The sequence below is a fragment of the Melozone crissalis genome, unplaced genomic scaffold (assembly GCF_028551555.1).
Source record: "Melozone crissalis strain CALT ecotype California unplaced genomic scaffold, PUWL_Pcris_2 ptg000061l_1, whole genome shotgun sequence".
Taxonomy (NCBI): Eukaryota; Metazoa; Chordata; class Aves; order Passeriformes; family Passerellidae; genus Melozone; species Melozone crissalis.
This window is the reverse complement of record NW_026535839.1, coordinates 18,851,224-18,922,349: the sequence shown is the minus strand read 5'-3', so window position 1 is coordinate 18,922,349 and position 71,126 is coordinate 18,851,224.

Below are 71,126 nucleotides of genomic sequence, written 5' to 3'. Positions count from 1 at the left end.
CCCCCTGCTCAGCTGGGGACAGTGTATCCTGTGGGGAAGATGGAGCAGCCATCACAGGGTCTGGGGGGCTGATTTCAGCAAGGGGGCCAGGCTCTCTGCCTGCTGGACTCTAGCAATTGTTTGAGGGAGCTGATGGCACATTGTATGTAGTCCTGTTCACCCTACTCAGAAAACCTGACAACTTCTATCATTCTTCTGCAGAGTTGGCACGCTGGATTTCTCTTTGCCCACTGCAGGATGCAGCCCCGGCAGAACTGGTGGTGACGGGGCAGAGAAAAATTCACATCCTTCTTAGTGCCCTGGCAGATGGGGCAGCTCCATTCTGTCCCCATGGCCATGTCTGTCTGTCCCAGCAGCAGGGAAGAGCTGAGGACCATGAGCTGCTCTCATTTGCAATCTTGCTTGGCCAGAGCCCAAGCTCGAGCCAGAGTGGTCCAGGCTCTGTCAGTGCCCAAATAGAAGCAGGAAGGGACGTTGTATCACAATCCATTCCTTGGTGAAGGAGGTCCATAGCAGCCTCAAGAGGCACCTCAGACACTCAACAGTCAAGGCAGTAACATGTGGACAGGACACAGATGGCAGTTCATGGCTGGGAGAGCATTCGTAGACAGATCCAAGGACAAATTTCCCAGGAACTCTCCACAGCTCTGGGATCTGCCCATCAGCTCTGTCAGAAGCTTCAGCAGAACAACCAAAGTCCTAAAAAGCAGCTTCCAGACACTTTTCCTACCATCCTGCCTGAGCAGCCAGGTTGCTTGCTGCAAAACACTCCTTTTCTCCTCTTCCCCAATGCCCTGTGGACACTTGCAGCCAAAATAAAAAGCTCCCGGCCCTCTGTGTGATGTGATAATACAGTTTTTATATTTCCATGCTGGGATGAAAGAAAGCTGTGCTGTGGGTCAGGAGAGGCCAGGACCCACTTGGCCTTCCTGCAGGCTGAGGGGGTCCCAGCAGACATCCTGCTGCTTTTTTTGGGGAATGTGTGAGGGGGAGTGGAGGGAGTGACAGAGAGTCTGAGATCATAGAGTGGAAACTCAGCTCAGAGAGCCAGTGCAGACTCTCCCTGCTGAATGCCTGCTGGGGCTGGCAAAGAAGGAAAATGCCCCAATAACAGCCCGGTGGCACTGTGTCTCAGGGACAGGTGGGACCTCATGTGCCAGAGATTTCAGAAAGGCTGTCTTCTCAAATGGCCACTCTGAAACTCCTCTCTTTGCCTCTTGGGTTTGTGAATGCTTTTGACAGCCACAGCATCCTGGGGCAACGCGTTCCACGATTTCATTAAGCACTCCTTGAAAAGCACCTCCCATTGTTCACTGAGCTGCCAGCCTGGTCATTTCAGAGGGTGCTGCCTTGGTGGAGAGAAAAATCAATCTTCTGCCTTTCAGGGAGCTGAAGGAGAAGGGACTCTTTACCATCCAACACCTGGCTGGGTCCCATTCAAAGGTCCTGCTTTGTAGACTTGGTGAGGTTTACTTGGCAGTTACCAGTGTGGTAAATAGGTATGATTCGTGCTGATAAAAATTGAAACAGCAATCAATATTGATACAGTAACTAATATCTGGAAATAATAAAATAAGTTAAAAATAGTAATGCCAAAGAAGAGAGGGAAAGGAGGGGCTCCACCCCCCTTTTCCCAGCAGATATTCTCAAGGACCACAGGAAAGAAACTGAAGATACAGTTGCTAAAAATGACCAAGAACCTGGTTGGGTCCAAGAAAATGTTAATTATAAGGGACTTATTGCTTTGATATGTAGATGTAGTGATACGTTAGTCTTGGCTTACATTGTATTGGCTTGGTGCGCATGTGTAACCCAAAGGTGAATTAAAAGACTACAGGGCCTTCATCAGTGACGACCCCCAAAGACTTGTGCGACCACCAAACCAAGTGGTGGCGCATGCGTGGTAAAGGTGGTAATGAAGGCGGAGAAAGAAAAGTGATGAACCGAAAATAGGAGGAGATGGCATTGACACATGGCATATAAGGGGTGATTTTCACTTGGCAAGCTTGTACGTGAAGTGGCAAGGGTCATTGAACCCCGCACTCCGTACCCCGCGATATCTCTTGCTTATGCGCTATTATTGGAACCAAATTATCCCTTCTTTTAATCAAATTATATTGTATCCAATTTTATATTTTTCATCTTAATTATTTCATTAAAATTGTTACTACTTTAAATATTGTTTAGGTCTTTTTAATGATGGGGTAATTGGGCAAACATAACACCAGCAAGGTGAGAACATTGTTCTGAATTGTCCCCCATACTTCATACACGGTGTGTAGAGTAGGTATGTGCTTGTTCATCTCCATGTGTGCTCAGGGTCTGCCTTCATTTCTGGTTTTAGACCTGAGATTTCTAATGTCTGTCAGCTATCTGTAGGATCTGTGGGTCCATGCAGCTGTATTTACTGGCAGGTCGGGTATCTGACACTCATCTTTGAGTGTGGTGCCTTTACAATGCAATGTGCAAATGCAGAAACTGAGACACTAATGATGTTATTTGCCAGAGTCCCAGTCTCTGCCCAAGCTGTAATTCAACACCGCAAATTATTCTGTAGACCTGAGCCTGTGTTTTCTGTTTCCTGGCTGAGTGCTTCAGCTGCTGGTGTTGGTTTTTTGAACAGGAGCACCTGACTCTTTTATCTTTATCACTTGTGCCTTTATGATTTGAAAGCAGCTCTTGCTTTAATTTTTTAGTAAAAGGGCCTAAAATCAAAGCTGTGGACATTTTAGAAGGGTTAAGTAGAACACTTAATGAAATTTTTATTTTAGGCCTGCAGTGAGAAGGTCTCAGGCCAGAAATTGGTGCCAGAGTAAGTGCCTTTCTGTGCTTGTGCTCTCCTGCTCTTCTTGTACTTGTATGTTCCTCTGGACACAGTGGGATGTGTTGTCATTTCCTGGGACTTCTGTTGAAGGCAACTGGTTTTCTTTTCAAGGTGATTCCTATGTTTCCCCTCTTGACTTACCCAGGTGACCAACCTCCATTCCAAGGTGTCCTGCTCTGCCATTGTCACTCTGGGAGAGCTCTTTGTGACCTTGAAGAAGGACATGGACTCTGAGGTGGATGAGGTTGCTCGGGTCCTTCTCCAGATGGTGTCCAACTCCTCAGAATTTGTTCAGAAAGCAGCCAGTCAGACCCTGGGGATAATGGTGGAGAATGTGACTCCTGCACGAGCAGTGACTGCCTTCATGGACATGGGAGTCAAGTAGGTTCTTCTTCTTTTAGTAATATTCTTCACCTTCATGTGTGTGGGAGGGAGAAGGGATGAGACAGAGAATGGGAATGCTGGGAGGGAAGGGTCCTGTATCCTGCATCTTCTGTGAACTCAGTGACTTGATTCTCCAACCAACCTCACTTCTTTCTTCTTGTCACCTATTTCTGCCCTCCTGCAGCCTATTGGTTCTCAGAATCACAGAAGTGTAGAATATGGGGAGTTGGATGGGCCCATCAGGACCATCAAGTCCAGCTCCTGGCCTTGCCCAGAACAGCCCAAGGGTCACACCAAGTGCCTGAGATTGTTGTCCAAATGCTTCTTCAACCCTGTCAGGCTTGGTGCTGTGACCACTGCCCTGGGGAGCCTGTTCCAGTGCCCAGCCACCCTCTGGGTGAAAAACCCTTTTTCCTGATGTCCAAACTAAAGCTCCTCTGACTCAGCTTCCTGCTGCTTCCTGGAGTTCTTCCAGTCTGTCAGATTTTCCTAGATGTGGTGATCAGTGGGGAAGGGAAAGTGCCTGCAAAGGCCAAGGATAGAGCCTTGTGCTTTTGTGGGAAGAGGGACAATTGCAATTGCAGCTGTGAGCAGTGTTTGGTATTTCACAGCTCTAACCAGAGATGCCCCGAGAAAACCATGTCTCCTCATGATGCCATTAACTTGAGAAAGGAAGAGGGTCCTTGCTGGGGCGTGGAGCACGTGGAGGACAATCTGCTGGGTGTGGCACAGCCTGCACAGCAGGTGCAGCTCTTGCTAAAGGAGTCTTGTATGACTGTCCTGGCCTTAGAGCTCTACTTTCTATTCCAACTGATGTTTCATGTTAGCCTTGAGATGATGAATCACTTTACAGGCACCTTCACAGGCTGACTGCCATGGGACAGTTGGAGCAAATGCTGCCTTAAATGTTGGTGCTGGGCCTGATAGTTCCCAAGAGACACTCTCTAGAATAGGACAGCCTGGCTAAACTGCCTGCACCCTTTCCTCAGCCTTGCAATAGGGTAAAACATTCAGGTGGATCCATTGCCAAGCCCCACAGAAGAAACAGGCTGCGTTGCTGGATATTCTGCAACTTCACGGCCCACAACGTGTTTTCCCTGCATTTGTTGTTTTCCAAAGTTCTGCAGATTTGGGGGATAAATGGCTGGAAAGAGCCTCAGTCCGGCTGCAGCTCTGTGTAGTGAGTGACCTCTGATGGGTCAGCATCAATTGTCCTTAATTTCTAAATTATTCATATGTCATCTATTTCTTTAATCTTTCTCAGAGTAAATACCGTGAAAGAAATTGAGTATCAGACAGTGCAGGGAGACTGAATTCTCCCTCTTCCGTGCAGGCAGGCCTTGTGTACAATGCTACCTTTGTGTTTCCCTGAGGCCAGAACCTTGTGCAGGTGCCTGAAGGTGCAGGGAGAGCCCAGGCTCCTTCCCCCAGCCAGGGCAGGGAGCAGCTCTGGCCAAGGCCGGCGCTGCTGCTGCTCCTTGTCCCTGTGCCCAGGGTTTGCTCTGTCCTCCCCAGCAGCTGCCCCGCCCCGGTGCGCGAGTGTGCGGCCCAACTCCTCCTGTCCCTGATGAAGAGAATTGGAGTCACCCAGCTCGCAGGCACAGCCAGGGCTGAGAGGCTGCCACACGTGGCAGGGAAGCTTGCTCAGGACTGCCACAAGGACACAAGGTAATGATCTTCATTTCACCTCCCAAAACAGGAAAACCGCTTTGTGTCTGGCTATAAAGGTGAAACCACACAAGAGTGGAAACTAAAGGGAATATGAAGTTACCTCACAGTGTGAATAAGGGTCATAGAATCATGGAATATGCTGAGTTGGAAGGGACCCATCAGGGTCATCGAGTCCATCTGCTGGCCATGTGCAGGACACCCCAAGAGTCACTCTATGTGCTTTAGAGCATTGTCCAAACTCTTCTTGAGCTCTGTCAGCCTTGGCACTGTGACCACTGCTCTGGGCTGCCTGGGCAAATGGCTGTACTGGGAAACCTGAGGTTGGCCAGAAAAAAGGAGCATAGCCACCTTTTTCCTGTGGCTTGAAGGATTCTTTACTGAGATCAAAAGATCTCAGATCAGCCAGTCCAACAGTTTTGTTTGGCCTCAGGTGCACAACACAAAGCCCAAGTGTTGGCTAATGCTCATCACTGAAGGATCCCAAACATGCATTTCTCATTAGCTTCAGACTATCCTAGAAATATTTCAGGGGTCTTTAACCAACATATTCAGTCTTTCTAAACCTGTTCTGCAGATTTCTACAATGCTGTTATCTGCGGCTCAGTGAACTCCACATTTCTTCTTGAAGAAAACAGAGGTTTCCTAGTGGCAAAATCAACCCAAACCACCAAAATCCCCTTCCTTTGGTGATTCAATTCCCATGAATAGTTGCCAAGAACACCAGAACAACTAGCTGTCCCTGTGCATACCCATAGTATAGAATAATCCATAGGATGCATGAGGTGTTTTGTCCTGGCTTCCCTGCCAGGTAAAGAAAGGCAAATTATTGTGCAATGGCAGCAAGACACTGCTAATAGTCTCTGACAACAAAGCAGATGTGTTTTGCTTGTTCCCTGGGATCCTTTGATGCCACAGAAGCACAGCCCCAGTTTCAGAGTGAAATGCTATTTTTCTGTTGCCCCATATTCTCCTTTTGCCTCTTGTGTTCAGCTGACAGCACTGTGCAGTGTCAAGTGAGGTAAATCTCCCTCTTTGCTGAGTAGGTAATGCCTTCTCGTGCAGGGATTGCACCTGATGAGTTTAAGGCATCAGCCTCTTCTGTTAACACTCTTCCTTTGTTTGTTCACTTTTCTTTTGTTTCCTTCCTTCCTGCCTTCCTTCCTTAGGCATTATGGACAGGAGATGGTGAAGATGTTGCTCAATCATCAACAATTTAAAATGCTTTTGGAACAATCTCTTTTCCCCCCGTGACCTGGAAGATATTCTGAAAAGAACTCAGAAGAAAGTAAGTGCTTGGCAGGAGAAATGTCTCCTTTGGGCAAGTATTGCCTCTGCTAATATGAAATCAAAGATACCAAATCTGTCTTTAGCTCATTCCTGTTCTGCTGAATCATTTTGCTCCTGGGAATGAGCTGTTAATCCTGAGCCTGTTCATCTGCAGATCACAAAGGAACTGATATTATTAGGGAAAAGTGGGGTTTTGAATATTTTCAATATTGGTCACAAAGAGGAAAGGGAAAGAGGAGAAAATGGGTTTACATTTAAGTGTAAGCCCCCACCATGTTCTCCCTACTCTGCCCCCTGTAAAGCAATTAAGTGAGAATTGTGCTTCTGAAGATAACAGAGTCTTTGCAAAGGACACTGGAAGTAGTAGTGCCAAGAAAATTCCCAAATTTACAAAAGATGTCCAGGTCAATCCTAGTTACTACAATGACTGACTGTCTGTCTTTTGGGAATACTGCCCTGCTGTCCAGCCCTGTGGAGCTGAAAGAAGCTTGGTGAATTCAGCAGCATCGAGCGAAAAATTCTTTGTTTGTTTGGGGCAGGATTTTATATTTTGTTATCAACATTACAGAAGGGAGCCTGCCTTTGTGCAGGAGCAAGGAGAGTGAGTGTTGAACCAAATCAACTTCTAACACAATGGGCCAACCCCCAAAAGAGTCCAATTTTTTCCGTTGATTCCTTTACAAACACTTGTTGCCTACCTATTTGCATTATTCCCATTTATGCTCAAGACTAAGGAATTTGGGATTTTAGACTGCTGCTCAGTCTGGCAGCACCCATAACCTGCCTTGGGCTATGGAAAACAAAGACTTGGCATCACTGAATCTCTGGTCTGTTTCCATCTGTAAGTTAGGAAATGTTTCCCTAAGCCTTGGTAGCAGTGATCCTGGTTCTAACTTGTGTTTTAAACAGGGAATTTCCTGTTTTATATTTCAAAGATTGATGGGGTTTCTCTGTGTCTTTGTAGGGGATGGAAAACCAGAAGGCTGAAGGCCCATCTGTCAAGGAGCCGGTGAAGGAGAGGAACGATGGCTCAGAGGAGCCCCAGGCCACATTGTCTGCTAGCAAACGTTACTGAGCACTTTTGTCAGATGTGACAAAGCACATGGCAAGCTTTACATGCCTCTTCCTCAGGAAAAACCTTCTGGCAGAGATGACCAATGCCACAGATTGTTTCCTTTCCCTACAAATGCTCTAGGATAAAAAATGTCTACTTGTGCATTGTGCTGAACACAACTTCTCTGGAGGGGTTTCCACAAAAAAGGAGAGACAAACAGACACCCATTGGTTGCAGCTCAGACGATCCAGTGCAGTGGCAAGGGCAGTGTTGTGGAGGCTGGGAGAGGGCCAAGTTTCTGCTGCCTGACTTGGGACAAGTAAATTCAAACAGGGCTTTTCTTTTATCTGAGCGGAGTCTTTTTCAGATGGGTGTTTTGATGAGAAATCTCAGTCTGGAAGCAAGATGCCATTCCACAAAGATGCAGTTCTCATCCATGTGCTTTGGCCTGGTTGAATCATGGTTTTCTTACCCTCAAACAGTACCAAGAGTAGTAAGTAGCAAGGCAATTCCTGAACAACTTCAGTCAACAGGTGTCTGAATGTGTACTTTTTGTCTTGATATTCCTGTCCTTCATGTAATTTGCTTGATGGACAGCATGTTTGGTTTATTTCCCCCTGTGCTGCAATCAGCATTTAAGACAGGAATTTGCTCCTTGCTATCTCTTCTCAGCAGCTGCAGAGCTGCTTGTACCTGTTCTCCTCTGATAGCAGAGGGGATTTATTTAGCTCTGTCTGCTCAGCAGTGACAGGAAAGTGACCACATGCCTCAGTAGCACCGCTAGCATCTTCCTGTGCTCATGGAAGAGACAGGTTGATCAGGAGAATTGTTCCCAGTGGGGTTGTTAAGCTGTGCATCTGGTCTCTAGGGAAGCAAATGAAATGGGAGCGTAGTTCTGGGATATCTGGCTTCTGTTTTTATCTCTCTTACTGATTTACTGAATCCTTCAAATATGGCCCTGTTTATCTGTTCAGATGCATCTGAGCTACTTTTCCAGATTGTCATGCCTGGTTGTAGAGACATTTCTCCAGAGTGATGAGTTCCCTTATTGTAAGACACACACATCCCATATGAGAAGGCATTTAAACCTGGAAGTAGTGTCTCTCTTTGTCCACAAAGCAATGTGACCTGTGTGCCCTGGCAGCCATCTGAAGATAGATCAGATGCATCTCATCCTTGGTTTTCCTGAGTGAGCAGTGGTGAGAATGTCACTTGCAGATTGTCTCCTGTAGTGATTGTCATGAGGTCCATGTTGTTCTTCAGAGCCTCATGACTTTCCAGCTTGAAATCACATAATTAGGAAAGCTGCTCAAGATGTTTTGCTCACAATTAACTGAAGGTATTGTCTGTGGCTGCAGCTCTCTCCACAGAGAACAGCAGGCACAACTTTCCTAGGCATTGTCCTGGGAAGGCTGTGAGAAGATCAGAGAAAAGAATGAGAAACAATTCTTATCTTCACTTGCTGCACCTGTTGTTGTGAACATGTGGAATGTGTCATGGAGATTTATTTATCAAAGGGTAATTTCTTAATTGGCCACTGGGGGTGATGGTGTTTTGGATTCAATTGACCAATCTGGTCTGTCTGTATCAGACTGTCTGTAAGGGTGATGAGTTTCTGTAAAGTATAGTATAGTATAGTATAGTATAGTATAGTATAGTATAGTATAGTACAGTATAGTATAATAAAGTGATTGATCAGCCTTCTGGAATCATGGAGTCAATGCTAATTATTTCCACTATAGGGATGCCATGCTATGATATAATTATAACCACCAGGTCCTCATTTGGTTTTATTTTCCAGGGTGAAATCTCCCTCTGATGGACACCTCCTACCCCATGCAAAAGCCCAGGTCACGTCACCTCCAGCTGTGGAAGAAACGGAGCTGCTCCAGAAGCTTTACCATCTCCAGGAAGCCAAGGGGTTTCAGACAAGGATGGAAGGAGTGGAACTCCTCCAAGACCTCTGCAAAACCAGCCCCCAGCTCATCTCCACTAACATTGCCCAAGTATGTAGGGTATCTTCACTGCTCCTTTCCTTTAGCTCCTTTCCTTTAGCTCCTTTTCTGAGCCTGTAGCAGCAAAGGTAATTCAGTGTGTCTTGCCACTCTGTCCTGGCTGTTTGGGACACGCTGGTCCCTCTTACCCAGACAAATGTAATTCAGGTCCAGGCTTCAGGACAAGTTATTTCAGTCCAGCTGTATTTGTCTGGCAGGTGCCTATTGATGCTGTTCATCAGATGATGGCAGAATTTTCTGCTGGTGTAACTGCTGCTCTCTCCTACTCCCAGGTGGGTGAAGTGAAGGGAATCCAGCCCTTGAAAGCATGGCAATTGTTCTCTAGACCAAAAATGGGTTTGCATAGGGAAGAGAAGTATCAGGCTGGGTTGGTTTAAACCCAGTTGCTTTTTTTAAGAACACTTCTATATACTCCATCTTGTCTTACACAGGCACAGCTCTGGCTACTCATTTCCCTCCTTGTTCCTATTCCTCTTGGTAAAGACAGTGCTCTCCCTTCTTGGGGGTCTTTTTTTTTTCTCTTTGGAAAAGGAGGAAAACAGCTAAGGACTCATCTCTGCCTTCTCCTCCCAGTAGCTGCTTTTTCCCTTTTTCCAGGAAAAGGTGCCTGATAATGAGGCTGTCAAGGGACTGAACCTGCTCTAATGAGAGCTGTACAGCACATGACATTTCAGAAGTCCACTTGTTACTTAGAGAAATGGTCCAGATCCTGGAAGAGTTGATCATAGCCCTGCACTTCTCCAGACACTGGCTCTGAGACAAACAAAACAAAACTTAGATCTCCTCCAGCCATAGTTTTGGCAAAATCATAACTGCCCTCAGTAGTTGAGGCAACTGTATAGAAAACCGGGCATTGTAAACATCTGCTTCCATTCAAAGCAAAGGTACTCTTTAGCATTAATAAATGGAATTAATTTAATGATTTATAGATGGAGAGAAATACCATAGGAACTATTCTGTCCCCAGCCAAACCTCCTAAAAACAGAAGAAAATCTTTCAACCAGCATGAGGTTGTGCCACCATTCCAGTGAGTTGCCCACAGGAAAACAGTGAAATTGTGCAAGCGAGTGCTGACCTGACAGAAAGAATCACTTTCATCTTTGACATTGCTGACTGTTACATCCACTCTTCAAACAAGGACATTTGAATCCAGCTTTCACATTGCTTGTTCTCTTCACAGATTTTTGACTATTTTGTCCTGAGAATATCTGACAGCCACAGGAAAGTGAAGCAGAGGGCGCTGGATGTGCTGGCTGAAATCACAGGAGCCCTGAAAGATGCCTTGAACCCGGTGATCATTGGTTTGGTGGAGAGAATAACAAAGAACCTGAACTCAAAGGATCCCAGGGTTCGTGGGGCAGCTGTGAAAGCACTGGAAGAATCCATTGCTCATTTGGGCAAGGCTGAGCCCGGGCAGGGACTCTCCTCAGCTTGGTCTCTGTCTCTCCTGCACAAGAGAGCACTGAGTGCCTCGATAGCTGCTCTCATCTGTGGAACACTGCAGCTGACACCCACCAGAGGCTGTGCAGGTGCAGTCCTTATGCACCATCCCCAACAGGCTGCAATGGGATCAGCATTTCCCAACAGTCCCAGGAGCCCTTGGCTCTGTGCTGCTTGTCTGAAGAGCAAGTCCTGGGCTACAGCTCTGCTACAGTTCAGAGGCAAAGGGGGTTTGGAGTTTGCTTGGGCCCCGTCTGACTTCATAAATGAACAGCTTTGCTGTTGGCATGAAGGGACACTGACCCATCAGAGCTTCTGCAGAGCAGCCACCTGGGAGGCTCTACATTAGAGGCATTAGCTGCCTATTTTCCACTTTTCTTCTTTGTCTTCTATTTTCAAAGGGGAACTTGTGATTCACCAAGTTCATTTCTTTAGAACAAACAGGTATAAACCCAGCTGTCAAGGATGCCTTGTTCCACCTGTTGTTTTGCATGGAGCAAGATGGCCACAGCAATTAACTACATAGGCAAGGGCTGGTCCAAATTCCTTTGCCACACACATTTATGTCAGCTCTGAAAATTCCGTACTGCTGGAATATGCCTGAACAAAGGAGTGTTGAAGAGGCAGGTCTTCAAGAGGAGTTTCCACTTTCTCCTCCCCAGCTGATCTGTGATCTCAGGAACTGCCTGACTCAGTGCCTTTCTGTGACCAAAGTATGGGGCTCTTCCTTTTTGCTCTGGGTTGCCAAACCTTTTCACTGCTTCCATGTGACTGAACTCCTGAGGTCCCTGATGTGAAATGTTTTAACACAGCTCCTGCTACAGCAGACAAGTTTGGATTTGCAAATGTGAAAGGAGAGCTTTTCTTTTGGAATTTAAAACCCTGCCAAGCAGGCTAGAAAGAAAGAAGAAGAGGAAAAAAAATCAGCAGAAATGTACTTTATTTTATAAAATGGGGTTGGCACTGCCCTTTCCCTCCCCACTGTCCTTTCTCCTATGACCTGAGAAAAGTGAGCAGAAACGTGTGTTTCCCTTGTAGATAAAGTGTCACTGCTGAAAGAGCTCAGCCACCAATGGAATCACCTGAGTGGCCAAGCCCTGCTGGATGTCACCAAGTGTATCACAGGTACGGCCTCCCCTTCTGAGCCAAGAGCTCTTCCCAGGGAGCATTTACAGGGAATGCCTGTGAGCAGACAGCAGAGCAGCTCCTCCAAACCAGGAGGTGCTGAGCGTGTCCCTGCTGCCCCATGGCCAAGGCAGGTGGGTTTGGCAGGTTTTCCCTGGCTGCTGCAGAGCTGGGCAGCACCTGAGATGGGGGCAGCGCTCGGCCTGGGGCTGAGCTCTCACTGGGGCATCTCAGAACCACCTCCAGCAAAGGGAGGGCTAAAAATGCCCCAGCTGGCTCCTCTCTGGGAAGCTCGGGGACATCTGTGATCTTTGAGGGGAAATGGTGGCCAATGCTGTTTCAGGGCATCAGTTTGTTTTGTCCTCACAGAATTCTTGTTTTTCTCTTGGAAAGTTTTGAGGCTGAACCGTGCAGAGCCTGGGGGTCACAGCTTAGGCCAGAACTCAACAGAGGTATCAGAGGCACGGGTTTAGTGCAAGGCAGCCTCTGGGGCACAGGGACAGAAGCAGAGTGCTGAGGCTCCCTGCCTGTGCTGTCAGAGTGGCCTTGGACTGAGCCTTTCAGGGTGTGCAAACAGTGTCTGCCTGTGTCAGCGCTGTCCAAAATGCTACAAATGCAGCTGATAATTGATTCCTCAGAGGAGCTTGCTGTGTCAGCAATAGCCAAGGAATGGAAAAAGGATAATCTCAATATATAGCAGAGAGGATGATTGATAGCCTTGCTTTAACTGGGGCTAAATCCACTGCTAATTATGCCAACATCTTTGAATGCAAGGTTTAATACACTTTGTGTCTTCATTAGGAATCTCAAAAGGGCATGTTCAGCAATTGGGAATGTCAAAGGCCCTTTAAAAAGCATTTGAATAAAGTAGATCTCCAGCAATAGAGAGTTTAGTTTAGCACTTCTTTTGATCTCTTTTTCAAAAAAAGGAATTAACCATAAATTAGGACTACTTTAGAAAAAGCAGATGTTCTCTCTGAGATTTAGCAGGAACAGACAGCTGTTCCTCACATTCAGTAGTCACTGATGTCTTTAATTACATTTAAACTCAAATTAATTCCCATTTTAAAATGGGTACCATACCCCTTCCTGCTTAGCAGAATTGGTTTTTGGTACTTGCAGGAGCTGTTTCAATGTTGATGACTGCTGGTGGATTAACAGCATAGAGAAAATGAAGTCTCTTCCACCACAGAATATTAAATGGCTGCAAGATAACATTTTGTCTGATCAGAAAATAAGAATAGTCTCCAGAGCATTTCAGGTTTTTTTCTCTCAGCCAAATCTGCCAAGCAAGAAGCCTGTTGGTAGTAAATATTTGTCTGTGTTTGATATAGTTCAGTTCAGAAAATGGACAGAGAGATTTCAGAGACAATATGAGAAAGCACTCGTGTTTTGGTTACATTTCAGTCCCCTGTGTAGCATTTTTCTTTCTCTATGCCTCTATTTCAGTGTACATTATAAGAAAAAATGCCATTAACATTGAGAGGGGAAGTGGCATTAAAATGTGAAGATGCCCAAATGCCAGGGCAATGGGGTCTGAGTAATTATCTAAGACACCCTGAGGTTTGAAACAGCTCTTTGTTGGAAGCCCCAAAAGCATTCTGCCAAAGACACCAGCTGGTCACTGATGTTTCTCATCCAGCTGTCAGGCAGCAGCCATCTCTGGTGGGCTGGAGTTTTGAGGTGTGTTCTAATCCTGCCCCTTGCTGTGTGCCACTGAGCACAGGGAAGAGCCAGATTAGACATTTGGCACTTGACATCAAAGTTACAAAAATGGAATCATCACTTTTATTAGAAATCTCTCCATTTCCTCTCTATGATGCATTTCCAAATCTTCAGTGTGGGTTTAGACAACTTCTTAATGGAAATCAAAGACAATTGGACATTTCATTCATTGTTCATGCAAAAAGAGATTGTGAAATAATTTAGTAAAGGTAGGAAGTCTGCCACAGGGCCAAGGCTCTGGTTGGAGCAATTAGTGCTGAGGGGTTGGTGGTTCTGTTTCCAGGATGCTCAGCTGCTTTGCCCGTTTCTGGACCAAGGGGCTCTGGGTGCTATTTTGCTGCTCTTGGCCAGAGAGGCTGGCAAGAAGCAGCAGCAGCAGAGGTGGATCCTTGTTTGGAGTGAGGCTGGTGGGTAAGGAGCTGTGTCTCTGTCCCGGCAGTGCTTGTGCAGGGGGTTCGTGCCAGGAGCCCTGAAGTCGCCCAGCGCGACGCCCTGCCCGTGCTCTGGTCCTGCCTGGAGAACAAGGCGCTGCCTGTGCGGAGCGCCAACGTCCGCACCGTGGCCACCAAGCTGGCCTCTGCCCTCTGCAAGGTGATGGGCACCCAGCTGAAGAAATGTGCTGCCAGCAAGCCTCCACATGTGCAGGAAAACCTCTCCAGAATGTTGGGCTGGTGAAGGCGAGATGTTCTCCAGAAAGCTGAGGAAGTGCTGAGTTGGACACTTCTGGATTTGCCTTTTCAGCTGTGCCAAAAATGACAAAATCCTAAGGAAGGGTGGCATCTGCCCCTGCTCTCTCCATTGCCCTTCCTAGTCATGGCATGGGGGGTCTGGAGCAGCTCCAGATGGAGGACAAGGTGAAGGCAATCATGGCTCAGCCTCACACAGAGGTGAGGGGGGAGCTGGGCCAATCTCTGCTGGGAGGAAGGGTCTTGTGGCAGCCCAGAGAGGCTGTGCACAGTGCCAGGGAACAGCTGTGCCTGCACGTGCCCCTGCAATGAGCTGTGCTGCTGCCAGTGCCCCTGGAGCTGTAGGGCTGCTGAGCTGTGGGGCAGGCAGAGGAGCAGGAGGGTGCGTGTGCAGCTGAGCCATTCCTGGAGAGCACAGGGCTCTGGGCTCCCTGCTGTCCCAGGGCAGCCCAGAGGCCAGGCTGTGCCTGTGCCAGCTCTGGGCAAGTGGCTCAGGGTTTGCCCCGGCCTGCCTCAGTGTCTGCCAGCAGGAGCATGTTTCCCTGTGCAGCTGTATAGACATTTCCAGGAAATGTGTCCCAGGAATTATGGAGCTTCGGCTGCTTTAGGTTTGCATGGTGGCCTCTGTTAAACTTTGTGTCTCAGTTTTGCAGATCTGACTGGTTACAGTCTTACCGAGAAGTTTTCTCCGGACACTTCCGATGTTCCCTCACCCACAAAGTCCTCGCCTCCCATCCAGAAGAGCTCTCTGTCCTCCAAGCTCAGGAAGAAGCTGCTGCCTGTATGAAGAGTGTTTGAAGAATAGGATTTATGTGTTAGGCTTGATAGTTACAGATGTACATATGTTCTGATCTTTAAATGTAGTTTTGAATTAATGTCTTTTGATTCTGTCTTTAACTTTTGATGACATATTTTTAATTGTATATATTTTATTTTTATGATGAAAAAAAGTAAAAAATTAATAACATTTAAATAAACCAAGAAGAGAATGTGAGACCAGGACTTGCTTGCCTAAAGATTATGGGAGTGCAGCTCACTCGATGTGCCAGTGTCTCACCACATCCTTTCCTCATTGGGCCCCTCCTCTTCCTCTTTGGCCATGTTTTCTTTGTGTCATTTGTGCTGCTCTTTGTTACTTGGCATTACAACAGAGTCACCTGTTCACCTGTTTGGGGGACAATGGATCCAAAAGATCCTATCTAGTCAAAGGTTTTCTACCTAGGGGTGTTCTGTGCTCACCAAAGGCCTGAGCAAAGAAACCAAGAGAAGTGTGCCCAAATCCCAAAGCTTTGCTCCTTTGCAATCTCCCACAGATCTGGCTCACAGGTGTCTTCAATCACAATTCCATAGGTAAGAAGAGGTCATGTATTTCACTGGGAAATGATGCACTGCTTTGGCAAAGTCACCTGTATGTATATTTACCTGAGTCGGCAGTGCAGCTGTGTTGTTTGCACCTTGTTTGCCGAAGGATGAGTGCACTGGGAGGCCATTAACAAGTGACAAGGTCTCCTCCAATCTGCACTGCAGCCTGTGTGCCGTTCAGCCCAGAGCTAGGGGATCATTTGTTCCCATGGACCAGTGCTTGCCAGTGGAATGAATTCCTGCACAGCTGGAAGAAGCAATTCTGGATTCAGCTCCAGCTCTTGGTGGGCCGCATGATCATTGACAATGCTGCCCTTCCAGAAATTATTCTGCAGTTTCCTTTCATAGTCATTTGAAGCTTTGAAACTTCACATTTCAATTTGCTTTGCCTTAGGGAAAAACACTTCTGGGCCCAGTGCAAACTGTAACCTTTTGACAGCAAAGTCCTCATGGTTGCCGGCTTCTGATGTTACACAATGTCACCTGGCTGCATGTGCTTTCTTAGCTCTGGGTCTAGTCCCGGCCCAGTAAAGCCCAGGCAGGGTGGCACATTGCAGGGAAAACTGGTCCATGAGCTTATGGGGTTGCCATCAGCAGCAGAGTGAATATGCCCTTTGGGCATTTCTCTGGAAACAAAATTAGGGACCTACTCCATGCCACAGTATTCTCTTAGATCTTTCTGAAATATCCTAGAAAAGGCTGTGAAACTTCACATCTCCTTGCACAGCCACTGTTTGAAGAGGGGCATTTTTGTCCCTTCTCAAAGTCATTGCTTTATTACACCTGAAGCATGAACATCCACCAACAGGAATTATGCATGGTCCTGCTGCTGCTGCTGCAGAGGACTGGGCAGTGCAGACCTGGGTATTACCAATATGAGCACCTAATTAGCATTTCACGCTCCTTCAAGCTGTCCAGATCCCAGGGCTTTTTGTTTCAAAGCAGCCACTGCACCATCTCGAGGGAAGAACAGGAAATGGGAAAAAGCGACTGCCAGCCTTGCAGGGGTGTGGGGGAAAACCTGAAGTGCCTGCATAAAAAGATGAATGGGAAGAGTGTAATTGCCAAAGCAAACGCTTTGTTAGGATAGCAGGATCAGTTCTCTACTGCATGCTTCTGCATGCTTGCATGAAGATAATTTGGGATCTCCTTTTTGTGTCTCATGCAGAAAAGGAGCTCTTAATATTACCACACTACTTAAACCAGATTGGGATGTAGCTCTGTAGTGGTTCACAATGAAGCAGACTGCCTGCTGTGTCACTGCCAGCCCTGCTGAGCCTGCAAGGGACTGTAGTGTATCCCATGCCTGTTTTGCCTCCAAGCAAAGCTTGGTTTTCCTTATTAGTGTGGAGTAAATACAAGAGTAATAGAATGGACAATTAAACTGGCCACTTTGGAGGATATGCTCATGCTTTCGCATGTCAGTCCTGTACCTCATGCTCCCAAGGCTTGTTACTCATCATGAAATATTTTAACAAAAAAAACATCAGCTCTCATGTGACATCTGAATAAAATTGCACAAGATCATCAAGAATTCTGCTGTCAGGAACAAGACAAGAGCCTTCCGACACTCACGTGCAGCTGTCCTGGATTGCTGCAGCCCTTTGTGAAAAGCTGCTGCAGACAGAGTGTTTGGAGTTGGTTTGGGCCTTTATGAAAGATCTGTGGAGAAGTGTGCAGGGCTCTCCTGGCAGGAAACTGTTTGTCCAAGCCCAGGGACACGGTCCCAGCAGGAGCAGAGCGGCCCCGCTCCCAGCCCGAGAGTCTGTGAGCTGAGCCACACCGGGGAGAAAAGGCAGCGAGGGGTTCCAGCCCAGCTGCTTCACTGCCCTGCCCGCCCCATGGAGCTCTGCCATGGGAGAAAGCCAACGCCGGATGAGCCCCTGAGCTTCCATCAGCTGCTGGAACTGCTCCGTGACAGCTCCTGTTCTTCCGAGAGAGACCCCGGCGCCTTCTTGTAACACATGCCATGGGGGGATTCTGTTTGTTAATAAACTGTTGGGGGTTTTCCACTTTCATCTATTAGTAATAATTTCCTATTGCTGGAAAGGGATTGTTGGAACACTTTAGAGGAGACGACTTATTGCACAATATCGTGTTTGAAGTTTTCTCAAACTGTGTGAGACAGATGGCTTCACACAGGAGCATCCCAAGGCTGCTGAGGGGAAGGCACAGAGGAAGACAAACCCAGTATTTCTGAGGGAACTCCTTGACACCAAACCAACCTGAGTTGTCAAACAGCAGACCTTATGTTTCGAGACATGGGCCACAGGGGAAACCTTTCAGTGTGTTTGGTCCAGGCTGGGTTATGCTCAGGGCAAAGGTGTGTCAGTGTGTTGGATAATACTCTTTTCTTGACCTAGAGATGGGGCAACTGAGAGGTGTTTTACAAACTTGTATTCCATTTTCAGTCTTATGAGAAGGGTGAGACAATACAGATGTTATAATTCACGCCATCACAATCAGAAGCCAACTATTTCCTAATTATAATACATTATAATTAGGTTTTTTGGTCTATCAGCCTTTTGCCACACCACGTTGTGAATGCCTAAAAGCCAATTATTAAAACTGCCCCTCGTGGGTCCCACTACAATGCATCTTTCATAGCTCTATTTTTCCAAAATCTTATTTGCAAGGCCATCTTTTGAAACTTTTTTCCAGCTCCATTTCTCTCTCAACAATATCTGTCCTATTCCATGGCATTTTTAATTTAGCATTTCTTGTCTCAAGGTTTATATACAGATGCATACTGTGTGGGCCTTCTATTAGGCCCTAAAAGCTTTCTACAGATCCATTTCCCATATCAGTGCACTTGGCTCCTTCTCTCCTCATTGTGCCTGTCAAGCACAGGAGCCCAGTGCTCCTGCAGAACCCATCACAGCACTCAGTGGGAGCAAACTTGTGTCCAGTCCTCATCTGGAGCTGTGGTGCCCAGCATTCCACCACACTGGAATGAGGAACTGTTCCTGCTCTTTCAGAAGGAGCTAAGGGGGTTTGGCCTTCAGATCAATTGTCTGCAGGCTCCTGCAGTGCCTGGTGCTGCTCCCTTGCCAGAGGCACCCCAGGCCAGGGGGGCACATCTGGGCTGCTGTGTCTGGCTCTGGGGCTCCCTGTTCTGGGCAGTGAGGAGGAGCTGCAGAGGCTCTGCAGGACTGACAGGATGGGCTTTGGGGCTGGCAGGAGAAGCTGAGGGACCTGGGCTGCTGGAGCTTCTGAACAGGAGGCCCAGGGCTCATCCTGCAACTGCTCCAAGGGTGGTTTCAGAGAATTCCAGAATCAGCAAGGTTGGAAAAGACCTTGGAGATCATCAAGTCTGCCCTGTGCCCTGACACTGCCTTGTCTCCCCTGAGCCTCCTCTTCTCCAGGATAAACAACCCCAGCTCCCTCAGCTGCTCCTCCAAGCTCTTCTGTTCCAGGTCCCTCAGCAACCTTACTGCCCTTCTCTGGACATGCTCCAGCCCCTCCTTGTCCTTCCTAAATTGGGGGGCCCAGAAATGGACACAGCACTCAAGGTGCTGCCCAAGCAGTGCTGAGCACAGGGGAAGAATCCCTGCCCTGCTCCTGCTGGCCACACCATTCCTGAGCCAGGCCAGGAGCCATTGGCCTTCTTGGCCACCTGGGCACACTGCTGCCTCATGCCCAGCCTGCTGTCCATCAGTCCCTGCAGGTCCCTTTCTGCCTGGCTGCTCTCCAGCCCCTCTGGCACCTTGCTGAGGGTGGGAGGCAGGGAGGGAATGGGTCCAGATCCAATCCTTCCGGAAATGTGGTGTTTGCTGGCACTGCCAGTTCCCAGATCTTGATATTTCCCTATTCTGGCACAGCCCAAGTGCAGCAATTTGCGGGCACAGAAATCCAAAACCTGTGGCAGCTTCCTGCTACTGGGTCTGGCTCCACCCACATCTTGTTTTTCATGTAACCAGAACCCAGATTTGGAAATTTCTCAGTGTCAGCAGAGCCCAAATCCAGCAGATTTCTGTCGCTGGCAACGACACCACCCAGATCTGGTGTTTGCTGGCAGTGCCAGTGCCCAGATCTGAAAACTTCCTGGTGCTGGCACAGCCCAAATCCAGTGATTTGCTGGCACAGAAAGCCAAAATTTGGAAATCTGCAGGTTCTGGCTCCAGCACCATCCAGCTCTGGTGTTTGCTGGACCACCAGTGCCCAGACTTGGAAACTTCCTGATGCCTTCACAGCCCAGGTCTAGAAATTGTTTTTTAGCTAGCTGGGGCAGAGAAGTTCCTCGGGCTGTGACTTTCCTTTTTCTTGGAACTGTTCAAACCTGCTCTGGACTGAAAACCCAGACAAACACCGGCAGCTCACACCTGTGGTCCCCTGACCTCTGGGACGCTGCATTCCAGAACCAGAGGTACTTAGAAGAGACCGAGTGAGCCAACTACAATCCACAAAAAGGACTTTCTGAATTTGCCATCTCTTCAGCACTGTCAGAGGTTTTATTTAATATTATTCATTTTTCATGCTTGTGAATACTTTACTTGTTAAAAAAACTGGGTTTTTTTCACTATTCTCGAGGGAAGTCTTTTCCTGAACTAGTAGGGAGAGGGGCTGCTTGAACTTGCTTTCTAGATGGACCCCTTTTGGAGATTTCCTCCCAAAATTTGCCCTAAGCCAGCACAAACAGTCACAATGAAAATTTCACCAGTGGCATAATTTCCTGGTGGAAAATCTTGTGACAGAAGCTTGACATTGTTCTCCAGGAGAGATTCTTGGGAAGAGCAGACAAGAGAAGATTCCTGGAAAACTGAAACAGCTTTCCAGAAGTGAAATGAAAATGAAAGAAACAATCCAAGATGTTTTCCTCTATTTATTTCTATGCTCCCCTTTTCCATGTTACACTTCTTCACCATCCCAGTAATTCCAGATGCACTGCATCTCTAAGATCGGTGACTTGGGACACTCTAAAATCCCATGAGCCACACAGAGTTTTCCTTCCCCTGTTTTTACTGGAAAGCAACACTGGATATGTAAGTGCAGTGCTGGGCTCAGGTAGGAATCCTACCCCAAGGGAAGGTGGCCCGACAGTGTTTGACCCTCAGCAAGGACAATGCACAGCAGCAGGCGAGGGGATCGCTGTGCCAGTGCGCAGGAGTCAGGGCTCTGCATCCGGGCTCAAGGCTGCAAAGTTCCCGTGTTTGGGCAGACGGAGGGGCTGTCCCCGGGGCGCGCGGGGCTCGAACGTGGGGCTCGTGGGGCGAGCGGGGAACGGACACGGGGACGAACGGCCCCGGTGCTTCAGTTGCAGCAGCGGCAGCGGCGGCAGCAGCAGCGGCAGCAGCAGCGGCAGCAGTAGCGGCGGCGGCGGCAGCAGCAGCAGCGAACAGAGAGTTTTAAACACTCTTTCTATTTCTCTTTTCCTTTCTCTTTTTATTTCTCTTTCTCTCCCTTTTCCGCTGTCGGGCACCCTTCTCTCGGGGTCCCTTGCCCGGCGTCCCTCTCCTCTCCCCAGCTCCCTCTCCCCTGCCGGGCTGGGCCATGCCCCCGGCCCGCCCCCGGCCCCGGGCGGGGCTGCCCCGTGCCCGGCCCCGGCCGTCCCGCCGCGGTCTCGCCTCCGCTCGGCTCTGGCCGTTCTGGCGGTGGCGCTGCTGGGCGGGCGTCAGTGCCTGGTGCGGGGGCGGCATCGCCGCCCTTCGGCTCCGCCTGGCCCGAGCCCGGCCCCGACCCCGGCCCCTTCCACGGCTCTTCCCGGGGCCCGCGGAGGACACAGGCGGCGCGGCCGCTCCCGCCGCCTCCGCTGCGGCTTCCCCGGCCCGAGCTCCGCCGCTCGGCACCGCGGCCGCCGGCCCCGAGCTTTCCGTGTCCCGTTCCCCGGAGCGAACGCCTGGGCATGGCCGGCCCGGGGCGGGTGAGGGGCGCTCGGGGGCCGTTGCTGGCCCCGGGCCGAGCGCTGACCGCCGCGTCCCGCCCGCAGGTGAGGCGCAGGAGGCCCTGCAGGAGCGGCACCGGCTGGGCTCGCTGCTGGGGCGCGCTCCAGGCACAGACATGGAGCAGAGACCCCCGAGAGTGCCCAAGCTGGCCTGGGTGGAGGAGGAGGAGGAAGAAAGCCCTGGAGCTCCCCCAGCACAGGAGACTGAAGAGGTGGTGCCGTTCCAACCACCGCAGGAGGGTGAGTGGCAGAGCTGGGCTGCAGGGCTGGAGCCTGCAACCAGCTTAGCCCCATGCCATGCCATGCCATGCCATGCCATGCCATGCCATCCCATCCCATCCCATCCCATCCCATCCCATCCCATCCCATCCCATGCTATCCCCTGGGGAAATGCCAACAGACAGGACAGAAGAGGGGCCGGGCAGACACCCCGCAGTGGCCGTGCTCCATCCCCTGGGGCATCCCGGGGCTCTCCCTGCTTGTGAGCGCAGGGCTGGGCTGTGTTCTCCGGCCTCTCCCGCAGCCCCTCATCTCTGGCTGCGCTCGCTCTTTGCCAGATGCAGCCCTGGAGCACACACAAGAGCAGGAGCGCAGACGTGGCCGCTTCCGCAGCACAGCGCAGGTACCTGCAGCCACCCCCAACTGGGCTGGGCCTGCTGTCCCTTCTCAGCCCTGCCCCGTGTGTGCAGCATTCCATGCAACATCCCCAGCTTCTTGCCCTTCTGCTACAGCTTGTTTGCGACTTCATCAGGAGCATTCAGCAGGAAGAGACCAGCACCATGGGCACTGGGCTCAGAGCACACTCCGAGCTCCTCAATCATGAGACCAGTGCCGCCCTGCTGGATTTGCTCCTGGAGAAGGGTGTTGCCAGGCCAGAACAAGTAAGCAGCCTGGGGCCAGGCTTCAATTCCCCCATGAGTCCCATGGCTTTCCCAGCCACGCCTGGTGGTCCCTGGGAGCCTTTGAGGCCATGGCAGTGCGCTGGGAAGGGAAGGACTTCTCTGGGGACCCTGGGGACATTGTTCCCTCTGGCAGCTTTCCAAGTCTCCCCGTGCCTTCTCCAGGTGCCCGCCATGGTGAGGTACATTCACCGCTGGCTCATGGCCAATGATTCTGCTGAGCACAGGCTGGACAAGGCCCTGCTGAATCTCACCATAGCACACCCGGGTGACGCAGTCGTGACGCTCCTGCGTGTGGCCCCGTCCTGTGACAGGTATGGGGCCCACCTGCCCACACGGCTCAGGCCTCCCCAGCGCATCAGCCTGTACCACCTGTCCCAGGTGTGTGAGCAACAGAGAGTTCCAGGGCCCTCTGGCTGCTCCTTTTCCCAGCCCTGGCACGTCAGCCCCGGAGCCTGCTGCCATGCTGCCTTGCTGCCCCTAAGGGCCCTGTCTCCACAGGCCTGGGCTGCCTGGCTGCTGCTGGCCAGGGCCAGTGGGCAGAGGCAGAGCCCGTGGTCAGCTGGGCCCCTAGGGATGCCCAGGCCATGGTGCCATGTCTGAGACGCCCCTGAGACAGAGCTCTGACCCCGCAGAGCTGCCATCTCCATGTGGAAGACCATCATGGGCTCAGCCAGGACTGCGGAGCCAGTGCAGCTGATACTCCTGGATGTGCTGGAGAGCTGGCCAGAGCACAGCACGTGCACCTCCAATGGGGACAAAACGGGTGTCTTTGTCCTGGCTGTGAGTTTCTGACACTGGCCTTTGCTGGCCCCAAGGCTGCCTCTCCAGCAGCTCTCCATCCTCCTTCCCCCACTGCATCTCCCTGCCTCAGGCGCTGATCTGAAACCTGCCCCAGGGGCAGCTTCAGGCCCACCAGGCCCCGTGCTCCCCCTGCCAAGGTCTCTCCTGGCCTCTCCCTGCCACGCTCAGGCCCTGCCACATGCACACCTCGGCACTGAGCGCTGTCTCAGGGGGCTTTGTCCTTTGCAGGCAACTGTGGTGATGTGGAAGATCCTCCAGGTGCCCCCTGTCCCACGTGTAGTGGAGCCGTATTTCCCCGACCTCTTTGTGCATCTGCTCTTCCAAGTGTTCTTCAGCACTCTGGATATGCCAGAGGAGGTTGATGCATTCTGGAAGGAATGCCAGGAAGAGCACGGCCTTGCCACCAGCCCCAACAGGTGCTCCATGCCACTCCTCCTGTCCCTGCCACGTCCCTGGGCAGGAGCCAGTGCTCCCAGCATGACCTGGGCTTTGCTGTGCACGCAGGTTTACAGTGCAGACTCTGAAGTCCCTGCTCTGCCGAATGCAGCACGAGGATGTGGTGGTGGCAATGGAACGCAGGTGTGGCTGGGACACGCTGCTGTGTGCTGACACCCACCACTATGCCGTGGCTCTGCTGGCCAGGTGAGACCCCCTTCTCCCCACTGCCTCTGACATTTGTGCTCTGTGCCATGGGAGCTCCACACAGTCCCCGAGGTCATGGGCCAGAGGGCCTTGTCACCGAGGGATGGCCAAGCAGACTGGGAAAGGCTGGGAGAGGAGGGTGCCCACAGGGAGCCACCTCCCAAATAGTCCAGGGCCTCTTGCAGGATGCTGGGGAAAGACCAGACCTCTGTGTGTCAGTCCTGGCAGAGGTTTGTCCCCCTGGCCCACAGTCTTGGTTTCTTTTTCTCCTGCCAGGAGGATGTGCTGTGTCGCCATCCCCTTGTGTTCCCAGATCGCTCACTACCTGCTCTGGCTGCTCAGCACACAGGAGCCACGCTGGGAGCTGCCCGCCATGGCGTTCCTTGCAGAGGTGATCCTGACGGCCAGCGCTGCCTGGCTGAGCTGCCCCCCAGCTCTCTGCCCTCTCGGAGCTGCAGCTGTCTGGCACGGTGCCCGTGCCCTGTGCTGCTGCCTGGGCCCGGCCCCGTGCGTCTCCGGGCTCCTGCCGGCCGGGTCCCTGTCACTGCCCTGTGCCTTTCAGGTCCTCGAGTGGCTGGACTTGAGTGAACGTGGTGCTAACAGGGTCCTGCAAATTTTGTCAAGGCAGCTGCAGAGTGAATGCAGGGAGAGGCGTCGCCTGGCACTCAGGGCCCTTCTCAAGTTCACTGATGATCCCTGCATGGTGAGAAGAGGGCAACAGCTGAAGCTGAGCGGGGGAATGCAGTCACTTGGGCTTGGCTGGGCTTTGGGTGCTGGAGCAGCTGCTCCCAGCTCTCCTGCCTCACAGTTCAGCTGCCCGAGTGCTTCGGGACAGGCCTTTGGCCTCTGGGCCCTGCGGCAGCAGAATGGCATTTCATAAACATGTGTTCTGCACAGACCAAAAACATGCAGAGCCTGACTGAAAGTCTTGTGGAGCTCCTGTGGGATGGAGAGATAGTTATCATGACAGTCAGGCTACTCAACTCTATCATCTTGGACAGTGACAGGCTGCTGCCCAGCCCCATCACACTGCAGCTGCTTGAGGTGCTCCTGCCACTCTTTGACCACGTAAGGCTCACTGCTCCCAGCCACAGCCACTGGGTGCTGCCCAGACACTTTATGCCCTTGCAGGCTTGTGCCAAGCTGAGCTCCTTGCAGCCAATGCTGAGGTCTTTTTTTCTTCCTTTCATACAGGACAATAGCCAGGTGCAGCTGATCTCCATATTGCTCTTCCAAACATTGGTGACTCATCCAGAGGAAAAGGCAAAAAAGGACCTGAAGACACCCCTGCGCCAGAGCCTGCTGCCTCTCTTCTTCCACTGCCATGATGAGAATCAGCGTGTGGCACAGGTGAGGACTCGTGGGCTGCTGCTGTCCCCCTGGCAGGGGGCTCGGCTGTCTCCGACCCTGGCGCCTGCCGGACTGCAGCCTCCTCCTGGTCTTGGCACAGGGACGTGGGTCCTGTGCCCTGGGCTCTGGGGACATCTCCACGTCTCTGCTGCTCCCCAGGCTTCTCAGGAAACGCTGCTTTGTGTGGCTGAGTTCCTGAAGAGGAGGGATCTTGAAAGACTGCTGAAGAGCAAGAAGCTATGGAAGTTCGCTGAGTTCCTGGTAAGGAGGGCCTGCAAGCCCCAGCCTCAGCCTGGACAAGGCCCCTGAGGGCGGTGCTCAGTGTGCGGTTCGGGCAGCTGTGCCCCTGCCCGCTGCTGCAGCCAGGGCCGCCAGCCTGTGCCCCACACGCCGCTGTCTTCCCTGGGCCGCGCGGGCTCTTCTCCAGGCTCCCGTGGGCCCGAGCCGGGTGCCCATGGAGCCCCGGCCCGGCCGGGCTGCGGGGCGGGCCGGCACCGCGGCTCCCCGGGCAGCAGCCAGCCCTCTGCCCCCTCCCCTTGGGAGCCCTTGGCCAGCGGCTGCTGGCCGCGCCTCAGGGCTGTGCGGGCAGGGGAGGCCAGGGCTGGGCGCAGGCAGCGCCCGGCCCAGGGGCTGAGCCCGCACCAACCCTTCCCTCCTGCCGCTCTCTGCAGCTGGCAGAGGACAGGAGCCGAGCGGCCGAGAACCTGCGCCGGGCCCTGCGCTACCTGCAGAGCCCACAGGAGCCCCTGCGAGTGGTGGCCATCAGGTTCATGGGTGAGTCCCGAGCCCGAGTTGCCCTTCCTCTTCCCGCCCGCCGCAGCTCGGCCCCGGCCCCGCCTGCTGCCCCGGCAGTGCCAGCCCGACCTGGCGCCGTGGAGCCCCGCCTGGCCTGGGCGTTGCTGCTGCCGCCCTCTGGCAGCCGTGCCCTGGGGCGGCAGCGTGCTGCAAGGGCCGGGCTGAGCCCTGCCGGGCCAGCAGCCCGTGTGGCCACAGCGCCGGCAGCGCCGCTGGCAGGGAGCTGTGCCGCTGGGGCCGTGACAGGCTCTGTGTTCACAGGCATGGCCGGGCGGCGCCTGAGGGGGCAGCAGCAAGAGCTGCAGCTGATCTGCACTGGTGAGTGAGGGCAGCGGGCTGACAGCGGGGGCTGCTGGGGGCAGCTGCAAGCCCTGCTCCAGCTGCGGAGGGCTCTGCTCACGTGGGCAGAGCACACGGAGCTTTCAGGGCCACGTGGGCCATTCGTGGCCAGCAGCTTCGGGCTGATCCCCTTGCTCCCTGCTCCCTCCTGGCCATGGCAAGAGCCAGCTGGGATGGCCCTGGCAGGGGGCTCTCCTGGGCTCCCTGCAGATCCGGCTCTGACCGTGCCTCTGTTCCTCTCTCTTGCAGCCCTGGAATGCCTGACGGAGGACAGGAGCAGTGCCGTGTCGCAGCTGGCACTTGAAACACTGCATGTCCTCCTGGCAATACAGCGTGGGCGATATTCCACCATCCAGAGGCTGCACGATCAGCTGCGCAGGGCATGGAGGACTCGGCCTCGCCTGTCGGGGCTCGGCTGCCTGCGCTGCCGGATGACTGAGGAGGAGAGCTGATCTGGGAGGCTGTCTTTGTTGGTGCAACCTGAGCCAGGGGTAATTTTCCTTTTCTTTAATATTTTTCTTTTCTTCTTTTCCATTTTTTTATCTTTATTGTAAATAAAGAAATTATAGAGTATATAGAATTATATATATTATTATAGATTATAGATTGCTGTAAATAATTCTAGAATGTGTTATGATACACAGACTGCCAGGAGCTTTTCTTTGCTGCCCAGGGTCTGCAGGGCAAGAGGCAGGAAAGGGTGGAAAGGGTGCTTGTGCTCAGCAGCACAGCAGGCTGAGGGGTGATGAGGCCCTGAAGGGGGAGAAGGGTGCTTGTGCTCAGCCAGCTGCCCAGGTATGCAGCGGGCAAGGGGAAATGGCCAGAAGCCCCTTGGCCTTTGGTGGTTCTGCTGAAGCCTTTGTGCTGCCCACAGAGCAGCTGGGCAGGGGCCAGGGCTGCGGGGATCCCTGCCAGAGCGGTGCCTGGAGATGGCCACAAGCCCTGTGCCAGGCAGGAAGCGCCATCCGTGTCCTCCTGCCCGTGTGCTGCTGGCTGCCTTGCTGAGGGCTCCCAGGCGCCTCTGGATGGGCCTGCTCTGGAACTGCTGTGGGGCTGCGGCGCTGCTGCCGGGCAGCTTGGCCGGGCTGGGGCAGCCCCTGAGGGGCTGGGGCGCTGGCAAGCCCTGAGCAATGGGCTGTCAGAGGCCACAAGCAGCCCCCCGGCAGCTGCCTTGATCCTGACAGAGTTGACTTGCAAGAAGGATCCCGGGCACTCTGCAACCAACAGCATCGGTGTTGTTGGAAACCCAAATGCAGGAAAATCTCAGACCTTTGGTCTTGTCAGCAAAGCTTAGAATTAAACACAGGATTTGGTCTGAGACCTTGGAAAGGGCTTCCAAACTTAGGTGCTAGAAGCGAGAATGCAGATTTCTAGTTTATAGCAGAGACATGGGGAGGAATGTTGAAGTGGAGGAAAGTTTAGAGTTTTAGAGTCCAAGATCTAGAAAAAATAAAAGTAGTTACAATGGAAAACAAGAAGCTTAGGATGCAGTGCTGTAGGTTTGTGTGTCATAACATGATTGGCTAAGGAAGCTTACACTGTAGCATGAGTCCATAAGATGAAATATTGAAGGGTTGGCTCCAAAACACAAATATCCTTGTTGGCAGTGCCTTCTTGGCCAAGAAATCCTTCAAAGCTCTTGTAACTACAAGTCTTGTGGCCTTGTGACCCATGCGGTGGAGATGTGGGCCAAACTCACCCTTCCTGTCTATGTAGAAGAGAAGAAAAAGCAATGGCATCATCTAAAAAACTCAGAGGTCTGCTCTCTAGCTCGTTCCAAACTCCTTCAACTCCCCCAAAGTGGCATTTAGCTACAAAGAGATGACAGGGACTCTTAGTGCTGCCTCTTTGACTCCAGAGCAGCTGCTTTAGAATCTTTCACATAAGCCTGTGTAGTCATGTGCCAGAAATGGATCATTTGAAGAAACTTCCCCAACTGACTTGCATGGAGGTTTGTCTGAAGGGTATTTGAGGAGAAAGGCTCCCAGCAGAGGTCTGGGCTTTGGCCTAGCTGTGTCCCCTGCTGATTGTGAAGTGTGCCATCAGCTGCAGGGCTTTCTGGGCTACAACTATCAAGTCACTTGGACTTGCTTTTTTTGGCCTCTAAAAGTTGGACCCAATTTCAGGGAAATTTTGGAGACCTCATCTATGGGTGGATGGAGCACCTAGGATTTTCCCAGTTGCTGGGAATGATTCTCCAGGTCCCTGAAATATCCAGGGCCCTGGGTAGTTCCAGCTCCACACATGCTGTGGCAATGAGAAGCAAAGGAACCCAGCCCTTTTTGTGCTGCCTCTGTCACTGCACCAGGGTCATGGGGTGGGAACACGCAGCCCTTGTGCTGGAGCTGAGCTGCTCTGCCCAGCACTGGTGGCCGCCATCCAAGCTGGTTTTGCTTGTCCTGGTTCCCTGACAGCTGGGGCCCTGGGCAGAGCCCTGAGAGCCTGGTCTGCCCCCAGGGAAGGAGAAGGAGCCCCTGGAGAAGCTGTACCGGGTGGGGATGCTGCTGCTGCTGCTGCTGCTGCTGCTGCTGGAGACAGCGAGGGTGACATCAAGGATGACAAGCTCTTCCTCAGCCTGGCCACTGGAGGCTGAAGGTGATGGACTTTGATTCTGGCACCTTCTTCAAAGCCAAACTCTACAGGGAATTTTTACCTGGGGAAATTCTGCCAGATTTGGGCATGACCCAGCGTGGCAGGGAACCAAAGGTTCCCCCTTTGCTGGAGCAGATGCAACTCATTCTTCAGTGGCTGCCCAGCTGCTTTTGGCAGGGCTGGAGGATGGGCTGGGGTGGGTACAAAATGGGAGTGGGCTCCTGGCCCTGCCAACAGCCCCCAGCACCCACCGTGCCCCGGGCTGGGGCTGGGGCTGGGGCTGGGGCAGCCAGCCCGACACAAACAAAGCCCCATGGTGGGAGCAGAGGTGGGACTCCCGAACCTGAGCACAGCTGCTTTGCTGTGCAGGCAAGGAAGGGCTTGGGCTGCTCCACTGCCCTTGTTTGCTTTGGGGTCACAGTGATTTTTGGGGGCCAGTGCAGGGGGGAAGAGAGAAAGTGTGGGCTTCCCTCAGCCATGGCTGGGGTTTTCCCTACCATGTAGCAGTTGGGCCTTCCTCAAGAACCTGACAGAGATGGGAGTTTTTACCGTTATTCTTGTTTTCCCTTTTTTTGTCTCTTTTGTCTCTAATCTCTTTTCAATAATGTGTTGTTTGTTTTTCCAGAGAAAGCGTTGGAGGTGGTCCAGTGTGAATAGGGAAGTGCTTTGGAGCGGCTGTGGCGTGGATGGGCCATGCCCTTGGAGAAGGCTGAGGCCATGGTTTAGGGGCAGCTTTTCTTGCAGCCATGGCTGGTGTGAGGTGGGTCCCTGTGTGCTTGGCAGGGTGGGATCAGAGCTTTTGGGAGCTGGCAGCAAGCACAGGAGCATCCTGCTCTGGGCAGCTGCTGAGGGCTGGATGTGCCGTGGCTGGCTGCAGGCTGGGCACATGTGCTGCCCTCCTGCTCTGCTGCCAAAGGCAGCAGGGATGGGCAGCTCTGGGCACAGCTCTGGGCACAGCCAGCATGGCCTGGGCACCGCAGACCTTGGCACAAGGGCACAGGAGCCCTCAGCTGACGGGCACTTTCTGCTTTCTCTCCTTGCAGCCGGGCTCTGTGGGTGCTGCGGCTGCTCTGGGCTCTGCCAGGGCTCTGCTGGGCTCAGCCCTGGGCCCAGCTGGGCTGGCTCTGCCCTCACATTGCTCTGACAGCTCTGCATCAGACCAGCCCTTTGCGAGCACAGTGCCTGAGCTTTCTGCTTTGGCAGGTGAGTGAGACTCTGCTGCAGGCCCAGAGATTGCAGCTGGGGACACACATCCAACTGTCAAGGACCCAAACTCTCCACAGTCCCAGCTGAATGCCTGGATCTGTACAGGGTGTTTTGTCTGTCCCATTTTTCCTTCTTTATTGGCTGGAATTGTGCAATTGCACTTTCTTCCTCCTCTAGAAGTGCCATGAGTGGGCCAAAGCTGGCGAGTGGGCCATGCTCCTGAGGCAGTGCAGTCTGGAGCTGGTGGATGGAGAATTGCCCTTCTGCACTTCCAAACCCGAGCAAAAAGCTGTAAGTGGGACTTTGTGTCTCTATTAAATCCCTGACAGTTTCAAAGGGAATGTGCAGCTCATTTCCAGGCTGAGAAGGAAGGTCATCTTCTAAAGGATTTGGGCTTTGACAGAGTTTCCATTCCCAGTCCTGCTTGGAGCTAGAAGGGCACAAAGCAATTTCCTCTTGCTTCAACCACAATTTCAAATACCAGTGTTGGAAACAAAGCCCAAAATCTTTTAAGAGGCTACTGCGGAGACAAAGATCGATCCATGCCATCAACACATTTACAATGGAAAAAACTGAGTTGTCTTTTTAAAAAGATCATTTGCCTCTTAATGCAAAGAATGTAACTTTGCATTTATGTTTGGTTTTTTTTTCTCATTAACTGTATGTTATGTTTTTTCACTAACACTTGGATTTTATTCTTATCTTTTACAATTTATCAATTTTTTCCTTTTTCCTTTTTTTTTTCCTTTCAATAGAAAACATGTCCTATCAAAGGAATGTCCTTTGCTCCTGATTCCCGTGTGGAGCAGCTCCCTTCCTGCTGGCTGAGCTGCTCAGGCAGAGCCCGGCAGCTCCTGGCCCTGCAGGGCTGAGGCTTTTCCCCGTTGCTGGGCACAGACTGATGGAGCAGCACTGCTGAACACGGGCACACAGAGGGACCAGCAGCAGCTGCCTTTGGCCACCTGAGGCTCCAAGGCCCAAACTCTGAGCAGCCAGGGCTGGAAGAGACTGGCAGGATCTGATCCCTGGATCTCGGCCAGGGCTGCACAAATGACCCCACAGCAGCAGCAGCAGCAGCAGCAGCAGCAGCAGCAGCAGCAGCAGCAGCAGATGGAGCTGACTTTGAGCACAGCCCCTGCTCCTCTTCCCTCCCGTGTGCAGCGGTGTCACAGCAGCCTGAGGCACCTGGGAGCCCCCAGTGCCAGCAGGGACTGGAGATGGCAGCCCTGGGCTCCTGGAGGCTGTGCAGGGAACGGAGCTGGGCACTCCCTGTCCATGGGGAGCTTCCAGATGGAAAAGGCTGCTGTGCCCAGGCAGCTCCAAGGGCACAGAAAGGAGGCTCTGGAGCACTGGATCTGTGCCAGTGCCACAGTCCTGGGCAGCAGCCAGCGAGCCCTGGGGGAACAGAGGGCACAGCAAGAGGGACAGAACCAGGCAAGGGCAGAGACTGGAGAGAGCCAGGCCTGGGAGCAGGAGCAGCTGCTCCATTGCACTCTTGGAGAAAGCTCTTGGGTGGTTCAAAGTGCTGAAAGGCGTGAAGGGCAGAGAGGAGGCCCCACCAAACAATGCTCCTGTTTGCACAGCCTCCCCTCTCCGTGTCCCAGAAGGAATTGCATGGACTGTGTTCTTCTCTCCGAGTCGTCACATTGAGCATGAGCAGCTCAGCACCAGGAGCTGAAGGAGCTGAAGCCTCAGGCCACAGGAGCTGGGCAAGAGGGAACTTTTGGAGCAAAGTAATGCTGCTAAAATAGCCCCAGCTGAATGCAGTAGATAGAATCATGGAATCACAGAATCCTTTCTGTTGGAAAAGCCCTCTGAGCTCACCCAGTGCAGCCGGGCACCCAGCAGTGCCAAGCCCAGCACTAAACCACATCCCTGCAGTGCCAAGGCCTGGACACCAGCCCTGAGTGAGGCCTGGACAGCAGGCCCTGAGCCAAAGGTGGCCTCTGGATGAACCTTCCAAGCAAAGGTTATCTTTGTATCTGCTCCCTAATGAAATATGCATGGTCATTAGAACTGAGATAGATGTAGCCACTCCTTAGTGAGACATGGATTGACCTTTGTGTATTTAGAAGCCAGACAAGGCCATGAAATCTGACATCTGGCCTTGTTTGGGGCTGTATGGTCAAAGTCAGCTCCCTTGGTTTCTCCATGAATCCTGGCCAGGCATTGGGAGCAACTCAAGAGGAGGATGAAAGCAGATGTTGCCACACTAGCAGTGCTGTCAGTTTGTTCATTCAGCACTGTCAGAGCTGGGCCCTCTCCCAGCGGGGTTGGAGCCTCACCTGTGGCTGGAGGCACCTGCAGGAATTCCCAGTGCCCAGGAGTGGCTCTGCAGCCCTTGGCTGTGACAGCTTCCCCAGCTGCTGTGTGGGTCCGGGGGATGGTAAAGGCTGAGGGTAAATGCTGCTGGATCTTTGTTAATCACTGCAGGCTGTCTTTGTTGGGGATGGTTGGGTGCATTGCTGAGCTGCTCCTTTTGTGATTCTTTGCTGCTCTGAACTGCAGGAAATGACACTGATTCCTTCAGTTGGAGTCTGTGTCTTTGGTGCTGACCCTGCCCACTGGTAAAACAAAACTGGCAAAGTCTGGCCAGATCCCAACAAAATGTCACTTGTTCAGTGTAAATGTGAGGAATCAGTGCCATCAGAAATTCCCAGCTGGGAAGCCCTTCCCTGGAGTTCCCTGGCTCTGGAGTGGGCTGAGGTCAGAGCCCTGTGGGAGCAGTGGGGCAGTCGGGTAAAAGAAGCTGCACCCCTGGATGGCTTCAAATGCATCCAAAAATTGCATATGGAAAAAGAAAAGACTTTGTGGGTTTGAGCAGACAAAGATGAATTTGTTAAGAGTACATAGGAAACAGCACCTTCAGAAGGAACAATTATTGTTGGAATGCTCCCACATGGAGCAAGAGAAGAAGGTTTTAATCTTGAGCTCAGATGCACTTGTGCAAGTGAAATATCAATATAATAAATAACTATATATATATTTATAGGATAATAAGACCTTCATATTTATATTTATAGATTTATGTAGATATGTCTATATCTATCTATATCTATCTATATCTATATTTTCATATCAATATGTACATATAAAATAATAATAATGTGAAATAGTGCTGACAATACTAATTTGGTTTCTTTGGCTGCTCAGGGATGTAACACTAAATACCCTACAGAACAGGTTTGGCCAGGACCCTAATGTCAGCAGTCAACTTTGTGAGATTGTATACAATGGAAAAAGGAGGAAGGGAGGAAATTGGCTATTTTTACAGGGTTTGCTGATACTGTGATGCAGAATGCTTTGTCTGTTCCTGTGAAAAATACAGTGATTTTGTCTGCAGGGTTTTTCATGTACCAGACTATGCACAAGATGCAGGATTGGTTGCAGATTGTTAAAAGAGCAGTTGGAAAAATGAGGAGATGGGAACTTTCCAAAGGACAACCCATCTCCCAGATGTGCTCCATGCCCTTCACAATGGCCCATGGGGGAAATGAAACCCCCTGGCTGTGCACGGCTGCCCCCAATTTGCAAATCCAGCCATGGGCAGTGAGACTTGGGCTGCCTGGGAAATTGTTCTGGCTGTGATGGCCCCTGGCAGGGCCAGCCCAGAGGCTGCAGGGCTGGGCCTTCATGCATTGGAATTCATTAGGATAAATTCAAAGCAAATGAGAGCTATCAATACTGAAACAGGAATTCAGATTCCTTCAGGACACTTTGCTTTGGTAACTGCTGCCTTGGAGCTTGGCCTTGCAAAGTGTTCCTGTCATGGCAGGAGGAAATGATGCAGAATATCAAGGAGAAATTACAGTAATTCTGTAAACAATAATGAACAAGACTGGATTATTCAACCCCATGACAGGGTAGCACAATTATTGATCTTGCAATTTTAAGAACGATTGTGAAAAAAGGAGATCCAGCTCCAATCACCACCTTTTGTGGAGATAAAGGGTTTGGATCCAGCAGCCCTAATAATGGAGCCAGAGTGTGGGTCCGGAGGCCAAATGGCCCTCCCAAGGCAGCTGAAGGAGCAGCTCCTGGGAAAGACAACTCTGAGTCCTGAAACCTGGGCAGGAACAATGGGAATGTGTCCCTGCAGCCAAGGATTCTGTGTGAGAACAAGGAGATCTGACAGGATATTGTCTTACACATCCTGCCAATCCAGATCTTCTCCTTTTGCCCCAAGGGCCCCTGTGGAAAATGCTCTGATCCATTGGGCTCCATGTGAAGGCTGCTGTGACACTGAGGGACTTGCACAGGAATTCCATCCAGGAGCCTGGGTGCCCCTCAGGCACTGGGACCCAGCCCCTTTCCAGCCAGAGGGGAAAGGGCCCCCCAAGCCTTGTTAGCCATAGACAGCATGGTAAAGCTGAACAGCAAAGGGCCTGGGGGCATTATTCTGGAATTAAAAAGGTGCCAGCTCCATGGACAACAGAATTCTTGTTCCTAATTCGAATGATTGAAAAAAAAGAATGAAGAACGGTATCACTAAAGTACTGCTGATGTCTGTAAGGTGTACCTTGATAGTCAGCCAGAATCTTTGTCTGCCACAAACACCTCTAGTGTTTCACCAAGGGATTGGTCATCAAAATGTAATGATGGGTTTTGATGGATTGCTGAGCTTCTTTTGTAATTCTCTGCTAATGATAATGTGCTTTGCTGAGCTTATGCTTTTGTAAATCTTTGCAGCTGTGCTCTATATAAATGACACAATTCCTTCAGTTGGTGTCTGTGTCTTTGGTAGTGACCCTGCCCACTGGTGAAACAGGGCCCCCTCTTGCCTAGGTATTCCCTGGAAAGGCAAAACCCCTCACTCCAAAATTCCCCCCTCCCTCCCTTTTTTCCCCCCTTCATACACTGAGCATGATGTGCTCTGGTCTGGGCTGTCCCGGCGTCAGTTGGGGTCCCCTGTCCTGGCTGTGTCCCCTGCCCAGCTCCCCCGCAGCCCCAGCCCCTCCCCAGCATGGCTGGACGAGGGGCAGGACAGGCCTTGGCTGTGCTGCAGCTCAGCAAGAACAAAACCATCTCTGCGTGCTCAGCCCTGTGCTCAGCACCCGGCCCAGCAGTGTCTCAGTGCCAGGGGCTGTGCCCTCAGTCCCTGCCAGGGGTTTCCATGGCAACTGCCAGGACAGGTGACCCAGGTGTCCCCCCAGTGCCGGTTGCCATGGAAACAGTGCCCAGCCCCGCCCCTTTCTGTCTGGCTGACCTGGCCTTTGGCCCTGGCAGTGCCATTGGCTGCTGGTTCCTGGTGCCTGAGCGGCCAGCGTGGCACAGGGCAGGTGGCCATGGCACAGCCCCCAGCAAGGGATCCCCTCTGGCTCTGGGCACTGACACCAGCCCTGAGCAAGGGGCTAGGGCAGCTTTGCATGGCCACCAACCTTCACAACGGCTCCGGGCATTGGTTGCCATGGCACCAAACCAAGGAACGGGCCCTGTGGCTGATGCCATGGCACCTGGTGGCACCAACGAGTGTCACTGCAATTGTACCTGGAACAGCCCTGGCACCGCTTTTTCCTGAGGGTTGCAATGGCAGCTGAGGGCAGCAACAGCTGGGGCTCTGCAAGGGCCCTGGGGCAGACGGGAAGGAGCAGCAGAGCAGGGGCTGATCCATCCCCAGTGCGCTGCACAGCCCAGGGCAGCGTCCCAGAGCGTCCTCATGGAGCTGCCAACAACATCCCCTCTCTGCAGCCCTGGCCTCTCCCCAGCTCACACAGGTGCCCCATCCTTGCAGGCACAGACACGGCAGCACTGGCTCAGCAGCCCCTGTTTGCATTGCACAGAGCAGGGGGAGCACCCCCATGCTGTTGGTGTGGGGACATGAACCTGAGGGAGCACAAATGCCATCAGCCCCTGGGGCCAGCAAGGGCTGGGGAACACCAGGGAAACAACTCAGCTTTGTCCTGGCCTCTGCAGTCAGCCAGAAAGTTTGTTCCCATCAGTGGGAGTTTCCTGTCCCACTGCAGATGCTGTTGCTCAGAGCCAGGGCTGCCTGGCAGTCACCCCCAAACCGCCCTGAGCATTTTCTGGGCTTCACCTTTGCTTTCTTTCCTCTACCTGATACAAATTTCTTCCCATTGCCCACCCCTGTTCCCTCCCCTGCCGACAGCCCATCCCTGTTTGCCCTTTCCTTTCTGACCCAACTCCCCACTGCAGTTCCTGACTTGGCACCACGGGAACGTCCCTTGGGGAGCAGGATCATCCTGCAAGTGCTGCAGGAATTTTCTGCAGGCTCCTGCAGTGCCTGGTGCTGCTCCCTTGCAGGGGGGCACATCTGGGCTGCTGTGTCTGGCTCTGGGGCTCCCTGTTCTGGGCAGTGAGGAGGAGCTGCAGAGGCTCTGCAGGACTGACAGGATGGGCTTTGGGACTGGCAGGAGAAGCTGAGGGACCTGGGCTGCTGGAGCTGCTGAACAGGAGGCCCAGGGCTCATCCTGCAACTGCTCCAAGGGTGGTTTCAGAGAATTCCAGAATCAGCAAGGGTGGAACAGGCCATGGAGATCATCAAGTCCAGCCTGTGCCCTGACACTGTCTTGTCTCCCCTGAGCCTCCTCCAGGATAAACAACCCCAGCTCTCTCAGCCACTCCTCACAGCACTTGTGCTCCAGACGCCCCCCAGCCTTGTTGCCCATCTCTGGACACGCTCCAGCCCCTCCATGTCCTTCCTAAATTTGGGGGCCCAGAACTGCAAACAGCACTTGAGGTGCTGCCCAAACAGTGCTGAGCACAGGAGAAGAATCCCTGCCCTGCTCCTGCTGGTCACTCCATTCCTGATCCAGGCCAGGAGCCATTGGCCTTCTTGGCCACCTGGGCACACTGCTGGCTCATGCCCAGCCTGCTGTCCATCAGTCCCTGCAGGTCCCTTTCTGCCTGGCTGCTTTCCCAGCCTGTAGAGCTGCAGGGTTTGTTGTGGCCAAAGTGCAGGACCTGGCATTTGGACTTGTTAAACCTCAGCTTGCTGGATTTGGCCCCTGGATCCAGCCTGTCCAGGGCCCTCTGCAGAGCCCTCCTACCTCCAGCAGATCCACACTCACACCTAGCTTGGTGTCATCTGCAAATTTAGTGATTATCTATTCTTTTTCACATATGTGATAATCATTTCCTCAAAATCATTAACATATTTCCCCTCCCCTCATGCATGTGTTCTTCTCTCCTGGAGGTCTCTCTGGTGGTCCCTGGTGCTCGTGGATCCCAATGTTCCCATGGGCCTGGCTGAGCTGGCAGGACACTGAGGCTGGTGAGCTTCCAGTTCCCCTTCCAACACAATGGGCATTGTGTGGTTTTCATAGGCCTGGGGCTGTGGAGAACAAGCTCCAGGTGTGAGCTCAGCTGGTGGAGACAATTTATCATCTGGTAACATGAGGTCACAGAGTGGGCTGTGACATCACAGAGTGGGTTATGTGAGGTCCTTGAGCAGCTATGGCATTATAGACTGCCTCTGTGACATCAGAGAGCCAGGTGAGTGACATTAGAGAATGGGCTGTGACATCACAGAGCAGGCTGTGACATCACAGAGGGGCTGTGTGACATCCCAGCAGGGCTCTGTCAGGTCACTGGGTTGGTCACTCTGCCCCAGCTCCCCCTCACAGTTTCTCCCAACAAGTCCAATGCTGTTCATGCCCAGCAGGGTCCCTGTCCCCCGGGATCCCCCCCAGCCCACCTGGAGCCACAGCCTCCACCAAAGGATGTTCCACAGAATCCACCCCAGAGACTGACATGGGGACAAGGGGCCAGGGCTGTGTGACCAGGACATCAAGCACGGGGATTATCCAGGTCACTGTGGCCTGGGTTGGGTTGCCCAGGGCAGGAAAGATGTCTGGCAGCTGGAGCAGGGTCTGGGAACGACCTCCAAGGTGGGGCTGGAGCCCCTGGGCTGTGAGCAGAGGCTGAGGGAGCTGGGCTTGTCCAGCCTGGAGCAGGGAAGGCTGAGGGGCTCCTCATCCCAGCCTGGCAGTGCCAGCGAGGAGGGGATGGAGAACAGAGCCAGGCTCTTCACCAGGGGACTGGGGAGAGACAAAAGCCAATGGGTGGAAGGGGAAAGAGGGGAGATCAGCCAGGGCATGAGGAGATGAAATGAGTCAGGCTGATTTTAGCATTTCCTCACCACCAAGAGCAGCCTGATCCCCTTCTCCATCCACCACTGACAGCTTTGCAAAACAGGAATTGTTCAAGCTGTTTTTCCCCCACTCCAGGACGAGCATCCTGATACAAAAACTTAATTGTGTTTATATCTATCACAGAACGATGTTTGTCTGAAATTACTTTTGCTATGGAAATCACTTGTGGATGTTGGACTCATCAGATGCTGCGGGGACCATGCACATAGCTCAGGGAAGAGTGTGATTTTTATTAAATTGTGTCCTGTTCAACTGTGGTCTGTTGGCCATGAAGAGAAACTTTCTGTGCCTCTGAGTCTCACCAGTTCCTGACCTCCAAAGGACACAAACTTGTTGAGTTGTGGTTCCCACTCCATTCATGGCACTTGGACCTCCCTCCATATTCAGAGCAGAGCTCCCTTGTCCCAGAAAGTCCCTGGCAATGCAGGGATGAAAGAAACAGGACAGGCTGTGGGAATCAGGGGCAGGGCAGAGCCAGGGAAATGAATGAGTTTTGCATTTGACAAAGCTGTGCCTTCCCTTGGCTTTGCTGGCTGACAATGAATGAACATCCCTCTGTGTCTCGGGCAGCTCCTTCTCCAAGAAAAGCAGGTGGGAGCTGGAACCAAGGAGCTGAAAGCTGCAGGTGCAGCCTGGGCTGGAGGCAGCTCAGATTTGCACAAGGCTGCTCTGAGTGCCAGGCCTTGGATGGGGGAAATGGTGGGGTGGGGGTAGGGACAGAGTCTGATTGATTGTCAGCCATGGAGGGTCTTGATTTTCATGTCTATTCAAACTGCATGAGGAGGTACTTGGATTCAGTGTCAATTGGAGATTGCACATAATAGTTTATTAATGGGAAAAAACCTACACAGCGCCCAAAAAAATGGTTTTTTCACTGTTTTTTATATAGAATATATTCAGTTTGAATGCACTACTAAAATTTGCAAATTATTTGAAAACTTAAACAATTCCCAGAGGGTTGGCTTTTTCAGGTGTTCTGAATGTTAATGAGCCCTGGGACACTGAATTCCTGCACTGAAGAGCTGAAGGCTGAACAAGGCTCTGGAGCAGGAAAATTCAGCAGCAGCCTCCAAGGTGCTGAGGATGTCAGCAGCCCCCACTGAGGCCATCCCTGCCCAGAGACCGTGGGGGAATGGGCAGACAAGGAGAGCGTCCCTGGGGCTGGGGCAGCACAACTCAGAGGCACCAGAGGCTCCAGCTGGGAAATGGAGTGTGGAATGTGGCTGGGAAAGCCCTGCCTGGGCTGTGCCCAGCAGGACACACAAGCCCTGACTGCCATCCCCCAAACAGTTCTTTCAAGGAGACATTTAAAGGAATTACAATTGTTTGTGTCCTCTTAGTTGGACTCCCTGGAAAATACCAACAAGAGGTCCTCAGGTGCTCAAAACAACCAAACAGCCTTTACTGGCAACTTTAGAAATTCAATGAAACTTCGGCAAAATGTTTATTACGACATTGTAGTGGTTTTGGTTTGTTAATTTATGATTTTTCTAATTGTGAGATTTCCTAATTAATGTATTGATGAGTGTGGTGGGTTTTATAGTCAGGTAATTATTTATGTATTATTTTATTGTGAGATTGGATTACAAGAAAGGTAAAGTATGCCGAAAAATTTAAAAGGGTATAAAGGAAAATTTCATTAAAAATAAATTTAAAAGAGAAAGGACTAATACCTCACCTGCCACTAACTTGTGGTGGAAGTTGTGGTTGGGTTGTGTTAGGATTGGTTTTATGGTTTGTTTTTGGGTTTTTCTGTGTTTAATTTTAGTTGTAGGGTTATTTTGGATGGGTTACAGGTTGTATAGGTTTGAATGGTGTTGGGGGAAGGGGACTTGATGATAAGTTTTAATAGGTGTGGCTAACTTTGTTCTGGTTAGGGTTTTGTAGACAGTTTTGTTTTCCTGTTTAGTAGTTGTTGGGGTTTGGTTTGGTAAGAATGGGGCCAGTGCTGGGGGGTGGGGGGGGGGGGGGGGCAGCCTGGAGGGGGTGGGGGGAAGGGGCTCAGCCCACGGCAGGGTTGCTTGGTTTGGTTTGGTTTGGTTTGGTTTGGTTGAGATGGGGGCTGGGGCCAGGGCCTGCTGCTTCATTGTTGACTGGAAAAGAAAGAGGAGGTTCCTGAGTTTTTTGTCTTTAACATATGTGTTTCACAGAAATGTGTTCAGTATCTTAGTGGTTTAACAGATTGTCAGTTACACAAAAAGTTTTGTATGACTTTTTAAAATTCTTCTAATGTCAAACTACAACAGACATTCAATCAACAAAAAACACTTCTCAGAGCATTGACTTGGCCCATTCGACTTCACAAACTCTAAGCCTGTTCAATTTAATGTAAATCAAAATTTGCGGGAGCACAGAAACAGAAGACACAGAAAGAAAGACAAAAAAGATACAGAGAGGCACACACACATCTACCAACTCCTGGATTCCAGCAGTGTTCCCATGGAAATTCCAAGAGGAGGTAGGGCCAAGATGTGTGCTTGCCTTGTGGTCAGCCTTAAATACCCCTTGGTCTCCCTGGGCCCTTCCCCCAGGTGAGACTTGGGCTCATTTGGTCCCTCAGGAGCTGGGCTGGGGCTGCAGAGGTAGCTGTGGAGCATTGCCTGTGCTGTGCCAGGGACAACAGCCTGCAGGGACAGAGGCACAGGGCAGGGACACCGTGGGACAGCCTGGGCTGCACAGGGCACAGGGATGGGCAGCAGCTGCAAGACAGCCCTGCCAGAGACAACTTGGGCAGCACTTTGGCCATGGCTGCTGGGCCTGGGCCTGAGGCAACGAGGGGACAAGTGACCCTTGCAGGCCTGGGGCCTCATTGCCTCCTTGTCCCTGCTCAGCAGCCTGGCAGGGGCCGCCCCATGCTCCTGCCCTTGCCATTGCACATCCCCACATGCCAGTGCCCATCCCAGGAAGAGCCCTGAGCAAGGAGGGAGGGACAGGATCTGCCTGGCCAGGGGCTGAGGCTCAGGCCTTGGCCCTTTGCATTCCTGAAACACATCCAGGTGTGCTCAGCACCAGAGACACCTTTGCCTTGTTTGTCACCAGCTGTCATCACTGCTTCCAGTGTTCTGCTCTAACTGGAACCTGGGGAAACTTTCTCAGTTGTGTTCCTCAGTGAGACCCATTAAAACTTCAAGAAAATTTGGAGTTTAAATTTAACTTTGAGTTCTTGAGAAGTTTTTTCAAAACACTCTCTCTGGGACTGAGTCTGATGTAAACAACAGCAAAGCCCTGAGAGGGTCATTAAAGTTTTCCTAGTCCAGTTATGGAGAAAGATTTCAAAGAGCAGTAATAAAATATACATTCCTATTTTTAAAGGGTGTCTTTTATTAAATTTCTCTTTAGAGCAGAGGTGATTGCAGCATTCTGTGATTGATATTGACCCAAGGTCTCTCCTCAGCAGCTCTGGCCTGCTCACAGAAGCTGTGCCTGGAGCTCTGACCCAGTGTGGACAACCTTGCTCCACATTGCCCAGCCCCATCCTGTCTGTCCTCACTGCCCTGGGCCCTGCTGTGCTTGCAGAGCTGGCTGCACCCAGCCTCAGAGGGGTTTTCCCTTCTTGTACATTTTGCAGCAATCTCAAACTGCTGAGTTTCCCCAGTGCAACCAGACACACTGCTCAGGTGTGTGCCAGCCCCAGGTGCCACCAAAGGCACTGCAGAGCTGCCCTGGGCCAGCTGCGAGGGTGGATCATCAGCCCAAGCTGCACTGGGCCACTGCAAGGGGCTGTGGCCATGGGCACTGCACTGACCCCACTGCTGCGTTTGGCTGCCACGGCCACCAAGAGAAATGAAACTGTCCTTGGAAACACTGGGGAGGACTGGGACATACTGGAGAACACTGGGAATGCTGTGGGAGACACTGGAACATACTGGGAGTGACACTAGGGGTTACTGGGACAAACTGGGGACACTGGGGCCATTGCAGAGAAGACTAGGTATACTGGGGCATCCTGTGGATGACACTGGGAGGAAGTGGGAGGGACGGGGAATGGACTCAGGTGTATTGGGAGGGACTGGGCTGTACTGGAAGGGACTGGAGGGGCACTGGGCTTGTACTGGGTTCTACTTGGGATGAATTGGGCTGTACTGGGGTTGTACTGGTCTGTACTGGGGTTATACTGGTGTGTACTGGGAGGGACTGGAGGGGCCCTGGGTGAACTGGGACGAACTGGGCTCTACTGGGGTTATACTGGTGTGTACTGGGGATGTACCAGGAGGGACTGGAGAAGTTGAATTGGCTGTTCCCGCCTCTGCCGCATCCCATTTGCCGAGACTCCCGCCCATCAGCACCCAAAGCCAATCAGCGCCTGGTTTAGGACCTCAGAAGCGGTGCCTGATACTGGCACCATCTTTTTTTTGCCTACAACTCCCGTCATGCCCCGTGGCCCGATTTAGACCCATTGGAGCTGGGACTACAACGCCCGTAATGCCCCGTGCTCCACAGAACCCCGGGATCCGCCCCCCCTTTGTCCCTTAAGTGTCCCCTAGACCCTCCAGGATCCCTCAGTGCCCCCTTAGTGCCCATTCGGGACTTCACAAAAGTGTCCTCGGACCCCCTGAGTGCTCCTGACCCCACAGATGCCCGGTACAACCACTTCAGGGAATTCATCTCCTCTCATCCCCCGCGGCCCCAGAGCCCCTCAGAACAGTCCTGCGCATAAAACTCCTGCCGTGCCCCCGCCCTAAAGTAACCCGGTTAGAGCTCCCCGAGCTCCCTGCAAGTGTTCCCGAACTGTTTACGTTCCCCCGAGGATCTCAAGTTTTGGCTCGGACACAGAAGTGTCACCCGAGAGCCTTCCCGGACCCCCAAACAAAGCGTTGGAGCCACTTCCTGGACTACGGCTCCCATCATGCTCCGCGGCACACGTCCAGCGCTCTTCCAGCCGGGACTTTATCTCCCGTCATGCCCCGTGCCCCACCGAGAGCCATTGCAGCTGCGCCTCGAACTCCCGTGATGCTCCACGGCCCCGTTTAACAGTATTACACCCACGCCTTCAACTCCCATCACCCCCCCACACCCCAGAGAGCCCTGTCAGAGCTCCCCAACGGCCCGCCCAGACCCGAAGGCCCCCAAATTCCCCTCACTGACCTCCAAGGGCCCCCCTGGACCCCCAAGTGCTGCCCCGGACCCCGAACTGTCCCTCGGAATCACTGAGTGCCGCTCCAAGTGCCCACCCGGCTCCCCCAAGTGTCCTCCAGACCCTCAATTTCTCATTGGATTTCCTCCCCAGACCCAAAACTGCTTAAATGTGCCCCAGAAATGTCACCAGGGAGCCCAAAATGCCTCCCTTGACCCTTTCTGAGAAAAAGATGATAAAAAAGATTACAAAAAGATTCAAATATTTCTAGTTACCATAAAGAGGAATAAATAAATAGCCAATGGAGATTAACGAATGAATGAAGGGAATTGTGTTACTTAGAACCAGCGACCAATGATTTTTTTCGTTCCTAGAAATGTATTGGTTTTTTAATATAAATGAAATAAATAGGGCAGGAGATCTTTATCCTTTTTAATGTTTTTATAAAAATCAGATCAGGAGGGGTGATCCGATGGGTCTCACACTGCCGCTGCCCCCAGAAGTGGCACAGAGGAGGAGAAGGAAAAGTGCAGTTGTGTCCACTGGTCTGCAGGCAGAGCTGGGGGTTCCTTCCTCACGAGAGCACCAGGTGATTCCCAGTATTTTGGTTTGACATTCGAGGTCCTTTTTCCAGCCAACCTGTTTTTAGGTTAGGGTGAGGGGTAAAAAGGGTCTTAGCGGACACTGGATTCTGTTCTTCACGTCTAGACATCACTTTGATCCCTCAATTCCATGTTGGTTTGTTGTTTTTAGGGGTTTTTGGCTAGGTTTGGTGAGGGGCTTCCTCATTTGCATGCCAACCCCGATGTCATTTCCATGCCAACTTGGTTGTCCCCTCCTCTTCCCTGTCCCAGGTGCCATCCTCCAGGAAGCAGCAGGATGCCCCTCGACAAAAAGGGGAATTCCCAACCATCAAAAACAGGTAATGAACGAAAAATTATTAACAGCAGGTGATTACAACAACAAACAGTTAGAACTCCACCCTGGCAGCAACTGGCCCAACCTATGAACTCTGCAACCTTTCAATAAAATGGGCAACTTCTCTACTCATAACAGTATGACATCACAGAGAGGGTTTTGGGACATCACTGAGGGAGTTGTGACATCATACAGCTTCTGTGACATCATAGAGTAGGGTGTGTGGCCATATAGGATATGCTGCCATCATAGAGGGTGGCTCTGTGACACCAGAGAATGGGTTGTGACATCACTGGCTGGCTGTGTAACATCATAGAGCAGGTTGTGACATCACAGAACAGATTCTGACATCACATTGTGGCTTTCTGACATCACAGAGTCTTTTGTGACATCACAGTGCAACTGCATGACATTCCAGGCTGACATCCTAGAGTTGGCTCTGTGACAGCACAAGGGTGACGTGTGACATGCTAGAGTGGGCTGTGACATCACAGGTGGCTGTGTGACATCACAAAAAAAGCTGTGTGACATCACTGGGGGATCTGTGACACCACAGGGGCTGTGTGACATCACAGATGGCTTTGTGACATCACAGATGGCTTTGTGACATCACAGGGGCTGTGTGACATCACCAGGAGCAGTTTGACATCACGGGGGCTGTATGACATCACAGGGGCTGTGTGGCAGGTCACAGGGGGACTGTGTGACATCATACTGTTGGTTGTGTGACATCACAGGAGGCAGTGTGACATCACAGGGGAGGTCACTCTGCCCCAGCCCCCCTCACAGTTCCCCCCAGAGCATTCCAACCCTGCTTGTGCACAGCAGGGTCCCCTGTGCCCCGGGTCCCCCTGCCCCCGGCCCCGCAGCCTCCCCCAGAGGATGTTCCACGAGATCGACCCCAGAGCCTGACACGGGGATGGGGGACGGGGCCCTGGGGGTGGCACAGGGGGACAGGGACCCACGGCAGCGTCCCCGTGTCCCCCAGGGCCAGAGCCTGGGCCAGGGCTCCTTCACCCTGCTACCAACGAGGCCTTGAGAGCGCTGAAAAAATTTATGGCAAGGGATCAGCAAAAACCAGATTTAATATTAAGGGACAGTAGCACAAAGTTCCTTGGCAAGAGTCACTCTGCTCCTGACTGGAAACTTGAGGCACACCAGGGAAACAAAATCCAGGCAATCAAACCAGAAATGAACTGAGAACTGTCCCTGTGTGTGTGTATGACACATGCACAGTGAGGGCAAGGATAAAAGGAATATAGCCTAAAGCTTAACAGGCCTCACGCTTAACAGGACTTAACTTACACCTTAAATGTAACCAATACCTTAAACATCAAAGTTTAGCAAAACAACAGCACTAAACAGTATTTAACTTTACTTATAGCCTATGACTTAGCAATTTAACAGAGGAATAACACCTAAAAATATTTAATTTAGCTAACAAATTAAACATAAAAATTTTGCAGAAGAACAACTCTTAATAGAATTGAAGTTAGCTTAGACCTCATGACTTTACATTACTTACAGCTATCTGGATATCTGACTGACTCAGCTATCCAAGGCACTCCAACCCCTCAGAGAGCAGAATTTCTGCCACATTTCCCCAGCACAGGCACTCCTGTGTGCACACAAAGAGTCAGTGCAAGGCACCTGGGAGAAATTCCCCTGAAGGCAGAAAATGCTCCCTGTGGATCCGTTGGCATTTCCCCAGTGGGTGAAGGGTTGAGCCTGGAGGAGTGGGGGGATCGGCCCAGGCTCCGTCGTTGTTCGGGGATCCCCGAGTGCAGAGAACGGGAGAGTTCCCGGCTGGGAGAGGCCCCACTCAGAGGGAGTCGCTGGCTCAGGAGAGCTCCAAGGGCTCCTTTTGGAGCGCTGTTTGCCGGGCCCCAAGAGAGGGGCTTCAGTCCCAGCAATGGTTCATCCTGGCCACACTTGGCATCAACAGCTTTCTTTGGCAGGGTGAGAACAGGGATGTTGTGCCACTGAGGGAACAAAAACAGTTCCCAGGGCTGCTCCTACAGGAACCAGGAGCTGGTTGGGCAGCAGCAGTGGCTGGAGCAGACAGTGTTTGTGATGAGCTGCAGAGGACTGTGGAGACCATTGTGACACTTTGGGGTGTCATGGAACCAAGGGACCATTGTGACACTGTGAGACCCCATGGAGCCAAAGGTCCATTGTTGTTGGAGAATGATTTAAAGAAAAGGCCATGAGACATACAATTGAGAGAAAAGTATAAGGGAAAAGTAAAGCAGTTCTCAGCCTTCTGATTTCTATAAACAATTAGACTCTCTTTATAAACAATAAAGTTCTCAGACTGTCTTCCCATAACAAGCAGAACACCGTCTCTGGGAAAAACTGGCACCCTGAGAACAGATGTAGAAGTTTTGGGAACACTGGTTCTGTTTTTAATAAACAATTGTAGGTATTTTAAAACAAAATGAGTGGTTAGAGGTTTCTCTGTTAGCCTATCATGAATCTGGATTACAGAATATTCATGAAGTTCGTTAACACTGTTCTTTAAGGTGATGGGTTGATCAATAAATCGGAGTTTGATGCATTACCAGGATGGTCGTTTCTCCCTTCACTTCAATACATTGTGACATTGCAAGGCCTCATGGAACCATGGACAGACTATTAAGATACATATCACAGCCTCATGGAACCAAGGGGCCTTTGTCACACTGTGGGGCACCATGGAATCATGGTGACCAATTTGACACTGAGGGAACTCATGGAATCATGGAGATCATTGTGACACTATGAGGCCCCATGGAACAAGCAAAGCATTGTGACACTGTGAGGCCTCATGGAACCAGTGAGACCACTGTGACCCTGGAGGTCCCCACAGAACCAAGAGGACCATTGTGATACTGTGGGGCCTTGTGAAACCAAGAGGCCTTTGTGACACTGCAGGGCTGCCTGGAACCAAAGGTCTATTGTGACAGAGAGGGGCTTCCTGTCATCAATGGTCCATTGTGACACTGTGGAGCCAAAGGAGATCATTGTAGCACTGCAAACCTCCAGGGTCCAAAGGTCCATTGTGACATTGCAGGCCTCATGTAACAGAGGAGCTGCATGACATTGTGGGGCCTGGGGAACAACAGACCATTGTGACACTGCAAGGCCTCATGGAACCAAGGTGTCCTTGTGACACTATAGGGCACCATAAAACCAAGGGAACGTGGAACAGGTCTGGCTGGTTTGACCTCCTCTGCCCCCTCACTGGTCCAGCTGACCATGGCATATTGAGGGTCTCTTCTCATCTGCTGCTGAAACACTGGGGCTCTGTGATTTCCTTGCTATGGAAAAGAACTGTCTTCTCCTCCAGGTGCCCATGGCCAGAATTGGGATTTGACCTCCAACATTGCCTTTTGTGAGAGACTGGAGGAGACTGTTGGCTGAAAACATTTCGTGTGTGGGGGATGAAAAGGCAGGTCCAGCCTTGCCCTGCCCAGTAACCCCAATCCCCCCAGAGCCTCTATCCCAGCCCAGCAGTGTCTGCCAGTCCCTGGCACAGCACAGGCAATGCTCCACAGCCACCTCTGCAGCCCCCAGCCCAGCTCCTGAGGGACCAAATGAGCCCAAGTCCCACCTGGGGGAAGGGCCCAGGGAGACCAAGGGGTAGTTAAGGCTGACCACAAGGCAAGCACACATCTTGACCCTACCTCCTGTTGGAATTTCTATCTGAACACTGCTGGAATCCAGGAGTTGGTAGCTGTGTGTTATTCTCTGTATCTTTTATGTCTTTCTTGCTTTCTATGTCTTTTTCTTCAGTGTCTGTGCTCCTGCAAATTTTGATTAACTTAAAATTGAACAGACTTAGAGTTTGTGAGGTTGAATGGGCCAAGTCAACACTTTGAGAAGTGTTTTTTGTTGACTGAATATCTGTCATAGTTTGACATGAGAAGAATTTTAAAAAGTAATACAAAACTTTTTGTGTAACTGACAATCTGTTAAACCACTAAGAGACTGAACACATTTCTGTGAAACACAAATGTTAAAGATGAAAAAGCCCAGGAACCTCCTCTTTCTTTTCCAGTCAACAAAGAAGCAGTGGGCCCCTGCCCAAGGCCCCATCTCAACCAAACCAAACCAAACCAAACCAAACCAAACCAAACCAAACCAAACCAAACCAAGCAGCCCTGGCATGGGCTGAGCCCCTCCCCCCTCCCCAGGCTGCCCCTCCCCATCAGATCCATTCTAACCAAACCAAACCCCAACAACTACCAAACAGGAAAACAAAAGTGGCTACAAAACCCCAAACAGAACAAAGCCAGCCACAGCTATTAAAATCTTATCATCAAGTCGTTGTCCCCCCCCTCCCAACACAACTCAAACCAAAAACCCCTACAACCTGTAACTCATAAAAAATAACCCTACAACTAAAATTAAACACAAAAAAACCCCCAAAACCCCAACCATAAAACCAATCCTAACACAACCCAAAACCAACTCCCACCACAAGTTACTGGCAGGTCAGGTGTTAATCCTTTCAATACATCAATCCTCCATTGAGTAAAAGAAAAAACAAAATGCAAACATATTAAAAAACACTCCTCAAAGTCAGTAAAAAAGAAATGCAATCCCAAATAAAGAAAAAGAAAAAATACCTTATTCTTAAATCTTAAATCCTCCTATAAAGTATGAAAAAACCCTCTTTTTTATAGCACATAAAATTATAAAAAAATATTCAAATAATTATCAAACAAAAACCTACATAGTAAAATAAACAAATGTTAAAATTACTGTAATTTTATTAAAAGTTTAAAAAGTAAAAGAAAAAAACCCATAATCCAATACCTTCAAGAGAAGAACTCTATTCCGGAAGATAAAAATAATATTAAAAGTAAATAATAAAACCTTTTACCTTTAAAAAACTCATCTTTAAAACAATACCTCATAAGTCAGCATGGCCCATCAACAAGCAGTAAAATGGCTTATAGCAATAAAAGGAACTTCACAATACTCAAGTTCCCCAGACAACTGTATTCATGACAAAATTAAGAACCACAAAAAAACTATTTTTTCCTCCTGTAAAAAAACTCCATAAGTTTAACATGAAAAATTTCTCTCCCAAAGTGTTCTAAAAAAAAGACTATTCTGGAAAGAGTAAACTAACTAGAAATTTTAAATTTAGTTACTTCACATTGTCAGAAAAATTTGGAAGAAAAAAAGTGTACTAAAGAGTTTATTTTAATTCCTTACTACTTTCTTCTTTTTTAATTTATTTTTAATAAAATTTTCTTTATACCCTTTTAAAATTTTAAGACTACTTTACCTTTCTCGTAATCCTGTCTCACAATAAAATAAATACAGAAATAATTAATTGACACTAAAACCCACAACACTCATCAATACATTAGTTAAGAAATCTCAAGATTAGAAAAATCTTAAATTAACAAACCAAAACCACTACAATATTGTAATAAATATTTTGCCAAAGTTTCTCTGAATTTCTAAAGTTGCCAGTAAAGGCTGTTTGGTTGTTTTGAGTGCCTGAGAATCTCTTGTTGTTATTTTCCAGGGAGTCCAACTCAGAGTACACAAACAATTGTAATTCCTTTTAAATCTCTCTTCGAGAGAGTTGTCTGGGAGATGGGAGTCAGGGCTTGTGTGTCCTGCTTGGCACAGCCCAGGCAGGGCTTTCCCAGCCACATTCCACACTCCATTTCCCAGCTGGAGCCTCTGGTGCCTCTGAGTTGTGCTGCCCCAGCCCCAGGGACGCTCTCCTTGTCTGCCCATTCCCCCACGGTCTCTGGGCAGAGATGGCCTCAGTGGGGGCTGCTGACATCCTCAGCACCTTGGAGGCTGCTGCTGAATTTTCCTGCTCCAGAGCCTTGTTCAGCCTTCAGCTCTTCAGTGCAGGAATTCAGTGGCCCAGGGCTCATTAACATTCAGAACACCTGATCAAGTCAAGCCTCTGGGAATAATTTGATTTTAATTTTCAAATCCTTTGCGTTTAATTAGATCTCAGTAGTGTATTCAAAGTGAATACATGATATTTAAAAAGACAGCCAGAAAAGATTTTTTGGTCCTGTTTAGTTTTGTTTTCCTGTTAATTCATTGCTATGTGCAATCTCCAATTGACACTGAATCCAAGCACCTCCTCACACAGTCAGAATAGATATGAAAATCAAGACTCTTCATGGCTGACAATCAATCAGACTCTGTCCCTACCCCCACCCCACCATTTCCCCCATCCAAGGCCTGGCAGTCAGAGCAGCCTTGTGCAAATCTGAGCTCACTCCAGCCCAGGCTGCACCTGCAGCTTTCAGCTCCTTGGCTCCAACTCCCACCTGCTTTCCTTGGAGAAGGAGCTGCCTGAGACACAGAGGGATGTTCGTTTCTTGTCAGCCAACAAAGCCAAGGGAAGGCACAGCTCCATCAAATGCAAAAGTCATTCTTCTCCCTGGCTCTGCCCTGCCTCTGATCCCCACAGCCTGTCTTGTTTCCTTCATCCCTCCTTTGCCAGAGACTTTGTGGGACAAGGGAGCACTGCTCTGGCTATGGAGGGAAGTCCAAGTGCATCCACTGTAGTGGGAACCACAACTCATCTGGTTTGTGTCCTTTGAGGGACCAGGAACTGCTGAGACTCAGAGGCACAGAAAGGATTCTCTTCATGGCCAACATAAAAAATGTGAACATGATAAATTTTAATAAACATCAAAACACTTCTCTGAGCTGCTTGTAACATCTCAGCAACATCTGACATGTCCACCATCCACAAGTGATTGCCATACAGGAAGGATTTTGGCACAGACGAAAAAAGAGGTGATATAAAAATAAAACTACAACAAAGGTGCTGACTAAGGAGTTATTTAAACTTCTGAAAGATTGGGCAACTCCCTGATGCTCAAAGCATGAAGCCTGTTAAGGGAGATGCATTGGAATGATCAGAGAACAGCTGCAGAAGGAAATCTGGGAGCAGCAGCAAGGACATAGATCCAGCTGCTCTAAATGAAGAGACATCCTTAGACATGGCCATTTAAACAGGAGAGCTGGAAACACCCAAAGGAAGAAGATAATGAAATATTAGACTAAGTGTTGGTGGCAAAGGCAGAAAGGAAGATCATTATTTCTTCTGCCATCAGCATAAGAATGTAGTAGATCTTCAGGATATCCCCATTCCGAGTCAGAAAATTCTGTAATTTCTTAAAAGTACTCAAATGACCCATATAATAAAGATTTTCTTGTATATTATGAAACTAACAGGCACTAAAACCTTTGCCCCTGTCCAGGCAGACATCAGTTGTGTGCCCATGAACAGGCAGTGCCACTTGTGCCCTCAGGTGCCCAGCTGGGATTGGATCTCTCCAAGAGCACCTGAGTGAGGGCAGAGCACCTTGCGAGCTGCAGGTCCCAGCCAGCCATGCAGGGCTCCTGTCCCATCAACATCTGCTCTGCTCCAGTCTGAAACAGGGCCCAGCATGGTGCCAGGATCATCAGAGAGTTGAGGTGTGTGTTGGAATTCAATGCCCTCCCCATCCCGCAGCAGCCCTGCATTTCCCTCCTGCAGCCTTAGTCTCCAGCACAGCCATGGAGGCTCTTGGGGCTCTGGACTGTTGCTGCAGCCCCCAAGGGCAGCTGAGCTCTGCCTTTGGCACAGTCAGGCCTGGCCAGCGCAGGCCATGCTCAGCAATGTCTTGTGTGACCCTGGCCTTGCTGTCAGCCCCGGCAGCGGCTGCGTGGCCTCTTTGTGGCCCTGTGATGGCCCAGCCATGGTGGCCCAGCCCCTGTGCAGGCCCAGCCCAGGCCAGGAGCACTGGGGCTGGGAATGGCCCCTGTGCCGTGGTGCCCATGGCAGCCTTGGGGCGCTGTGCCACATGGCCTCCCTGCTGGGCAGCCTCTGCCAGCTCCTGCAGAGCCCCTGGCACCTGTGGGGCTGCACAGACAGCTCTGCCCTGGGCTCTGCCGGCCTCTGCGGCAGCAGAGAGGCCGGCCAGGGCTGGCCATGGCCGGGAACAGGCCCTGAGCCCCACAGGAGGATGGAGCTGGGCCACAGCCAAACTCAGCCCAGGCCAAAGCTGGGCTCAGCAGCCAGGGCTGCCAAGGGCTGGGCACAGAGACTGGCGCTGACAAATGTCCTAGGCCCCCTCCCTGCTCTGTCCACGCCACCAAGGGCACAGAGCAGCCTTCTCTCTGGGCCACTTGCCTGTTTGCAATGCCTTGCACAGGCGCTGGCCCTGCCCCACAAGGCCTGGCCTGAGTCCTGCCCCTGCACACCCAGCCAGGCTGAGATGGACACTGATGGTTTCTGGGCCAGGCTCTCTGAGCCCAGCCCAGCTCCCTGCAAGCTCTGCCAGCTGCCTGAGCTCTGGGCAGTACCAAGGGCCTCTCCCCAGCCCAGCCGGCTCTGGCTCCACAGCTCTGCTCAGGCCAGGCTGCTCTGGGCACTGGCCCCATGGCCTCAGCCCCTGGCAAGGGCACAGCAGCAGCTGCAGCTGCCACAGGACTCAGCCCTAGCCATGGGGGAAGGTGCTTGGCCAAGGCCAAAGGAGGCTCCCTGGCTGCCCTGCTGCCCTCTGCCTGAGGTGCTGAGAGCTCTGCAGCCCCTGGTGCCATCCCATCTGCCCAGGGCAGCACAGGAGCCGTGGCCTTGGGGCCCTCAACAGCTGCTCCTGCTCCAGGCCCAGGGCCCATGCCAAAGCTGGACAGTCACAAAGCTGTGCCCATTTCTGTTCATTGCTGCTCTGATGGGGCTGAATCCTCAGCCTCTTGGAGGTTGCTGATGAATTTTACTATTCCAGAGGCCTATTCTTTCTGGAGCTATTCAGTTCAGGAATTCACTGAAAAAGGCTCATATATATGTGTTCAAAATACCTGAGCAAAAAAAAACCCCTGGGAATAATTTAAATGTTCAATTCTTCGCTGGTTAATTGAAGAGATTTCAGTAGTTTATTTAATGTGAATATATTGTATTGAAAACAATGCATAGAGAACTGTTTTGTCCTGTTTTCTTTTCCTGTTATAGAAGGTTATCAGCAATGTCCAATTGATATTGACCCCCAATTCCTTTTAATGCAGTCTGAACAGATATGAAAATCAAGACCCTTCACAGCTGACAATCAATCACACTTTGTCCCCACTCCCTCCCCACCATTTCCCTCATCCAACCCCTGGCTCTCCTATGGATCAGGAATGGTGTCGCCAGCAGGACCAGGGCTGTGATTCTTCCCCTGTGCTGGGCACTGGTTGGGCAGCACCTCGAGTGCTGTGTCCACTTCTGGGCCCCCCAATTTCGGAAGGACATGGAGAGGCTGCAGCATCTTCAGAGAAGGGCAACAAGGCTGGGGCGGACTCTAGAGCACAAGTCCTGTGAGGAGTGGCTGAGGGAGCTGGGATTGTTTATCCTGGAGAAGAGGAGGCTCAGGGGAGACCTCATCACTCTCTACAACTCCCTGACAGGAGTGTGCAGCCATGTGGGGGTCCAGCTCTTTTCCCAGGGAACTGGGACAGGACAGCAGGACACAGCCTTCAGCTGCACCAGGGGATATTTAGGCTGGACATTAAGAAATATTCTTCACACTAAGGGTGATTGGGCATTGGAAAGGGCTGCTCAGGGAGGTGGGTGAGTCACCATCCCTGGAAGTGTTTAAGGAAAGACTGGATGTGGCACTGAGTGCCATGGTCTGGGTGACAAGGTGGTGTTGGGTCCCAGGTTGGCCTTGATGCTCTCCAAGATCTTTTCCAGCCTGGTTGATTCTCTGATGATTGTGACACTGCAGGGCCCTGGGGAAGCAAGGGGCCGTTGTGACACTGTGGGGCCTGATGGCACTAAGAGGACCATGGTGACACTGTGTACGACATGGCAGCACAGAGCCAAGGGGCCATTGTGACACTGTGGGGCTGAATGGAAGCAAGGAGTCCATGGTGACAGTCTGGGTCCTGCTGCAACCACAGAGGCCACTGTGACACTGTGGGGCCTTGTGGAACCAAGGGGCCATTGCGCTGCTGTGGAACCAAGGAGACCCTTGGGAGAGCCTGGGGACAGTGGAATCAAGGGGCCATTGCTCCATTGCAAGGACTTTGGGAACTGAGGGAACAATTGTGACACTGTGGTGCCCCATGGAACCAAGGGTCCCTGGTGACACGGTCGGATCTTGTGTCACCAGGGCTGCATTGTGACACTGCAGCACCAAGGAATTCATTGTGGTAATCTGAGGCCTCATGGAACCAGAGAAGCCACTGTGACCCTGCAGGGCCTTGTGGGACCATGCAGAGCATTGTGACAGAGCAGGACCTGGTGTCATGATGGGGCCATTGTGACACTGCAGAGCCCCATGGAACCAAGGGGCCAGTGCTGCTCCTCAGGGACTCCTGGAATGAAGGAAACATGTTTGACACCATGGTGGCCCTTGAGACCAAGAGGCCATTGTGACACTGTGGAACCAAGGAGAGCATTGCTGCACTGCCAGACCTCACGGAATCAAGGATTCACTGTGACACTGCAGGGCCTTGGGGGACCAAGGGGCCATTGTGACACTGCAGGGCCCAAGGATCCCAGGGACTTTGTGACACCCAGGGGTCCCATGGAACCAAAGGGACATTGTGACACTGGGAGGCCTCATGCAATCATGGAGACAATTGGGACACTCTGAGGCCTCATGGAACCATGGTGACACCAAGTTGGCTGGGAGTGTTGATCTGCTGGAGGGTAGGAGGGCCCTGCACAGGGCCCTGGGCAGGCTGGATCCAGGGCCCAAATCCAACAAGGTTTAACAAGTCCAAGTACCGTGTCCTGCACTTTGGCCACAACAACCCCTGCAGCACTACAGGCTGGGGACGAGTGGCTGGACAGAAGCCATGCAGAAAGGGACCTGCAGGGACTGATGGACAGCAAGTGGACATGAGGCAGAAGTGTGCCCAGGTGGACAAGGAGGCCAATGGCTCCTGGCCTGGATCCGGAATGGTGTGGCCAGCAGGAGCAGAGCTTCTAGTGTGCCAGCACTGATCTGCCCCACAGCTCTGCACATGGACATTGCTGCTGCAGCTTCAGAGAAGGGAACACAAGGGGATCTCTGGAAAAAACTTTGCTGGGAGATCCCTTAGTTCTTTTAAAGCCACCAAAAGCACAGCCCCTCACAGACACATTCTGTGGCCAAAGGGAAGATTGAGAGAAACAAAATGAGAAAAGGCAAAACCGATGGCTTATTTTTGTGGACAATATTAAAAAACTGAAACACCGGGTAAAAAAGAACAAATCCACAACCAAACCCAAAAGAATTACCAAAGCTGATTTATATTACCTGGCCTGTCCCTGCTGCAGCCCTGGCACTGCCACCCCCAGGGCTGTGCCCGGCCCCGAGAGCACTCAGGCCCTACAGCAACATCAGGGCCACCAGGGCAGCGGGGCAGGGCCACGGCAGCAGCACTGGCAGCACAAAGTGCTGCTGCTGCTGCTGGGCACAGCTGCTGGGCCAGCACTGATCTGCCCCCAGCTCTGCACACAGACATTGCTGCTGCAGCTCCAGAGAAGGCAACAAAAGGGTATCTCAGCAGAAAACTGCTGGGAGATGCTTTTGTTCCTTTAAAGCCACCAAGAGCACAGCTCCTCATTGACACAGTCTGTGGCCACAGGGAAGGTGGAGAGAAACACAATGAGAAATGGCACAAACAATGATATTTTTTTATGGACAATATGAAAAAAGTTAAACCAAAAACAAGACCTTCAAAGATGAAATCAAAAAGAAGTATGAAAGATGAGTCTTATTGCATGTGATTTGCAAACCCTGGCCAGCAGTTTAATGCTTCTGAAACCATCCAGTCATCACTCTCCACACTGCAGCCTTGAGCTCCTGGTTCCTCAGGCTGTAGATGAGGGGGTTCAGGGCTGGAGGCATCACTGAGTACAGAATTGACAGGACCAGATCTAGGGATGGGGAGGAGATGAAGGGGGGTTTCAGGTGTGCAAATGTGCCAGTGCTGATAAACAAGGAGACCACGGCCAGGTGAGGGAGGCAGGTGGAAAAGGCTTTGTGCCGTCCCTGCTCAGAGAGGATCCCCAGCACAGCCCTGAAGATGTGCACATAGGAGAAAATGACAAAAAGAAAACAAATAGCAAACAGGCACTAACAGCAATTAGCCCATGTTCCCTGAGGTAGGAATTTGAGCAGGAGAGCTTGAGGATCTGTGGGATTTCACAGAAGAACTGGCCCAAGACATTGCCATGGCACAGGAGCAGGGAAAATGTATTGGTTGTGTGCAGCAGTGAATAGAGAAAGCCACTGGCCCAGGCAGCTGCTGCCATGTAGGCACAAGCTCTGCTGCCCAGGAGGGTCCCGTAGTGCAGGGGTTTGCAGATGGACACGTAGCGGTCATAGCACATGATGGTCAGGAGGAAAAACTCTGTAGTCGTGCAGAAAACAAAAAAGAAGACCTGTGCAGCACATCCTTTGTAGGAGATGTTCCTGGTTTCTCAGAGGGAATTGTGCATGGCTTTGGGGACAGTGGTGCAGATGGAGCCCAGGTCACTGAGGGCCAGGTTGAGCAGGAAGAAGAACATGGGCGTGTGCAGGTGGTGGCCGCAGGCTACGGCGCTGATGATGAGGCCGTTGCCCAGGAGGGCAGCCAGGGAGATGCCCAGCAAGAGGCAGAAATGCAGGAGCTGCAGCTGCTGCGTGTCTGCCAATGCCAGCAGCAGGAAGTGCCTGATGGAGCTGCTGTTGGACATTTGTGCTGCCTTAGCTAGGGGATCTGTAAAAAAAGTAATCATGGAATAGTTGTGTTTGGAGAGGACTTTAAACATCCCAGCACAGCTTGGGCGCACTTTTCCCCTGCCTGCCCAAAGCTCTGCTGCCTGGAGCTGTCCCTGCCAGCAGTTGCTTCCCTGTGCCTAGGGCTGGGCCCTGCCAGTGCTGACAGAGCCCAGCCCAGCCCTGGGGGCTCAGATCAGCACTGCAGACCCCTCCCAGCCCTGGCACTGCCCAGGGACAGCTCTAGCTCTTCAAGCTCTGATGGCAAAGTCAGAGCAACCCTGAGGAGGCTGGAAAAGTGACACTGATGCTGCCTCCAAGGGGTCCTGTGGTGATTACTGTCACAGCCTGGTTTATTTAGGTTTAAGAGATTTTTTTTTTTTTTTTGCTCCAAATGAATTGAAAAATGAATATCTATGTGCAATTTCCCATTCAGGCAACCTAGAGCAGTAAACTAAAAAAGCATGATTTTCCCTTTTATGAAGCCCCTGGCCTTGTTGTGCTCCCTGTATAATGAACTCAGAAATACTGTGCAGTTAAATGCCATGCTGGGAGCAGTCCTGAACAATGCAGCATCCTCTCCATACAAGGAGAACATTTCCAAGCCTTACTAGCTGTCTCCCCCAACCCAGACCTTGTCCCCCAGTGCTGGGAGCAGCTGCCAGGGCTGGCTGAGAGCTGTCCCTGGCAGGCAGCAGAGTCCCTGCCCCAGCACAGCGCCCTGGGCTGCAGGACCCTGCTCTGCAGGACAGCCCTGGGCACCCCTGGCTGCTCTGCACAAGAGACAATCAGAGAATGTACTCACAGGGTCTGTAGGCATTGGGATGTTCCAGCTTTAGGACATGGCTCCAGGAGCTGCAGCTGCATTGTCCTGCAGCCAGAGGTTCCTGTGCCAAGGGCTGGCAGTGACTCTTCCCCAGGCACTTCTCAGCACCTTCCCAGCCCTGACTGATTGAAGCTCTCTGTGCCTCTGTACTCTGCCTGGGCTGGCTGCAGGCAGTGCCCCAGCCCTGCTGGGCTGGCAGAAGAGTGCTCATCAAGAGAAATGTGCTTTTGAAGCTCTTCTTGGTTACCAGGAGCTGCCTCTGTGCCAGGAGCCCAGCCCAGCTCAGCAGCACAGACACAGCACAAGGACTTTAATGAGCGTCTAGGGCTTTGTGCTCAGGCCCTGAACATCAGTCCCTGAGAGGGAGCAGAAGAAACTTCTCCAGAACTCCAAGTCAGAATCCAACTCCAAAGTTTCTTGGACTTGTAATGGGTCCTACTGAGGGACACGACTGAGAAAGTGTCCCCAGGCCCCAGGCAGAGCAGAGAACTGGAGGCAGTGATGAAAGGTGGGGACAAAGAGAAGCCAAGTCTTGGTGCCCTGGGGCACAGCAGCAGGGTCTGTGCCACCAAGGGCTGTGAGGAGACACCTTGTCCTGAGGCCCTGGGGCCTCCTGGCACAGCCCCAGCCAGGCTGGGCACTGTCAGCCCCTTGTCCTGCCCTCAGCATCCCCCCCTAGCCCACATCCCAGTGGCCTCAAGGATCTGCTGGAAGGAGTCCCTGGGGAGCCTTGCTCAGGAATGGGGAGTCCTGAATGCTCCCTGCAGGGATTGCAGGTTTTTCAAAGGACTTTGGGTTTGGCTTTTGCCTTGGAGGCTCTGAGAGCTTTGTGCAATCATGGCCTCCAATTATCTGCGTTAATTAGTCCCTGGAGAGGCTTTGTCAGTAACAACACTCAGTGGGGCTCATTAATGCTTCAAGGTACTTCAGTTCTTTTAAGGGATTGGTGTTTCCCTTTTGATACAGACTCTGTGAGAGGTTTGTGCAATCATGGCCCCAGTTATCTACTTTAACAAGTCCCTTGGGAGCTTTGTACTGACACTCAGTGGGGCTCATTAATACTTTGAGATACTCAAGGTTTTTAAGGTACTTTGGAATTTCCTTTCCACACTGAGTCTCTGAGAGGTTTTTGTGCCATTCTGGCCTTCAATTCTGTCCTCCAAGGAGTCCACGAGGAGCCTGTGTTGGGGATGGACCTCAGTGGGAGCCATGAATGCCTTGAGACACTTTGCGGTTTTCTTCTGACTTTGACTCCTGGAAAGGTTTGTGCAATCTCCTCTCAGGCCCTAAGGTTCAAGGGCTCAGCTCCAAATGCACAGTGAGGCGCATGAGGATCAAGCAAATCCTGACAAACCATGGCTCTGCCTTGATTTCCCTCTGCTCTCATGGAGCTCATCAGGAAGCTGTCTGTAGTGGTTTTTGTTCACTAATTTGAGATTTCTTGGAGAATGCAGCAATGATTGTGATGGGTTCAGTGTTGGCTATATACCAGTACACTCACTAGATTATACGTACTTATTTCCTGCTGTGAGGTAGGATTAGGAGAAAGGCAAAGTAGCCTCAAAACTTTAAAAGGGTATAAAAAAAAGTTTATTACCAGTAACTAGAAGAAAGAGTAATATGAATGCAAAAAAAACTTTTGGAACACTTCTCCTCTCCCTGCAAGCTTTTCTTTCTTACTGACAATGCAAAGAGACAAAACCTAAAATTTTCAGTCACTTTGCCACCTCTAGAATAGTTTTCCTTCAATTCATGTAGGGAAAGGAGTCTCTCTTTCATGTTATGGAAGCTTTACAAGAAAACATATTTCTCGTGGCTCTCAATTCCCATGAATATCAGCCTCCCAGAAAATCTGCAATCGTGAAGTCCCTCCCATTTTTTCACATCTTTTTCCACATCTGTGTTTATGGGCCATGTTAGTTTATGGGGTATTAGTTTAAAGATAAGCTGTTTAGGAACAAAGGTTCTCTTCATCTATTTCTGAAATCATCTTCATATCTACAAACAGAGGTCTTCTCTTCATGAGGCACAGGGTCTCATCACTCGTCTCTCTTTCTCTGTTCAAATTTCTCATGGGATCATAGCTACTTCAAGGTTTGCTTACTTTAGCATGGAGGTTTTTGCTGAACAAGTCATCTTCCCATGCTTTTCAATGCCTTATAGGGAAAAAGAGAGTCTGATGTATCAATGACATCCTTCTCCATTGCTTTACAAGAGGATTTCAGCTCCAAGATCAAGACATCTCCTCATCCCTCCTATCTGGGACTCAGCTTCCACTTCACTGACCTCCATGTCTTTGTGCTGCTCATGTATGTATCTGCACTTTGTCCTTTTCTCTCCCTCGAGGGTGGATGGAAGCACTGAAAGAGTTCATATCTCACCCGGGGCCTGCAGATGGTTCTGTGACCCCAGCCGGGCTCGGTGCTTGTGGCCGGAGCTGTTTTATGATGGAGGTTTCTGCAGCAGCTGCGCTGGGGCTGTGTCAGGATGGGCCGCGCTGGGGCAGGGCCAGGATCTCAGCAGCCAGGCCAGACCACAGCAGCAGCATGGCCGTGGCCGATGGCTTCTCCTCCCCTTGCCTGGGGCTTGCGGCTGAACCCCAACGGTGGCAGAATCTTGGCCGAGCTGGCCCGGCCCGGGGCTGCTCCTGGGGCACGGTGGATCATGGCTCAGCCTGGGCTGGCGGCGGGGCAGGGCTCAGCAGAGCCCAGATGGTCACAACTGCAGCCATGGCCCGGCCGGGCCTCGGCCCCGCGGCCTCCCCTTCCCTGCCCAGCAGCCGATGGGGCCTGGCGGGGTCCCTGGGAATGGGCCCGGCCCCACGGCAGGAGCCGCCCGGCCCGGCCTGGCTGAAATGGGGGCCGGGTCGGCCTTGTTACCTCTTTGCCAGCCAGAATGGAAAGAGACCCTCTGTCCTGGTTTGAAAAGCAAGTGAGTTTTTTGGGATGCTGTAGTTAAACCAATAGGTGCCCAGATTTGAATATTGGCACGTGGTGTAGCCACTGAGGACATGGGTACGCCTCTGAGAACACAGGGGGTTAAAAGCAGAGAACTGCCAAGAAAACTTTCTTTTGGTTCTGGTGGGTGAAAGAAACCTATGTTGTTAGCTTTTCCTGCTATTTGAAATATTCCTGATTGTTGGATCCAAATTATTCCTAATTGCTGTAAGTTTCTTGTTCACTGCATGTATTATTTTGCTATGATGTTTCATCATACTTATAAAAAAAGACATGCATCTCATTCTTAAAAAACAAAAAAGAAGAGGAATGAACGCCTTATGAACATTCAAGTAATGCAGTATGTACATGAGAAATTTGGACAACTAATCATTTTGAATAATGCAATATTTACATGAGAAATTTGGAAAAAAGATCATCACATCTAAATCCCAATAGGCTCTATCACAGTGAAGCCTAATTAATTCATTAACTTCAGGAGAAGATGTGCCTGTGTTTTATCATCAGCAGTTCAAAGCAGTCACCTGTTCATTCCATCAGATACTGATCAGTTCTGAAAAAATGAGGCCCAGTGAAAGGAGAAATAACCTCATCACCTTGCAGCCTTTGTGGCCAGAGCAGGAGCAGAAGGAGCACTGCCAAGACATGGCTGTGGCTGGAAACTGACAGAGGCAATTTGCCAACAAAAGCCTCATGGCATCCTCATGGTACAGTGCTCCTATGAACCTTCTGCAGTTATTCCCTGTTCCAGTGCCCAGGAGGACATTCAGTGATGTCAAAGATCAGCATTTCCAGCTCACAGACTTTCTCATCCTTCTCAACTAATTGGAAACAATGGTCATTTCTTTTCATTTCCCTAAGAGACATTGGACATTTTTCTTTTGTCTTCTCATGCTGCAAAACCCTGTGTCAATGACTTGATAGAATTTGGTAAGTTTTGTTGATTATAATTGGTCATTTATCTATCTTATCCCATATCTAATAGATAACCAGTGACAACTGTGATGAGATAATACACTCACAAGAGTGAGCTGTTTCAACATCAGAACATAGGAGCCTTTTTTAAATGAACGAAAAGGGGGAGATGTCATAGACCAGAATAATGATAAAAGAAAGGCCTTTTGAAATCAGGCCTTCTTCTGCCATATTAATAGCTGGCCTGTCATCTCTTCTGAGTGCAGCTAAGCAGTTACAAGTTCCCATGTGAAGCTATTTGGAGAATGAGACGTTGTGAACAATCTATTCTGAGGGTGAAAAACTGCAAAAATGCACCTGCAAAAACAAGGGATTAGTCCCATGAAACTTGGTGAAGAGAACAGGTAAACAATACAATAGAGAGATTTGATGCACAAGTAAAATCTAATTTATTAACCAATAACAGAAGAACTGCTAGGAAATCTATGAACTAACTAATGTTGCACACGAGGTCTGTCAAACTGTGTAAAACGAATTTTGTGAATAAAGAGTAAAGAGTTCTCCAGCTCAGCTGGGTCTTCTGGGATTGCAGTTCCTCCCTTCTTTAGGGCTTTGCTTTCGCACTCCTTAGGGCTTTGGTTTCGCTCTTCTCTGGAGCTTTGGGTTCCTTCTTCTTTAGGGCTTTGGTTTCCTTCTTTTCTGGCGCTCTGGTTTCCTTCTCTGGGATTTTGGTTTCCTTCCTCTCTGGGAATTTGGTTTCCTACTTTTCTGGGATTTTGCTTTCCTTCTTCTCTGGGATTCTGCTTTCCTTCCTCTCTGATGCTTTCGCATGGGCTTCTTTCTTCTCCCGGGTCTTGGTTTTCCCCTTCGCTGGTTTTGGAGCTTGCTTGCCAACAGAGACACTCTTCTTTTCCTTCTTCTGCCTCTCTTCCTCCTTCCCCCTGTCTTCCTCCTCTAAGGCTTTTGCCTCCTCCTCGACCTTTTGAGCTGGCTCCTTCAGCTCCCTTCTGCAGACAAAACAGAAAACATGGCTGAGAGTCCCACCAGAAACTTGGGCTCCCTAGTCCTGGCTGGCCCTGCACTTCATTCCTTGACCCTGAGGCCATTTCCATGAATTCTCCTCAACCCACATAGGTTGGGAACATCCCAAGTGAGGGCATTGGTGGAAGGGGACCTCCAGGACCAGCCAAACCTGAGCTTTGTCATCATAAGGTGTTGACTGTGCCAGCTCCCTCTGAAGGCACAGCCAGACCCCTCCAGCCCCTGCCAAAGGCTGATCCAGCAGCTCTCTGCGCTGGTGCCTGGAAACGCCCTTTGTCTCTTGGCTTCCCAGTTTAAAGCAGAGCACAGATTGCTGACATCTGCTTAGCTCTCCTACAGTTCATACTCAGCTCATTCAGCCCCCTTCTCCCTGGGCATAGCTGAAGCATGATTTTAAAGAGTTCAGATTTCAGCTGAGGGTTAGAAGCAATTCCCATTGATCAGGATGTAGGTTAGATAGGCAGACCATAGGTTAATGATTATGAGATGCTTAAGCTGGAGCTGATTGTGCTATTGTTTACCATTAGGAGCTTCTTTCTAGAGGGAAGTGGAGGAAGTGAACTGTTAGAAGAACATCTTGAAACCAGTAGAACGATGGTTAGCACCTGGGCTTGATGTCAATCAATCACTAAGTTGGGGACCTTGGATGGTGCCAGAGGGTCACAGAGGTCTGATGAAGATATTCCTGACTTCATCCCTTAAGACCACTGACCCAATTCGAGACCACCAACCCAATTCAAGGGAAGAATTGCACAGGAGTGAAGGACCAATGACCTCATTTGAATACAGAGCAGGGATGGGAGGTGCTGGGGTTGTGCAGATGTATTGTATCTAAGATCTTGGGAAATAAGGAGAGGGCAAAGAACCTTGGACAGCGTGGTCATGCCTTTTAGGGACGGCTCTGGTGCCGCCCGCCGGTGTTATTAAACATCCCGCAATCTAACTTTAATTAGTTAGAGAGTCTCTGCCCGTGATCTTCGGTTTTAACGGCTCCTAGCCTGCTCCTTCATGAGAACAATCCTATCAGTCAGAAAGCAAAGGCTGCAGGAACCCCTCTCCTGCAAGACAGGCTCTTGTCAGGCAGATTTCCTGCTGGAACCCGGCTGGGACCAAGCAAACCAGTGCTGGCTGCCATGGAAACCATTGGAAGCAGCCTCATCCATCTCCTCCCCATGAAACCAACTTCAGCCTGGCCTGAAGAAGTCCTGATGCACAGGCTTGCTTTAAGCAGCCTCCACTCCCAGCTCCACACTTGTGCCTGTGTGTCCTGAGCTGGGCTGCCTTGCTGGAGCTGAGCTTCTCCTGTGCTTGCCTACGGCTGCAGCTGCAGGGGAGCCTAAAGGACAGGAGCTTTTCTGCCTGCTGCGCCACCATAAGGAGATCCCTGGCAAATCAGCAGTGCAAGGACTTCATCTGTGGCAGGAGCAGGACCCAAAGCAAGGTTTGCTCTGTGCCCCACGCCTGCCCATACCACAATCCCACTGTTCTGGTGAAGAAGGCAGATGATGAAGGAGATGCCACTCAACACCATGGACTTCAAGACCCCTCTAGAGGTGGTGCCAAGGCAAGCCCAGAGCCCAGCTCGCTGCAGGCAGCAGCTAAGCCAGCAGGGCTCAGAACTCAAATAGAGAAGAAGAGGTACTGTCTCAACAGAAGAAGGTCCTTCCTCTCTTGGCAGCCAGGGAGCTCAGAGTGGCCATCCCTGTGTTGCTGCTGGCCTTTGCTCTGCAGCTCCTCTGAGCTCACAGGCCTTGGAGCAGGGAAGCCCTGCAGGGACAATAACCCATGGCAGAGCAGGAACCCACGGAAGGCTGACTCACCTGTCCCTGAGAGGGGCCTGTGAGCCACAGCTGACCTCCTGGGGGCTCAGGGAGGAGCTGACACGTGAGGCCGCCCTGGGCACCAGCACCTCGGAGGTGGAGCCTCCCTCCATGTGGCACAGCTCCGGGACATTGCAGGTGGTGTTTAGGTTGCCAGAGAAGGTGGAGGAGACTTGCTGGCTCTCTCCTGGCTGCAGCACACCTGGCAGTGGCAGGATACTGAAAGCCTGGACGGAAGACAGGAGAGATTGAGGTGTTGAGCATGGAAATGGAGGCAGAAGAGCATCTTGGAGCAAACTGCTGCTGTAGCCAGAGGGGCCTATTCCCCAAACACTGCCAGAATCACCCTCACCTCATCCTGCATCCATGCCATTGACCAGTGCAGGGACCATGGGGAAAATCTTCTCCCATACTCATGGGTCAATGCATTAATTAGTACATGACATGAAAGTGAACTGGGATGGCTCCTGGCAGTAGAAATTCTCTCTGATGCCCAACTTGCCTTTAAAAAGTTTCAAAACTTCCTGCTTTTAGAAAAGGAGGAGACTCAGAGTGAGAGCTCTTGGAGCTGAGGGAAGGAGTCCGGCCCAGCTCATCTGACTCCTGAGGCTCTTCCCCTCTCTCTCTCTGATTTAAATGCTTCTTTCTCAAGGTGCTACAGCAAAAGCTCCTGCAAAAATTTCCTATGGAGCACCTGAGGAGTTCCAGGGGGAGCAGTGCCCTCCACAGGTGCCGCACAGCGTCCTTGGACAGCCCTGCAACGTGTCCTGCACGGCCTCTCCAACAAGCAGCTGCTCCAGCAGCACTTTGTGATGGGCCTGCAGGGATGGGAGGCCCCTCTGTGGCCAATGCTGAGGGCCCCCAGTGGCACTGGCAGCTCCAGCCCTGCTTGCCACACTGACAATGGGCAAGGGAGACAGATTCCCTCTTGCCTTCTCCGCTCCCAGGGCAGTGTGCGCCACGTCCAGGGAGCACCTGAATCCCTCCAAGCCTCGAGGGAGGTGAGGGTGCTCAGCAGTTGGTGCTGGCACCCAAAAAACAAGCCATTTTCTATGCTGGGAGGAAGAGACAGCCCCCTGCAAAGTCTCCCTTTGTCAGACAGCTCCAGAGCCAGCAGTGCAATAGCAGCTCTGGGTGAAAGCAGAGCCCTGCAAACAGGGAGTCTGGCTGCCTTGGGAAGAGGCTCCATGGAGATCAGGATCACCCCAGCTTGCTCTGGGAGGGAAGCTGGAGGTGTTACCATTATAATGCAGAGAAAAGCCTCATCTTACATTGGGAAGGAAACAAGGCAAAAAATCCCACACTCAGCACAGGCCTGTAGGATCTGAGTCAGCTTCTCCAAGGAAAACTCTCCTATTTCTCCCTTCCCCTCAGCCCATGTCCAGCCACAGGCCCTGCTGCCCAGCCCACTGTCAGGGCACAGCACAGCAGGGCAGCAAAAAGGGAGCTCAGCATGAGCAGGACTTGGTGCTGGCAGGCTGGGGAGGCTAAGCAAGCAGTAGGTGCACAAGAAAATCCACCTCTGCTCCTGAAGAGTGGCTAAAATCCTGCACTTCTTTCAGGGCTCTGGCTGCCTCCTCCTGTCCAGTCCTGAAGTGCCTCCATTGAGTTGCTGCACAATCCAGACTGGTTCTCCTCTCTTTCGGTGGCTGGGGTTTGAATTTAGGTGGGTGGAGCTCATCTCTGGAAAATAAATAACTATGAACAGGGACCTGCAGTGGGAGGGAGGGAGGGACACCTGCACGAGCAGCTCCTGGCCAGGATGCAGCCCCTGGCTGAGGGCTCGCACGTTGAACTGAGAAATGGTTTGATCCAGCCCTTCCCAATCCAGGCTGGGGCAGGTCTGTTCTAAAGGCAGCCCAGGGATGGCACTGAGGTGCTGCAGCAGCTGTACCTGCTTGCATTGAGCAACTACAGAGGACAGGCATTAACACCTGGTGGGGATGCAAAAAGCACAGTGGGAGCGGAAAAGACAGAGAAGGCAGCAAAAAGGTGAGATTTGAGACACCAAGGGGCAGACCTAGCCAGTGCCAAGCCAGCACAGCCCACCCAGTGCCCAAGGCCAGAAACTCTGCAGCTCCACCTGGGATTTATCAGGAATATGCCCCTGACACTGCTGGGGGGTTGGTTGACATTTTACAACACTCCCAGGTGACTCAGGTCACATTCCCCATCCATCCATCCTTCCATCCATACATACACAGGCTGTGGTGCGAGGACCCTGCCAAGCTCTGCCAGCCTTGGGCTTGGGGAGATTTCTGCCAGCCGTCCTGAGCTCCATAATTGTGCTCTCTGTTCCAGGAAGCAAGCAAGAAAGATTTTAAAAAACCCAAAACAAACCACAACAGACAAACCTAAAAAAGCTTCAACAGCTCAACCCTGTTCAAGTTTTTTCTTTAGGGACAGCTACCACTCTCCAGCTGAAATGCTGGGCTTTTGGGGAAAAAGAAAATGACATGTTCACCTCCAAATTGAAAAGGATTAAGGTAAGAGAACCTTTCCAACTAAAAATTATTGGCCCAAAGCTTTTATCTTTCCAAGAAATCTCTAATTAAGACCAGGCTGACAGTTAAACAACTGGTTCTTCTGGTGGGGAGAAACCCTCCTCTTTAAGGGAAGCAGCCTGATAGTTAAAAGCAACTGTTTGGTCAAACTTCAGGCTCCCTGGCACAGCCTGCATTGCCTTTCCTTCCTGTTCACTGATTTACAGGCAGTGCCACGATGGCCCGGGTTCAGATGTTTGGTGCCATCCAAGGAATTTGGCATTGCCATTTCCATATGTTTTAATCGAAGTTTCAGTCCTTGCAAACACTCTTCAAATGCCAGCTTTCCTTTCTTTTACAGAAAGCTCAAGGTTCCCACAAGTCTTCTGACATCCTCTTTTGCACTCAGAGAGATGACATTTTCAAACAGATGTTTCCAAAGTTACCAGCATTTGAAAGAATAATGAACTCAAATGCCCCTGGATTCCAGCTTCGCCCAACTCCATTCTGTGTCAGACACTGAGATTCCCACCTCTAAGGCAGGAGCTGTTTGTGCCCCCCATCCCTCCTGTCCTTCTCCCCAGCAGCCTGTGCCTGTTTTCCCCGGCACAATCCCTGTCCCTGTGCACCCTGCCAGGAGCAGCTGCACACAGGCTCACATCTCCCCTTGCCCTCACCAGGGGGTTTCTCTCATCCCCGAACACGCCGATGAGAACGTTGGTGCGATGAGTGCCCAGGGCCTGCACTGCCACCACAACTGGGATCTCTGCTGTGCTCTGGGGCTGCACAATCCCACAGGGCTTGGGGCTGGAGTAGAGCACAGCAGAGTCCTCCTTGCGTTTCTGGAAGGGACACAATGAAATGCAGATTCAGAGGGACCTCTCAAGAAACTTTAGGCTCCTTAACATCCACCACAACAGCAACTTACACACATCTTTAAAACTCCCCAGGACAAAGGTCAAAGGCACAAACAAGATGCAAGAATTGTAGGTTTAGCACTCCCAGGGCATCCTCCAAGGAAGCTGCCAGCACAGGCACTGGTGTCTGTGGGTGCAGCAGCTTTTCACAACCCTCTAAGATCTCCCACAGGAAAACACTCTGAGGACTAGAACATCAACTGTTTCCTCAGGAGCTTAAACTGCCTCCTCAAGTTTACAGTTGGGTAGGATCCTGTTCTCAGCAGATCTTTAGGACTGATAGGAAACCAGCAAGGTCTTATCCAAACCCTTTTTTCCCCTAATAATCTCCTCAGGATTATTTGACAGGAGGAGGGTGATGTGATGCCAAACCTGGGGAATAAGCCCGTAGCAGCCAGGAAGGTGGCTGGGATTCCTAATGAGGATCTTCCTCTCATAGGGCACCTTCAGGTGGCACTCATCACACAGCAGCACTTGGGGGGACACTTGGAGCTCAGGAACGAGACATCTGGGCAAAGAGATGACCCCAGAACAATCAGAGATACTGAGAGAATGGAGAATGCCTACCCCCAAAGATTGTGAAATGGAGCAGAACACATTGGTCACTGTCAAATGCACATTGAAGAGCCCTACAGGGATAAATTGCCTTCTACCTCTTCCCACTCCAACATGTCTTGTCAAGGAGGGGCAAACCCTGAGAGGCAGCACCCAGAGGCTGCCAAGTGCCCCAGGCAGAGCACTTTGCCCCACAGCTGCCTCAGCCCCTCCTTTACCCAGGAAGGTTGGCAAGGACTCCTGGAACAGTGCCAGTGACCCACGAGCTCTGGGGGAGCCTTCCCAACAAGGATCAGTGCTCCCTAAGGCTCAAGGAACACACAGCTCCAGGGTCTCAGTAAAAATGACTCCCTTCTCTGCCATGGTGCTGTTGCCCTGCCTGAGAACTCAGCTCTTTGCCCCAGCCCTGGAGGGCACGAGACAGCAGCTGCCCCACAGAGGGGCTGATCAGCCCCTGCCAGGCCCTGCAGCTCCCTGGCTCCTTCACTGCACAGCACCAGGCACTGCCTGGCCCCAGCTCCACCTGCTGTACACAATGGCAGCCCAGGCACTGCCTGGATGGCTCTGCCTGGCACAGGGAACAGCACCAGGGAGCTGCATCCCTCTGGGCATCACACTGACACCCACAGCAGCACAGCAGCATGGAATTCTGCTGCAGCAACAACGACTTTTGCTCTCAACTCTGACAACATTAAAGCTCAAAATGGGAAGCAGAGGGAAGGACAAAAACTGGAGCTGACCTGCCACATCAAGGGCTGCTTTCCCCTTGTCAGACCTTGCCCTCCCCACTCTTGCTGGGAGCCACTTCCCCCCTGCCATGTGCCCCCACGGACAGAGCCAGAGCCTGACTCTCAGCAGCTGCTTGGTGTGGCCCAAACCAGTGCACGGTGCTCACAACCAGCACAACCCCACCTCTTGCAGCCAGGAGGAGAGGAGGCCCTCAGGAAATTTGTTCCACCTCAAGCACCAAAAACAAGGCCAATCAATGATATCATTCCTGGTGCCTTTAGAAGAGGGCCAGGACCGTGCTGGGCTGTGAGCAAACGTGCTTTTCACCACGGGCTGCGGCCCAAGCACTGCTGTTCTCGTGTCGAGCTGGCACAACATGAGGGCATTCAGCAGCATTTCTCCTTGGCAGCTGCAGCCAGCACAGCCTGGGCAAGGCAGTGCCTGCGGGAGGCCAGGCAAGGGCTGGTACCTGGCTGTGATGATCAGGGCTGCCACTCCCTTGCCAATACCCTCCAGGTCCACCAGCAACCTCCGGTAGAACTCCATCACCGTGTTGGAGCACAGGGTCACCTGGTGGAAGAGAAGAACAGTCAATTCTTCCTTCCAAAAGCTCATTACCCACGGGTGATATCCTCCAGTTCCTGAGGGAGGATTTGCCCTTCATTCTTCTGCTGCTCCATGTGTAGAGCACAGTCTCAGAGTAACAAAAGCCTTCTGGCAATACCAGATTTGTTAAACACACCTTGCTATCAGGGCACAGGTCAGCTACATTAAAACATTAGACTACAGCTCCAGGCACCACTGCATTCAAATTAAGGGGCCAATTGCTCATCTGACTACAAAGACATCCATGCAGAGGAAATCTGACTTGACCACAATGAGTTCAGCTTTGCAGCAGGAGGCTGAGGGCAAAGTGTGGCCCAGCAGGTGCTGGGCAGTTCATGGCTGCCCTGGGACCCCGAGCCCAGGCTGGCTCTGAGAACTCCAGCCCCATGCCAGGAGTAGGGAGTTGCGCCAGGGTGGGCATTGACCAGAGGCAGAACCCTCAGAACTGCCCCAGGGTGGGCATTGACCAGAGGCAGAACCCTCAGAACAGCCCCAGGGTGGGCATTGACCACAGGCAGAACCCTCAGAACTGCCCCAGGGTGGGCATTGACCACAGGCAGAACCCTCAGAATTGCCCCAGGGTGGGCACTGACCACAGGCAGAACCCTCAGAACTGCCCCAGGCTGGGCATTGACCACAGGCAGAACCCTCAGAGCCTCTTGCTCAACACCGCAAGAGACAAGCCACCAACGGGACCAGGCAGAGGAGAAAGGAGGAGGATCTCTGTCTTGAAGTTCCACAAGAAAGGGTTTATTCCAAGCAAAAGGATCAAAGCCAAAAGAGCCCTGCACACTCCTGCTCAAGGAATTTTGTACAGACACAAAGCAGGGGGTGAATACAAACAGCAAACCAAAAGAGAATCCTCAGGGGAGCACTGAGGGGATTACATCAAGTGTCTGGGGCCACTTTGGGTAGGAGGGTGGGGAGGATGGCTCACATGGGCCAATGGGGCCTCCAGGAATAGGGGAATTCCAAAGGGGCATTGCAGACAGGGATTGGCTCCAGGTTAAATTGGCAAAGAAGGTTGGGGAACAAAAGGGGCTGGGTTTGACAGGCAGGGAAAGAGCTGGAACAAGGGGCAGGGAATGGCATGAGGGACAGCTTTGAGGGAGGGTAAAACCCAGGGGTAAACCAACTCGGGGAGAACACGGGGTACCACAGAACAAACCACTTAACAAGGAATCAATACAATAAATTTGAACCGCTACACATGGCTGCAGATTTTTTTGTCTCCACTGGAGCTTCCTGCAGTGAACACAAATCTTTCTGCTCCCAAGGAGGGGGGAAATGACACCACGAAGAAAAGCTCACTGCTTGATACAATGACATCTCTCTAACAGCCACCTTCTGCCCTCATCCTTGCTCTGCCCCGTTGCAATCAAATCAATCGCTCTCAAAAAC